Source organism: Dromiciops gliroides, chromosome 2 (assembly GCF_019393635.1).
Source record: "Dromiciops gliroides isolate mDroGli1 chromosome 2, mDroGli1.pri, whole genome shotgun sequence".
Lineage (NCBI taxonomy): Eukaryota > Metazoa > Chordata > Mammalia > Microbiotheria > Microbiotheriidae > Dromiciops > Dromiciops gliroides.
Window position 1 is genome coordinate 391,354,530 of NC_057862.1, and position 52,071 is coordinate 391,406,600.

Below are 52,071 nucleotides of genomic sequence, written 5' to 3' on the forward strand. Positions count from 1 at the left end.
TTCCAACGGGAAAAAGTTATCGGTGTCTACAGTCTTTGAAAATCAGAAAATGAAATACACTACCCACTGCTATCAGCACAGCCCAGAGTTCCCGGGGGAGGAGATGATAAATTAAACCGACTAGAAAGGAGTATTCATTAGCTTGGTGGAGTATCTATATCTATGCACTGCAGCTATATGGTTCTTGGAGTAGAAGTTTCTCATGCTCAGTTGCTAGTGTATGCTTTGTTGTTGTTCAGTCATTTTTCAGTTGTGTCCTACTCATGACCCCATTTGGGCTTCTTTGGGTAAAGATACTGGAGCTGTTTTGCCATTTCCTTCTTCAGAGCATTTTACAAGATGAGGAAACCAAGGCAAACAGGGTGAAGTGACTTGCCCGGGGTTACACAGCTAGTGTCAAAAAGATGAGTCTGACTCCAGGCCCAGCACTCTATCCACTGCACCACATAGCTGCCCTAGTGTATGCTTAGGTGTGCACTAAAATATATGTACCTGGCTAATTTTATCACATTCATCTACTCAAGCAGCCTAATAGACCTAGTTTTCTTTGCCTGGGGAAAAATTTATTTGCCTAGCCATGGAAAATAGATACTTTAAGATGCAATGCAATTGCAATAATAGAAAAAAAGAGAAACAGCCTAGTAGAGTCTGAAGAGCAAAGGAATCTAGATTCTAGTTCCAGTTTTGCTACTTATCAGTTCTGTGATTTTAAGTAAAATATTGTCCCTCACTAGGCCTCAGTTTCCCCGATTGCACAAGGAAGGGGTTGGACTAGCTATTAATCTAAAGTAGCCCAGAGACTTCTTGCCACCTGCCAGTGAAACAAGGAATACAATTTCTAAGTGACTTAGTAACTCGTTTTCCTTCAGAAACTACTCTAATGCCGGAGGAGATGGTCCCCCCTTAACTCCTACAAAAAGGGAATCACACACAGGCCCAGACAGTGCCAGGGAAAGAGTGAAAGAAATGTTGTTTTGTTTAATTTTTTTATTTGACTCCAGTCAATGCACTCCATCTACCATACAAAAGGCAAAAGCTGCAAATCAGAGGCAGTTCATGGATATGTAAACAAAATCAAGAGAAATGTAACTTTACCTTTGTGAGATCAGAAGGGAAAACAAAGGGAGATGGAATCAAGCACAAGATTACATTCATAGATTTTGTGAGAGTGACAACAAAGAGCTGGTCTGAGGAATGGAGATTAAGGGAAGACCACCTCCAATTATGAAGCACACTGCCCTCAGGCTAATGTCCACAGAGGCAAATTTGTGATCAAAAAGCTATGAAGAATTGCTGGAATGGTCTGGGAAGTATGGGTGGCTCAGAGAAGGGACAGGCAAACAATAAAACCTATCAGGAAGGCAAATGTATACATTTTATAAAATCTCATTCCAATCTTTCTATTTTCCTTAAAATTCGACTCAGGATCCTTCTCCCAAAAAGACAGTTCTTGAGACTTTAAGAAACCCCAAACATCCAAAAACCAACTTTTTTAAGCTGTTTCAATTTAAGGGACAATCCAACTTTTCTGCCCTCCTTTAAGGCATTTTTTTTTAAAGTCCTACTTAAGCCCAATGCTGTAATCGCTGTGAGTGAAGTGAGTCTGCAGAGCTAAAATAGAAACTCTTGAACATGAGAATAGTTTAGAGAAATACTAATGTAACTTATCTATAGTGGCCAACTGTGTTGGCTGGAACACCAAATACAGCTCTCTAAACTCAGACTACACTGACAAGAGTATTTGTTTTGCTCTCTGGTTGAATAAAAAGTACTGAGAAATACATCTATTTAAAAGTTTCCCAAGAAAACAAGGGTAAAAAAACTTGTCATTTACCTGTCATCTTTTCTTCCAGACATCTGCCCTGTTCCACGAGCCCCAACCCCAGTGCCTGACCAATCCTAGTGAAGGGGCTGTTGGGATGGAACACATACAGAGAGCAAGGGCTAGAACACAAAGGCCCTAGGGTTTGGTAGTGATGGCTTCCCCAGGAGGGAATCAATTGTCAGATACTGGGAAGGGAGTTTCCAAGAGCTGAAAGTGCAGCCCCTTCTGCTTTGTGGGCACTGGCCTCTACAGCATTTCAAGACACCAAAGGGCTTTTGTCCACTGTTTCCAGGGGGACTTCCAGGAGTCTTTGGTGGCAGAGGTGGAGTAATATCACAGTCTTTAGTGAGGGAAATAATGGTGAAACAAGGCTCTTGAAATGACACCTGAATTCTTCAGAGAAGTTTGGTTGGCAGGTGAAGGAGAAGTGGATGATTTTTTGTACTGGTTAAACTCTACCCACTGGCCAATAATTATGAATGAATTTCATCCAAATACCAGGCCCCATTACCCATGCTGGCAGGCATTCCACATGGCCTTGGCACAGACAAAGCCAGTGGGCTGACTTTGGTGGTTAGGAGGAGTTGGAACCCTAAGGTCAAGACAATGAGTACAAGCAGGCTTCTGCAACTTGTGAGGGAACAAAACTACAGATCATGGTCCAGCTCAGGAATATTCTAAGTAACACACCCAATAAATATTCACGGGATCTTTCCAGGTGAAGACTAGGAGATGGACAGACCTTCCATTGAACATCCACATGATATAATAAAGTGTAGAAAAAAGATTGTCCTCAGAGCTGCTTTCTTCTTGCTGGAAGGAGGGGATGGAGTGGGGTATTGATACATATTTGGCAAACTCTAAATAACCATTTTAGTTCTGGTCAGTAGACCAGAGATTTAAGAAAATCTAAATTGAAGTCTTAGCTCTGTCACTGGCTAAATGAAACAAGTCACCTCAATTCTCGGGCCTCAGTTTCCTTGGCTGCAAAATGAAAGAGCCAGAGTCAACGATCTCCTGTCTCTTTCCAGCTCTCGCTTTCTGTGATCCTTGTTACCTCACTCCACTCTCTTCTCCTGTTTCCTTTATGTAGTTTTTGTCCCCTTCCTGGCCACTGGTTTTCCTACTCTATTAAAACCCCCAATCTCTTCTTAAGCTATTCTCTGTAGGTAAGATAGGAGAGGAACCCAAAGGCCAGGGAAAGAAACAGCCTATCAGATTTGTGACATTCATTTCTATGAAGATTGCTCATGCTCACTGGGCTACATGCCCCCCATCTGCCTCCCCTAGACACCCCACCCCACATAGACACAGCTAGGAAGTATCCTTCATTTTCAGGAGCATTCACTCCCCTCTACCAATGGAGGAGCTCCTGTCCACAACCTGAAGCCCTAGAAAATTGCCTGAGGCCCCAAGAGGTTGAGTGCCTCACCCAGGGTCATACACAGACAGCAGGATGTCTGTCAGAGGCAGGATGGGAACCCTAGTCTTCCTGACTCAGAGGCTGGCTCTCTCCACTCTACCACATTGTCTCTTATTCTCATTTTATCACAGCTAATTGTCACTCCGCTTATTTCTTGTCTCGGCCAGCACCAGATTCCTGGGGACCTGAGAGACCTGAGGTTCCCTCATTACAAACAAGAAACGTTTGTTCCTTCCTCCTGGGACTGAAGCACATTAGTGCTGGGGGAAGCAGCAACAATCCCAGTCTGGGCCTGGCCCACATTTCCCAGGTACCTCAGTAGTAAGCTCCCAACACTCACTCATCCCGCCCCCCACCCCACCTTCTTAAAGTAATCTCTGTCTCTCTCTGTTATGTCCCAGAGCCACCAGGGATTCCATATCAAATGATGTCTCTGGAGCAACCTAAGGGTCTGCTAAATGTTAGAGCTCTACCTCCACCACCCTTGCCACCCTGTTACATGTGATTCTCCTTCACCATCTCACTCCCCAGTCTACTTCACAGTCTTCCTCCCTCTATCACTTTCACACCCAAACAGCTAACGGCACATGCCCGAGTTCTGGATCCTCTGACATTTGGCCAATGGCACTCCCGGCCTGCAGGGGACGGGGCAGAATTTCCACTGTTCTCAGCCTCCCAAGAAGCTCACTTGACCCTCACCTCCCTGCCTCAACCTCACATGGCATACCATCCCAGCTGCATGTCTAAGCCCAGCCAGTGAGGCACAGACAACTGTACGAACCTTTACTGCCAGCCTGCCTTGTTTGTCCCCCAAGGAGAGACATGTTAGCTTCCTGGCTGTGGTCAGGGAATTGCCAGTGTATGATGTATAGGGACAAAGAGAAAGGGAAGAGGAGAGGGGCCTCACAAATTGGTCCTTCTGAGCTGAGATGTGGGGCCTAGAATTCTAATGCAAGGGAAAAGAGGAAGCAATGGACTGGGTCCAAGACTTGGCAGATGCCCTCCAGAGGGCAAGCAGAAGGACCAAGTAAAGCCAGGGGCTGGGCTGGGCCACTGCCACTCATGTCACTCAGGAGAGAGCAAGCCCCCCTGGCCACAGGTGAGCACCAGAGGAGAGGAATTAGCCCTCCTCAGGGCGGCATGGGGGCTAATGAAGCTCCCCGCCCAGGGGTCCATTTTCATGAGGCAACATCCCGTTCATCTCCCGGACAGGCTCTGTTCCCAGGTAACCCAACAGGATCTCACTGCGTCGGCGGGACAGCTGAAGGATGTCCTCGGCTAGCGACTGCACAGTGGTGTAGCGCACATTGTCCAGGTCGAACATGTCCTTCAGGTAGTACACAATCTGATGCTGGAGATGGAGGGAAAGGGGCTGTGTTTGAATTCTTCTCGTCTCCCCACAAGGACTCCCACCCACAGACCCCCTCCTCCAAGAACAGCAGCAGCCTATTCATATGCCTTCAGAAGGGCCACGCATCACGTGATGAGGACACTGAGCTCTGGGATGGTCGGGGCCTTGTACAGTATCACACACCTGCCATGTGGGCATCATCATCCGTGCTAAGCCACCTCCCTGTCCTGGCAGCCCATTGGGCTCATTCCTGGCTCCAGGCCACTGCAAATGCTCCTCATTCTGGCTGAATGGAGTTTACATCCTGCCTTTGCCACCTATTCCCAAGTCAATGCTGGCCCATCATTTCATTTCTTGGGTTTCAGTTTCTTCAACTACAAAATGTGGGGACTGGACAGATTATTTCTACAGGGCCTCTCTCTCTAGCTTTAAAAGGTCTGGTTCCTCCTTGCTCTTTTTGTCCTTGCCAGATCCTCCTCATCCTTCAAGTCCTGGTTCCTACATTAAACCTTCTCTGCCTTCCAAAGATATCCGAAGTGATTTCTCTCTATCTTCTGCCTGCCTGGAGTGTTTGTCCCACCCAATTTAGCCCTTGATTATATTTTGTCTTGTATGGTTTACTAATGTTTTCTGTCAACTATAAAAGGTATAAACTCCTAAAAGGCAGAGACCATATCAAATTTCTTTTATATCGGGGCAGCTAGGTGGTGCAGTGGATAGAGCACTGGCCCTGAAGTCAGGAGTATTTGAGTTCAAATCCAGCCTCAGACACTTAACATTTACTAGCTGTGTGACCCTGGGCAAGTCACTTAACCCCAACTGCCTCACTGAAAAAAAAAAATTCTTTTGTATCCCCCTTACAGTGTTGGGCACAAGGCTGGGCATGTGAGAAGGTTGTTCAACAAATATGGTTTATTCCTCTTTTCCATATAGAGTGGGAGGGTAAGGAAGACCCCATCTCCATCACAGGACCCCAGCATTTAGAGCTACAGGGTGCCTCTCTATCAGCACAATTAGACCTGAGAGCATCAGAGCAATCAATGTGCATTACTTTGGAGCAAAAGATCAGTGCAGCTCCTCATCTCCTTCTTGAAAGCTTCCTGAGGCAGCTGTCATCCCACCATCAGCCCTGCCTGCCTGCCTGGGGCAAGTTTTTATGAAAGTATCACCAAAGGAGAAGGAAATTTTCCAGTTTTCTTCCTGGGGAACCCTAGACTGATGGAAGGGGGGGGGGAAGGAAACAGAGTTTAGAGCCCTCCCATCTACTCATGATCTGAAATAAGGCCAAAGCTCCCTCCCCAGCAGAAACTAATAAACTCATCTTACCTTGAAAAAAGTGCAGACTTCAGCCAGCTGTGGCCTGGGCCCTAAGAAGCCAAAGGCAAGAACGGGGCTGACATGCTCCGATACGGAGTAGAAATGGGAGATGAAGCCATCAGGCACCTGCAGAGAAAGGGGGCAGCAGCATCATCCGGGCTGCTCAGAGCCCCAGTCAGGAGAAGGGCATTTACTGCTCCATAGCCAGCTACCTCCTGGTTCCAAACCCAGCTACTAGCCCATCTAAGAACCAGCTGCATAGACCAGAAAGGCAAAGGTACCACCAGCCAAAATAGTCATGTGTTCAACTTTCTGGAACAAGAGCAAACAGTTTAGAGTGGCACTGCTTCCCTGGAAAAGGAAGCACTGACCCATGAGTTATCATGGTCTGAATCTCCCTTCCTCACACCCCCTTTCTGTTTAGTGTCCCCCCAAAGAATGTCAACAACTTGTAGAATAGGCGTCGCTTCCTTTTGTCTGTATCTCCAACATTCAGCACAAAGGGGATCCCCCCTACACCCAGATGAAGGGCCTTCACTCATGTTGGGACCCCTGCCAAGAATGCCCCAATTCTACCCAGCCTTCAAGGTCTAGCTAGAGTGCTACTCCTGAAGCCTCCCTGCCCAGACTGCCCTCAGGAATCTCCCTTCTCTCAGCTCCTACAAACAGTTACTGTCTACCCCACCCACGCCTGTATACTGCCCTCTGCTGCTCTTGAATTATCACCTCCTCTAAGAGGCTGTAAACAACTTGAAGGCAAAGATTAGCTCTTCCACTTCTCTTTTAGAAGCAGTCATTGAATTCCTGGGCACAGAGCAGATGCTCAATGCACACTTGTGAAGAAAGGGTGTTTCACTGCACCTTACTCACCATCAGAAGTCTTCTCTTGGCTTTCAAAACCGACCAGCAGGCAGTAGCCAGAGCCTGCATTAGATCAAAATGGCCACACTCAGGGTGGCCTCAGTCCCTCCCTCCCCTCCCCCACCCCACCCCTAGGAGCTAGAAAGGACCTCAGAGGCTGTGCACTCAATGGCAGGCCCCAGGGCCAGGGCTCTTCCCATTATGCCCAGCTTCCACCTTAGTTTTGACCCCAAGATGTTCAGTGTTTTTATGAGTTTGTTTCCTCTCTGCCTGCCAGCCCTTCACCCTGTCCCAAGTCTTCTTCCCTTCCCTCCCCACATCCTGATTTGTTGCTTCTAGACAGCACTACTCCAGGGCTCCAGCTATGATGGAGAAAGTAAGGGAAGTAAGTATCCTGTATCTCTAGGATCCAAGGAGCAGGTTAAGTCTGATGTCTTGGGAAAACTAGCTGAGACTGGAGGAGAGAGCAGGGAGGACACTGGTAAGAGTTGTTGGGAAACCTACCGTTTCTTTGAAGCTGTCTGAGAGCCAGCGATTACGAAGGACCGCCAGCACCGAGGAGGGGGGGTTCTCCAGGTCCTCGAAGGCATCCATGAGTATGAAATCCAGCACAATGTCAAAGAAACTCATGCATACCACCTGGCAGGAAGGAGCCAGGCAATGAGGGGGCTGGGGCTGCCTAAGGACCCTCTTGGTCCTTTCTCCCCTGGAGAAAGTGACATTTCAGTTCAGGAGAGACGACAGAGATAATATTACAAGTTTAAGGGATCTCATTGCGTCCAAACCCCCTCATTTTACAAATGGAGAAACTGAAGCCCACAAAGACAATCGATGGCAGAGTCAGGACCAGAACCCTGTTCTCCTAACTCCCACTACAGCATCAGATGACTTTTCATAAAGAGATCCCTCCTGCCAAAGCTTCAGAAGCAGGTTCACTTTTGGTTTAAAAGTCAAGGCGACCCCCTCCGAGGATCATCTTGAAGGACTGATCTGATTTCTCCTGACTGATACAGACTTACCACCACAACCCCTACAGCACAGATTTCTGGGAAGAAGCCCTGACAAGAACTGTCCACCCTGCCCTGTGCCCTGCCAGCTTGGGAGGGTAAGGGGATACCTGAAAGCATCCTCATGAGCAGAGTCAGAAGCACCACCCCTCTACCTCTCAGGGCTATTGAGAGGTAACCTGATAATCCTACGAGTTACTGAGACCAGCCCTAAGGGCTCACCAACAAGCCATCAGCTTCATATCTAGGGCCCTAGACGGTGAAGGCATGCTGTGCCCCAGTTCCTGGAGGCCCTGAGCAGTGGGGGCCATGTCAGCCCAGTCTCAGAGGATCCTCAGCTTCTATTCCTGCTGCCAGGGACCTCAGACTGAACCTGGGAGTCAGAGAAAGGACCCCTTCTTCTCCCCTGCCACCCTATCCAACCCCTCTTAGTCCCCCAGCAGCAGGGGGGCCTACAGAAAGCTCCCAGAAGTTGAAAGGAATCCAGTTTTACCCAACAGTCTCCCTCCACACTAAGGGGTTCTGGGAAAAATAGGACAAGGCTCCAGGAAGGTAGGTGCTAACAATCCCCTACAACTCTGTCACAACGTTATGCAAGTGCCCCAGCATCTGGGGTCAACTCACCCCCCGCCCCTCCAGTTCCATCTGCGTGGTAGGCCAGGTCTCTGGTCTCAGGGCATAACTCAACATCTCCTCATAGCTCTCCAAGAAGCCCTTTGGGTTCTAAAAAAGAGAAAAGGAACATGGGTTCATCTTGCTAACAGAGAAGACTTCTGAGCCCTCCCCTAGATGTAAGAAGTAGGGTGAGCAGCAAAGGCCACAATTCTGGGTGGCATTCCCTAGGAGCAGCCACAATGGAAGGAGCAGCAAGAGCCATGGAGACATTAATTAAGGCTGTTGGGCCCAGCCAGGAATAGAATTCAGGCTTTGTGACTCCCCAGAAGTGGCTGAAAAGGCAAGATCCTCAAAAGGGGCCTAAAAACCTGGAGGGTAGCCAAGATGTTCAAAGCCCACCCAAGTCACCTTGCCCACCCAGCATCCATCAACACAGCAACATTCTACCTTTTCAGCTTTGGTCATCAGGCCCATCACCATTTGTTTCCCAACCTCCCCAAAGAACAGCTGGTTACTTTCATCTTGCAGAAGTCCCTGAGGAAGGAAGAATGGAGTGACATTATCCGAGAATTCCTAAGGCATTCTCCACTTCCTGCTCTCTCTCTAGCCTTAGCCTGCTCCACCTCCACACTGGCTGCCCGGTCCCCTGGTCCCCTGGGACACTCCACCCTGAGGTCAACTCGGTGACTGATGACTCTGCCTGGAACGAACACATCAAGGAAAAGGCCAGAAACACTGTTCCCTCTCCAGCCTGGCTCCCAAGCCAGCATGCCTGCACCCCACCATGCCCTTCCATGTCTGGTCTCCCCCCAAATAATGTAAGCTTAAGAGGAGGTAGCGGGGGCAGCTAGATGGCGCAGTGGATAGAGCACTGGCCCTGGATTCAGGAGTACCTGAGTTCAAATCTGACCTCAGACACTTAACACTTACTAGCTGTGTGACCTTGGGCAAGTCACTTAACCCCAATTGCCTCACCAAAAAAATTAAAAATAAAAAAATAATAAAGAGGAGGTAGCATCTTGTTTTGTCATTATCCCCAGAATTCAAAAGCACCAGCCCTGGAGCATAAACAGGAGTCATTAAGTGCCCCCTAGCTACACATCTATTTGAACAACATATACCAGCTGCTAGGTCCATTTACTCTGACCGATAGGCTGGGAGGGTGCTCCCAGTGGAGAAATGGGCAAGGAGAAGGAAAAACCTGGGACCAAAGGAAGTCATGTGGACAGCAAAGTAATTTGGATAGTGGATGGCAATGACCCCATGCAAAGTGAAAGGGAAACTTGGGACCCAGGAAAAAAGTACCTTATCCTGTCTCCCCACCACTTCCCCCCTTCTCCCCCCATGCCATTTCCTAGTCCCCTAGGTTCCCACCCACCTGGAAGGCCTGCCGGACACAGTGCAGTTTAGCTAAGAAGTCCTGATCACTGTAGCAACCCAGGAGTTCTGTCCTGGAGAAGAAAACAAAGAGAGGATGACATCAGTCTCAAAGCCAGAGAAAGCAATAGGCCTGGGACTAGAAGTTAGGAGCCTTGGGGATTCTTGTCCTGTCTCTGATACTGGCATTCTGACCTTGGACAGGCAGCTTCCTCTCTGGAGTTCAGCTTCCTCAACTGAGGAGGGGAGGAAGTGAGGAGGGGGGCAGGCTCAAGAACTCTGAGGTTTCTTCTAGGGCAATGACAACAATTCTGTTTCGGTCAAGATAGAATACCTCCTCAGCCTTCTCTGGTCTGTGGATGGACTCAATGGACATGGGAATGACCTGAGACTGGTCCAAATAGGAACTGTCCCTGAACACAGGCCACACCCTTAAAAACGAGACTTCTTTGAAAGAAAAAAAAAATTTATATATATTTTTATATTTGTGTATGTACGTGTGTGTGTGTGTGTGTGTGTGTGTGTGTGTGTATGAATGAAAGAGAAAGAAAGAGAGAGAGAGACTGGACCTATGATTTTATTGGTATAATGAAAACCTGGGAAACTCCTTCCAATGCAAGTCAGAGCCTTCTCTTATCCAGACTTATATAGTGGTGCCTCTCTAAGCTCAGTGACTTGTCAAGGTCACACAGTCAGGCTATGTCAGAGGTGAGACTTGAACCCAGGTCTTCCTTTCCTCTATCTCCTATGCCAAACTTCCTAAAAAATAATTACTAAAAATGACAATATTTTCTAATGCATTTTTACTATGAGCCTCCACTGAGTTCTCCAATGCCTCATCATGTGAACATAATCCTCAAGTCCACTGGCATGGCCACAGAAGGTACAAGCTCTAGCCAACCCTCCACAAAGCAGCAAGGAAGCCTTCTGGCCCAGAAGCACAGAATTTTAGACCTGGAAGGGATCTTGATGTGCACATCTAAACCAACTTGTACCTGAAAGAAATTCCCACCATACATCATATCAGACACTTAGCCATCTACTTTTTGCTTAAAGAATTCTAATGGGGGGGCAGCTAGGTGGCGAAGTGGATAGAGCACCAGCCCTGGAGTCAGGAGTACCTGAGTTCAAATCCGGCCTCAGACACTTAACACTTACTAGCTGTGTGACCCTGGGCAAGTCACTTAACCCCAATTGCCTCACTAAAAAAAAAAAAAAAGAATTCTAATGGGGGAAAGCCCATCACCTCCTAAGAAGGCACTTCTGCACAACTGTTAGCAAGTTCTTCCTGATATCAAGCCTAAACTTGTTTCTTTTTGCCACTTCTACCAGTTGCTCCTGATCCTACCCTTTGGGCCCCAAAAGAACATGTCTACAATACTCTTCCACGTGACAGTCCTTCAAATACTTGAAAATGACTTTGCTTTGCCTCTAGCAATCCAAACCCACCTGACTGTATCAACTATCTAGTCTGTATCTCTCCACCTTGTCTAGGTATCTAAGAATAGCATCAAGTGCTTTGCTGGGTAAAATAAACTTACCCCTACAACATTCTTCTGCTCTTCTGGTTTAGCAGTCCAGCAAAGGCTACAAGTATTCACCAGAAGACTCACTGGGAATGTCTGTTGCTGCTGAAGTCAGGCTGGCTCTTGTAATCATCCCTCCCTTTCTAGATGCTCAAACATCTCCCTGAAAACTCATCTAGAGTTTTCAGATTTTCTTCCCTTTGCTGAAAATCAGGAAATCGCCCTTCTCCAGGTCTGCAGCACCACATCCATTTTCTACAATCTCTCAAATATCACTGATAATGACTAAGCAATCACACCACATCTGGTTGGTTCTTTCAGTATCTTGAGATGCATTTCAAGTGGGTCGAGTACCTTGAATTCATCAAGGGCAACTGTTAGGTGTCCCACAGCCTCACTGAGAGGCTGCCCATCACCCAAGAACCAACCTAGCAAAGTTCTGGGAGGTACACCCTTAGGTTGGCTGCCTTGTAAGGAATTTTTCAGTCAGGTTCATCTACTAAATCACAGAGAAGTTGTGACCTGCATTGTTTGAAAGATCATCTATATCCATGCTGATGAAATCCTTGATTTGTGAACATTTTAAAATCTTTTAAAATTCAAACTTATTTTATTCAATAATAGTGCCACAAAAAAATAATAAAATATGAAATATCAAAAGGCCTAAATAAGTTAATACAAAGGGAAATCAGCAGAACCAAAAACTATACATAGAACTGATTACCTACAGAATGAAAAAAGAAAAGAAAGAAGGAAAACAGAACCAAAGGTATAGGCCAGGAAGGGAAAACAGAATAAGGGTATTTTATTAGCTTGTTTGTTAATTCATTTGCTCCTGCCTTGTTAAAGGCTGAGCACCTTCGGTATCATCTTACAGCTTATTTTGTATGTTTATTTAACTTCTTCTATTGATAGAAAAGTTTATAATAAAAGTGATATTGAGATGTTTTATCCCTTTCATCTCTTCAAAAACAATAGTAACAATGAATAAAAGTAGTAGTACAGTGGCAGCTAGGTGGCACAGTGGATAGAGCACCAGCCCTGGAGTCAGGAGGACCTGAGTTCAAAGCCAGCCTCAGACACTTAACACTTACTAGCTGTGTGACCCTGGGCAAGTCACTTAACCCCAATTGCCTCACCAAAAAAAAAAAAAGTAGTAGTACAATTATAGGTTGCCCTTATGTTTTACTCAAGTCAGATTTGGGGAGAAATATCCCCTATAAGGATATAATAGAGTAGGGTACAGCTATGACCTTGCCACAGAATCACTGAGGCAGAAGGAATCCTTAAGGAACCAGTGAGTGTCTAAACCAAGAGCTCTCCAACTTTCTGGTGTCACAAAATCTTTGTGTCAATAAGATAATTGGGGAGCATTGGTCAAGAGGTAATAAAACTTCTACCCCAAAGTAGCCAACACCTCTAGTTTGCTTTCTGATGTAGTTCTTTGACTGTAGCTGGAGACAAATACACTACTTCAGGGTCAAGATGAGGTCATTTGGAGAAAGATGAAGAGAAAAAGAGAAAGGAGTTGAATTTTGAAATCATATCCTCCTATAAGCTGTTAGAAAAAGCATTAATTCTGCCACAAAAATCTAGTTCTACTTATGAAACACTGCCCAGGGCCCTAGCAAACTTCTGGGGGTTTTTTTGGTGTTTTTTTTTTTAAGTGAGGCAAATGGGGTTAAGTGACTTGCCCAGGGTCACACAGCTAGTAAGTGTCAAGTGTCTGAGGCCGGATTTGAACTCAGGTACTCCTGACTTCAGGGCCGGTGCTCTATCCACTGCGCCACCTAGCTGCTCCCCTAGCAAACTTCTGTAGAACACAATGGGTTTGTGCATCAGCTCACAAGCCTCTGCCTCAACTGTACAGAAATGTTTCTGTCATGACCATTGCCCGGAATTCATATTTTAAAAGTTTACGTGCCGTATGTATTTATAATTCTTTTCCCAAACTAAAACCTTCTGCAGATATTTAATTTGCCATCTGTTAGTTTTTATGGGTCCAACTAAATCAGTTTTCCTTCTCTTTCCTTCTTTTCTCTCTTTTTTTAAAAATCATGTTTTTATTCATCAGTCTCATCAGTTTCACAGACTCTACACCCTGACCCCTTCAGTCACCTATTACAGCAGTCTATTATTTCAATGAATCAGAGAGGCAGCATAGTACTTGGGAAAGTCACTTCCATTTTTCTGGTCCTCAGTCTCCTAGTTTGTAAAATGAGGGAGTTTGAATAGATGATATATCCAAGGATACTCTGAATCTTATGACCCTATTAAATTGGAGAGACAGTATGGTGCACTGGATGGAGTCAAGAAGACCTGGGTTTGAATCCCACATCTGACACTTCCTCCCATGGGAGCTTGGACAAATTATTTAGCCTCTGAGACTCAGTTTACTTATCTGTAAAATGAGTGCCTAACCTCACAATGTGGTTGGTTGGTTGTCAGGCTCAAAAGGAACAGTACATGTAAAGTGTTTGGTCTTCTCTAGCTACCCTGATGCTGATGAGACCATTAGGCTCCTGGAGGTCAGAGATGGCTCCAAGCTCCCTTTAGCTAGTGTCTAGTAGGGTGCCATCACTCCTGAAAGTGCTGAAGACAGATGCCTGAAAGAAGTCTCCAAACCCATCCCCATGCCAGTTTCTGCTCTCCACCTGCTAGGAAGTGAGGTGCCAGGCTCTTTGGGCCCCTCACCTGAGTGTCCGACAGGAAACCTTTCCCTCTTTTACCAGCTGCAAGGCCTCCTCATATGCTGCAGCTGGCCTGGAGAGCTGGAAAGGGAGATCTCCTACCTGCAGGCAGTCAAACAGCTTCAGGAGATAGAAAGATAAAGGAGAAAAATTCAGGATTAATCATTTCCTCCCCTCAAAAGTTACTATTTGCACCTATTATATGACTAGCCGTAGTCTGGGCAAGTTGGGAAACGCAAAAGAGCACTACTCAAGTGACCAAGCACACTGGTCTTATGTTTGTTATAGGTCGGTTTCCTTTTTTAAATAAAACCAGTTCTACTTGTTAACGTAAATCTAGATACAAACAATTAGAGAAAGGAATCACTTAATCTACCCATTTATTATGTCAAATGAATACTTATCGCTGCCAAATTCCCAAGCTCTTTCCCATAATGGAAGGAGCACCAGACTGAGCATTGGGATATAAATTGTAATCTTGGTTCTTCCACTGAGTCACTGTGTGATTTTCTGTAAATCACTTTCCCTGTCTGGGGTTCAGTTTCCTCATCTGTAAAATGGAGTTGGACATCCCAGAAGATGCCCCAGCCATGTTCTTAGCCCTATTCTAGCTGAAAAGGATCCAGCCCCTAGCCTAGCTCCTCCTAGCCTGGGCGATGCCCTCAAGTTACCTCTGCTGCAGAGAAGAAAGAGTCTTCAGAGGAAAGAGTGTCTTCATCATCTTCCCGAAGCCTCAGTGAACCTTCTGTCAGAGGTAGCATGAGTGTCCTCTCTAGGGAAAAGGGTGAGAGATGACATCAACCAAAGGTCCTTGGAAACTAGATCTTTTCTTCATGATCACTTGAAGAACCATCATAATGTACATATTTTAATCTTGTCTTAACTTCATACAAGTCTCCCCCAGTACAACATCGGGGAGGACAGGACTTCTTTGGTTTTGCCCATGTATTCTCCTCGCTTTGCATGGAAGTAGGTGCTTAATAAATGCAATAAGGCAAATATAAAATATATGTAAAATAGTTTATAACCTTTAAGGCCCTATATAGATACAGGCTATTATCATTCTGTCCATTAGACCAAGCAAACAGCAAATTTAGCACAAGCTCTAACCACAAATGGTTTGGCTGCCAAAGAATGAAAGGGAGAGGGAGAGAGAGTGACAGAAAGAGAAAAAGAGAGAGAGGGGAGAGGAGAAAGAAAAAGAGAAAAGAAAAAGAAAAGAAGAAAGAGAAAGAAAGGAAGGAAGGAAGAAAGGAACTAGCTCCAAATGGCCACACACCACCACCACTGACAGACCCCTTTAGCCAACACTGAAGGAGCTCTGTGTTTATATAAGCCTTCAGGGAAGAAAGTGGGAAGGTGGGGGTTAGAGCAAGACCACTCAGCCTAAGACTTTCAGTAGTTTGATGAATAAAGAGCTGGCTTCTAGTTCTGGTTCTGTTATTATCTACCTGTGGAATTTTGAGCAAGTTCCTTCCCTTTCCGGGACTCAGTTTCCACCCTTATAAAATGAGCAGCTTAGCTTAACACCTCCAGTTCCCTTCCAGTATGCTAACATTCTAGGCTTCATGCTACTCTGAAGGGACAGTTTAGAGATCAGAGAGAAAGAATGATCATGGGGCAATATGCCCAAGGAGAGTGGAGGTAAAAGGATCAAGGACAAAAGGTGTGTTCACAAATCATCAAACCCTGCCCAACTACCCCTTACCCAAAGACCTCTCCTCCAGCTCACCTAGGTCCAAGAGCATATTATCTGATGGGAATGTTGAACCAAACTCCTCCTGGAGGTGGTATGCCCGGTGTAGTAGGGATTCTAGCTTTTCAGCAAACTCCTTTTTCTGAGACTCTGGCTTTAAACAAAAACAATACAATATTAACTTCTTCCAGACCAGGCTCCCAGAGCCAGAGTCCAATGGACAGGAAACCCCTCTTCTTAAGTTTCCTCACCCACCTAAAGCTCCAGAAACACCAAAGGAGAAGCTAGAAGAAGCAAAATCCCAAGATGTTCTGGGCTTTTGACCATTCACTCTAAGGATTATGGGAAGGGTGATTTTCACTATTGGAAGGAGGGACAGATTCAGGCAGGGGAGCCTATTTGAAACAGGCCTCCCTTAGCATGTTGCATCAAGGGGGACCTATCTGAAAATTCAGCCTCCTCTACAGAAATAACTTATCTGCCATACAGAGTCAGGAGTAGGTCAATCATAAAGCTCTTGGTGGCAACCATAGCTTCTCAGATTTAAGCCAAGTGATCTGACAACCTTTCTAGTTCAAAGTGGAATTTAGAAGGAATGAGCAAGAGTTCCCACTTGATCCCACTTGGCTTGGCCCTACACTCAGACCCCTAGAAGTTGATATAGTCATAGAGGGGTTGCAGACGCTGGGCAATCCTGGTCTCAGCTTTTAAAATGACCAGGATGTAGATTAAAGGCCTTATAATTGATGCTGCCTAGAAAAAGGGGAAACAAATGGGAAGGATAGTGGGTACAAAAGCACAAACTGGGAGACAATGAGCAAAACACTAGCAAGACACAAAGGACCTACGGTCCAGCTGCTTACAGCAAGGGATTCCAAACTGGTTTGCGGAACAGAGTTCTGTAGAAATCAGCTAGGTTAAGGTGCTTCACATTTTTCACATTTGCAATTTCTAAATTTAGTACCTTCTTTTCTTGACTCCCAATTACACGCTTAATGCAAATATTGTAATGTTGCATTTACTCCCAGTATTATGGCGAGTAATATTGGAAAGTAAACAGCACAATTTTTCAACTTGTGGAAAGTTCTACAAATTTCTTGGTTGATATAAGGATTCTGGGGCTTTAAAAACTCCTGGCTTAAAACACCAGGGTAATGAGGCCAAGGTCATGGATTCTCAGATAGTTTGCTGTTTCATGGTCACAGACTGACCTCAAACAAGCTGCTCACAGATGTGTCCTTGATCACAAGCAGGCCCAATGAAAGAACACAGATGGTTCTTATCCAGTTGCCATCCAGAAGCAGCAAGTACAGACCCGGTGTCTACTGAGTTTGTTGTATCTTTATCACACACAAAGGCAACAGTCATTTCTACCTACCACTCCAGATTTGAGAGATAGAGAAAGCCCTCCCTGTTCTTATCACCACCACAGGATCACCCTCCCAGGGGGCAAAAACAGCACCTACCTCCGAGAGTACCTCAGAGATGGTTTCTGGACTCTTGAGATTGTCCCAGGGTGTGGGGGTGCTAGAACTGTCCCCCCTCTGTCCAATACTCAAGGCCTGCTCCCATTTCTGCAATGCTTCCTCAAACAGCTCCATTCCTGTTGGAACAAGTTGGGTAGTTTATCCTCCACCCACAGACCAGCTGGGCTAAGGGAAATGCTACCCACTTCAACAATTCCACTGGGGGGGTCAAGTTGAGGCTCTCCCCTCCTCTTCTGCTTTCCAACAAGCCAATCCGCACTGATTCTTAGGAATAATAAATCCAGATGAATGCTTTCAAAAGACAGTGTTATAGGTGGTCTCTGGCTTTGCATTTAGTAAGTTCCTGGAAACTATATTTTTGGTTTTTGGGGGTTTTTTGGAGGGCAATGAGGGTTAAGTGACTTGCCCAGAGTCACACAGCTAGTAAGTGTCAAGTGTCTGAGGACGGATTTGAACTCAGGTCCTCCTGAATCCAGGGCCGGTGCTTTATCCACTGCACTATCTAGCTGCCCCATAGAAACTATATTTTTAGGTAGAATCTAACCTAAAAAAATCAACTGTATATCCATTGTTACCTTATTCTCTTCTATCTTCACATTGGTAGAAAATATAGACTGAAAGGTAGAGAGAGGTACAGAGAAGTGAACTCTAGGTCTGTATTATAAGGTACTGAGTGAGTATAACAACTAAAAGTGAAGAGCACCGGAACCACCAGGGGGAGAAAGAGCCCACTGGTTTGGAGACTGACCTCCCTTCTCTTTCCCAAAAAGGAATTTCAAAGAGAAATATCACCAGAGAGATCACCAAATCCAAGGGAGAGAGAGGAGCTACCACCTAGAAGGACATGGTAGGGTCTCAAGAGATGCTGCAGGGGTAAGGGAAGGGGGAGAAGACCCTGGAGAAGACTGAGAAGGAAAGCGTCTCTTATACCTTGAATGTAGAGGTTCTCTGCATTTGCATCACCAGCAGCCCCTGACTCTTCAGTTGCTCTAGCATCCCAGGGACCAGAGGATGCAGCTGTTGGGCTAGAAGAGTTCACTGCCACCATCTAGTCTCCAAGAAGGGGAAGGAAATCCAAAAGTAGAACACTCAGTCTAAAGGCCTTTTAAAGTAAGGAACTGACCCAGATCCATGATTTCCACAACAGGAATAGATTCACCTAACAAGTACCTGGATCCAAAGCATGGCAGGGTTTTGTTTTATGCTACTCTCAACTGTTAGAGAACAAATACTTTCACATTTTTAAAAGCTTCCAGCCAAGAGGTTAGTGCCATCCAACATAGACACAGCTAGTCCATGGCCCGTCTTCAACACAATCCAGCTTACCAGAACCCAACTTTCCATCACCTGCTTCCCAAATGCTGTTAGAGAAGCAAAAAGAACTAGGCCAGATATTCTACATGGTGCTGGTGAATTCTTCATGCTGCCAGTCAAGGTCCTCCACAATCAGGCCCAACACTACCTATCCCTGGACTCTGCCACAGTCATGTTGGTCTTTTCACTCCTGTCCGCGGTTTTCCTTATGCTTTTTCCTCCTAATAGCTCACCCCTTCCTTCTCCCCTCTCCTCCTTGGAGGTCCAGCTACGTTCTTGCTGCCACTATGTTCCTTGGCAATCACAGCCCACCCTGTTCTCCCTAATTCCCGAATCTGAACTACTCTGACAGAAAGAACCTAATTTAACATTTGTCTCTTAACTATTTCCCCATCTAGATTGTAAACTACAAGGAACTTCTCCTGTTCTTCTATTCTTCACAGGGGCTAACATAGTTCTGAAATATACATTCTTGTTTTAAGATGCCAGAGAGATCACTGCCGTTTAGCCACCACCTGTGGTCAGCCTGACTCAGTCCAAAGACAAGGTGGTACCCTGATTTAGTGGCACCATTAAATCACCCAGCTTCCTGATCTCAAATGCCCACAGATCCCTGACATGTAGGTAGAACATACAGGAGGGGTCCTCACCGAGGCCAGACTGTGAGAAGATCCTGAGTGTTTGCTGGGTTCAATTGAGGAAATGCCACTCAGGGTGTCATTGCTCTTGCTGCTGGGACTCTGGACCCTTCGGCTGGAATAGCCTGTGTAATACAAAAGGGCAGGGGAGAAGGCAGGGACAGTTGACACCACAAACCAAAAGCCTTCCTCTTCTCCCCTCCCACCCCCTTCAATCTTCATGTCTGCCAAGCTAACTGTCCTTTATGTATTCGTCTGGCCATGTTACTCCTCTGCTCAAAAATCTTCTGTGACTCCCTACTGCCTGCTAAGTTTAAACTCCTGTGGCTTGACATTTGAGCCCCCACAATTTGCCTTTCTAGTCTTCTACTACTTCCTTCCATGTGGTACTACATGCTCTAACTCAACAGGATTATTTACTGCACCATCACTCATTAACTGTACTTTCTCATCTCTGTACTTTTGTTCATGCTGTTTCCCCTACACCTGGAAGGTCTTTCTTTGCCCTCACCTCTTCAATATCCTACTTATCTTTTAAAGACCAACTTAACTGCTCCCTTCTCCATGAAACCTCCTCTTCAGATAATAATACTGCATATTATAGGTATGCTTGTATTTAATAGATTGATTGTAAGCTTCATGAGGGCAGGAACCTTATTTTTTCATAACTTATCTCCCCTGTAACACTTAGCACTATGGTCTGTACACAAATGTTTGGTTGAAATGGAGAGAGAGAGAAAAGAAGTAGGAGGGGTATGAGTATGTATAAGATTATAGACCTATGAAAAACAGCTGCTCTCCCCACCCAGATCAGCTATTTCTGTTATCTCCAGGCAGCCCCAATATCTGGAAACCCAGCTATGGTATTTCTTTCAGGATCTGTCTCAACCCAGCTGGACATTCCTAACAGAGATCACAACCTTTCTTGAGGTACCAGGGTACCTCAGCTTCCAGTACCCCAAACCTACCCTTCTTCACTGACGGAACCCTTCTGGCCATGAAGATGGGGATAGGAACACTTCCGGGCTTCCCACTTCCTTTCTCAGGGGCAATCTGTTTCTTCCGTCGCCGCCGTCGCTTCAGTTGATGGGCAGCCAAAGCCAAAGCCACTGTCCCTAGTGCTGTAGCAAAGAGCACCTTCCGCAGGCCCGGAGATAGTCGAAGCTGAGAAAATGCCGACTACCCCCAGAAGTTGGAAGGAAAGAGTTCGATGAATAACTCCCACCAGGACTACAGCTTCCCAGGCAGGGATCTGAGCTATCAGGAGCACTACCACCCCCCCACCCCCCATCCCACTACTAAGTGGCATCCACTTCTGGGAAGGAACTCAACAACCTCCCTAAAAGTAAACACCATTCAAATGTATGATTACTTCAAGATTCTTATGAATGATAATTAATGCAAGAAGAGGAATTCTGTCAAAGGATCTCATTTATAGGGCTGGGCTGGAATTCTTCCATCTTCATTAAGTAATCCCCAAAATACCACCACTTCACATTTTGATTAGCATTTCACTCTTTTCAAAGTGCTTTGACAATTCCTCCATCCTCACTATATTGTAATAAAGCTGGTAGAGCAAATATTATTCCCATTTAATTGATGAGAAAACTGAGGTTTAAAGTGACCTTTTCCAAGTCAGAAAGGTACTTAGCAGAGCTAAAAACTGTACTGCTAAGGCTCTCAAATCTTAGTCCATTGTTCTTTCCATTGCCACAGAAGCTCTGATGGACAGGAGTTATCAGGTTTGGAGCTAGGTGGCAAAATGGATAGTGTTAGAAAAAACCTGAGTTCGAATCCTGCCTCAGACACTTAACAGCTGTGTGGCCTTAGACAAATCACTTAACCATTCTATGCCTCAGTTTTCCTCATCTATAAAACGAGAAGGTTGGACTTAATGTCCTCTAAGGTCCCTTCTCTTCCAATCCTTTATGAGCTTATTCACTGTAGTTGTGCTAAGATAGACTTAGGAGGAAAGAATATTCCTTTGGTCCTCTGTGCCTAATGCTCGTGGAATATTGGGAGCTAAATATAGAGTAGGGAAAAAACCCCCAGAAATCCTGTTTCTCACCTGTCCAAAGGTGGTGTAGAGAAACACAGGGATCTCTGCTACCGTCATGGCCAAAGCTTGGATAATGGACATGCCTTCAGTTCTCTGGAAAGCCATCCCGGGTTAGAGCTGCAACTGTGAGCAGCCCAGAGTGGGAACCCAAAGTCCCACACTGGGGACGGCTTGGAGGAATGTTTCAACTTGATGTCCACAGGGCCACAGTCACATTCTCATTCCTAAAGGGAGACTCCAATGGCAAAGTGCCTTTGCAGAGCTACAAGAACAATGGAAGAGTCAGTGAAAACTTGGGAAATCCTAAGGCTAATCATAATCAGGCTAAGTCACCTGAAGTTCTAGTAACAAAGAATTCTCTCTCGGGGCCAAACACCAAACAGTTCTAGCACTGTCACCACCAGCACAGGGGCCGCATGGGTAGTACTCTGTGCCAAAGAAAGCTAAGGAAGCAACCCTTCTAGACATAGTCTCTGATGTCCAAGAAGTTCTCAGAGCCTCCCCAGGCCCAGGCAAGGGAAGCACTTTTTGATGCACCCATCTGAGACAAAACACTGGGCTGGATAGACCTTGGGGCTAAAGCAAAGGGATCATCCTTAAATCCTCAAACTGTCCTTCCCAGGAGTAAAGAGAAGGAATTTGGCCTAGATGAAGGAGGCTCCTGGCAGGGAGGGAATGATGGGGAAGGAGGCCTTAAAGCAGGGTGAGACCAGGCAGGGAGAGCTGTGATCTGCAAACCCCAAAGCCAACTGCATTGCAAGACCTCCTAAGACACTGACCTGCAAGCACTGGCTTCCAATACACCAGGTGTGGATTCACAGAGATCTTACACCACCTCTTGTGAAGCTGCTTATGCCAGCCCCCAGGCCTTATAGAGACCTTAGATCACAAGGAACAACCTGACCCTGGTAGCAGAGCAGGCAGAATAAAGACCAGCATAGAGGCCTATGTGTCCAGGCTGGAGATCAAATGGTGTCATTAAGGATGGATAATGACTCATCCCAGGTGAATGGGAGGGAGACTAAATGTTAGTGATTTGGGTCTTGTAACTAATGACAAGGTCATTTTGTCAGTCAACAACATTTATTAAGCGCTTATTATGTTCAAGGCTCTGTACTATAAACACTAAACAAATTGCTGGTGTTTTATCCCATGACTATTTTAGGAAACAGCCCAACATAAACCACAACAATTCCCATTTATATAACACCTTAAAGCCTGCAAAAGAACTTTCCTCACAAAGAACAAATTGATATATTTCAGATGAGGATGCCAAGGTGCTAAGAGGCTTAATGACCTGCCCAGGGCCACATAGCTAAACACTGTGAGGGTCAAGGTCCAAGCTAAGGTCTTTCCTGCCCTAAAGTACACTATTCTAGCATAGGGCTGAGACACATAGTGTAACAGAGTAAGTAATGGGCTTGGTATCAAGAAGACTGGGATTCAGATCCCACGTCAGATACTTACTAGCTGAGTGACCATGGGCAAGTCATTTAACCTGAGTTTCAGTCTCCATATCTGTAAAATGGAGATAAAAATACTTGTAAATACCTACCTTCCAGGCTTACTGTGATTCCCAATTCCAAGGGAGAAAACATAGATAATGTAGGTGGTGCAATGGAAAAAGCATGGAATCAAAAGACTTGAGTTCAAATTTTGCCTCTACCTTGGGCAAGCTAAAAATTTCTGGTGTTCTTTAAAAAATTTAAAATTTAAGGTGTTCTTTATCAGTAAAATGTAAAGATTTGGATAGATAGCTTCTTATGTTTACCTCCATGACACCTTATACAAATGTCAGTTATTGTTCTTTCCACTATTCAACACTGGCTCTCAAAGTTAAAGGAGCCAGCCAACTAAATGTGTCTGGATTCTGTAGAGAATACAAAAGTAGCTCAAAGAAAACGGAATATTTTACCTGAATTATCTGGAAACTTGCTTAATAAGATTTAAAGCTATAAGGTACCTTAGAAATCTAATTCAGTCCCCTAACTATACATGATAAAACTGAGACCCAGAAAGGTTAAGTGATTTGTCAAGGTCTAGAAAGTAACATCCAGGATTTGAAACTGACTACAAATGTGGTGACCTTCCATACACCATGCTGCCTAGAGGTTATAGCCCTCCATGGATAACCTCTAAAGGCCCCCTCCTTATCTGACTACATAATTGTAAAAACAAGGTACTACAGACCTGAGTAGTCATTCCCCCATGGCTGCTGAGGCAATCTGGACTGAAAGAGCCACTAAAAGCATCCATGGGACCATTTCAGGTCAGGAGCAGAAGAAGAGGTCACTAAATTCCCACAAGAGGCTCCAGATCCTTCTTCCAACAGGCCAGCCTCCCCCCACAGCAAACAAAAAACATCACAGCTCTCAGGGCTTTGAGGACTACTGGATCCTGAGTGGTCATCTAAGGCCAAAACAGGGATACATTCTGTCAGGTGACAAGAGTGTTAAGCTGTAGACTGTGTCAAAATGGGAAGCTAGACACGTAAAGGGAAACAGCTGTCTGTTTCCCCTGAATGTCCACAGGCAGGATTCAGGCGTCACAGATCGAATACTAAGAGACTGGGAAAAGAGATGACTGCCTTATCACCTACCTACCACAAGGAGATTTAGGAGGTGGGTACAACTGATAAGATTTGGAGCCAAAAGGTACTTTAGAGGCCAACCACTTCATTGTACAGATGAGGAAACTGAGACTCAGGCCCAGGGTTTGACTTGTCCAAGGTCACAAAACTGGTAATGAGGGGATCAAGTATATGAAACCAAGTCCTGTGAATCCAATTCCAAAGGCCCTTGCACTACACCATTCATTCACTCTGAGTGCTGATTCCCTCAGAATACCAATGCCAGTATCCAGAGGCACAAATGCTTTACCCCCAAGGCTACCATGGAGGGGGGCTCCGGTGCTATCGATTGTTCTCCCCAGACCAAATTCATGGCTAGCACAACCAACAGGTGGGGGATGGGCAAACCAGATCCCAAATCCTGATGCAGGTAGTCTTACTAGAGATATCCGATACCCGCCCCAGGCCATGCACCTTTCTTCTCGGTCTTTTAAGACTTGTGTACTCCCTTAGCCATGACTGCCCCCCCACCTGGGTGCTATTCTTCACGGTACCAACACCTTCCCAAGTTACTTTTTTACTCGTGCCCTGTGCCCCACCCCCATTCCAGGGGGCCTCTCCTAATACACTCCTAGCCCGTGCACCATTTCTCAGTGCCACTCCATCTCAAATAGCTCTCCCCAAGATCCCTACCCTATACCTCCCGAGGTCCCAACTCAATCCCCTCCAGTCCCCAACTCTTACTTGGAGACGCATCTCACCATCCACCTCCCAACGCGTCTGCCCCGCCCCTACTACAAACCTACCCGCCCTCTAATGCTTCGACCTTGGGCCACGCCTCTCCCAAGAGTCTTTCCCCTAGCCACCCCCAAAATCTACTTCCCAGCACCCCATTGCTTATCATTTCCTCCAGTGAACCTCTCTCCCACCTTGGGTCAAAGCCCTTTTTCTTGACCACCCTCAACGCCCTCCCCCTCCAGGGAGCCTCCTGCCCCAACCCCCGCACCACCCCAGCAAGTCTCACCTCCTGTGTACCTCTCCCAAACCCTAGGCCCCCACCTTGACCTATTGTCCCCCTAGTTCCCCCCAGAACGGGGCTATCCCCATCATTCCCCACCCCATACAAGCCTCCCCACCGTAAGCAGTCGTTCCCCCTCTCAATTCCTCCCCGCCTCCAGCAGAGCTCTCCCTAGCCCTCTCCACTCCTGCAAACTTCCCCGCCTGCCATGAGCCCCATCCCCGGGGTCTGAACCCCAACCTTGAGCCGTCCCCATCCTGCGCCCCGGCAGCAGAACGCCAGTCCCATCCCGGCCCTGGTAGCTGCCCCCCAACCCCGGATCCACCAATCTCCCTACAGACTCGGGCCCCGACGCCCCCTCTCACCCGGACCCATGCCCGCGGCAGCTCGGTGGTTGCATCCTGCCTGGCCAGCCCCGCAGAGTCCGGCCGCTACCACGGATCAGAATAAGAGCAGCTGCGGGGGGGTAGATGGGCGCCCCAGTGCCGAGCTCCCCCAGCCCTTACCGGGAGCTCCATCGCTTCAGAAGGGCAGCGTCTCCTTCCCCGGCTGCGCAGCCGAACCCTGATGCCCTGCCGACGGGGCAGGACCTCCGTCCTTGATAGACATTGACTGAGACCAATAAGAGTAGCGGTTTCTCCAGTCTCGAGCCAATAAAGAGGAGGACATTAGCCGGCATCTCTGTCCCCGCCTTCCTTCCACCCGCACTCCGTAGTGTGGTTGAATTGTAAGGGTTCCGCCCCCAAGGTTAAGAGGCGGGAAGCATAGCTACTCTCATTTTCTATTGGCTACAGGGTGTAGTTTGATAAGCGAGGCGGGGAAGAGGTGGGGGTGCTCTTAAAGGGGCTGTGACAAAGCCGGAGAGAACTGCGGTGTAGGTAATATGTTGAAATTGGGGAACCTCCATCTAGGCTATGCTGGCCTAGATTTGATGACGAGACGCTTGTCTAGACGCTCAGAGTTAGTTTGCCTCGTGGGCACAAACCACAAAAAATAAATGGAGGAGAAAAGGCAGGAAATCTTGGCTCCTATCTCAGCTCTGCTGTAACTTTCCTCTATGACCTTGGGCAGTCTTCCCCATTCGGGGCCTCAGCTTATTCTCCGTTAAATGGGGATAATAACTCCTTTAACTCCAAAGGGCTGCAGAGAGAATCAAATAAGCTAACTGTAAGAAAGAATTTTAGAAAGTACAGCTTGCATCTCTATGAGGAAGGATAATGCTTTTAACTCTTAGGATCTGTATCTCTGTTAAGGTATTGTTATTAAATTGACTTTGATGTGATGATATAAGGAATTTAAGGGACAGAATAAAAGGAGACTAAGGGGAGGAGAGGAAGGGGGAGGTGGAATGGGGTTAATTACATCATATGAAGAGGGACAGAAAGAACCCATTACAATAGAGGGAAAGAAAGGAGGAGCGAGCATTGTTGCAACCTTACTCTCATCAGATTTGGTTCCAAGAGGGAATAAAACACACTCTCATTTGTATAAAGGAACTTAGCTTACTCTTTTTTTCAAAGGGTTTTTTGTGGGGGTTTTTTGGTGAGGCAACTGGGGTTAAGTGACCTGTCCAGGGTTACACAGCTAGTAAGTGTTAAGTGTTTTAGGCTGGATTTGAACTCAGGTCCTCCTGAATCCAAGATCGGTGCTCTATCCATTATGCCATCTAGCTGCCCCCTTAGTTTACTGGGGGGGGGGGGGTTGTTGTTGTTGTTGTTTTTTAGTGAGGCAATTGGGATTAAGTCACTTGCCCAGGGTCACACAGCTAGTAAGTGTTAAGTGTCTGAGGCCAGATTTGAACTCAGGTCCTCCTGACTCCAGGGCCAGTGCTGTATCCACTGCACCACCTAGCTGCCCCCTTAGTTTACTCTTTAAAGAAACAAAAGGGGAAGGGGGAAAGGGTGGTATTGATAGAAGGGAGGGCAGAAGGGGGGAAAAGGGGCAAGAAAAAGAAGGGCAGCTGATAAAAGGGAGGGCAGATTGAGGGAGGCAATGGTCAGAAGCAAAACACTGGTCAAGAGGAATAGAGTGAAAGAAGGAAAAAAAGTACAAACAAGGGAAAAGAGGATGGAGGGAAATAGTTAATAATCTTAACTGTGAATGTGAATGGGATGAACTCTCCCATAAAACAGAAGCATATTAGAAGAGTGGATTAAAAATCAGAATCCTACTGATGTGGGATGGAATTTGGGATCAAATTGATTGTGAGTTGTCCCAAAAGAATTACAAGACTCAGAAACTCAGTTTCCCAAGTTTTATTGCAATGCTGTGAGTGATCACAGGGAGAGAACCAGAAAAGTGGAAAGGTATCTCTCGAATAGTGAAAGAAAAGACGGTTTTTATAGTACAGATAAATTGATTATCAGTCTCATTATAATAATCTCCACCTTGGGGAGGTACAGGGGAGGGTTTATCCTAATTTGGAGTTCCTGGGGTCCTAAACCAACCCCCGAGGAAGGTACCTTTTTCTGTGGAGGTGTGTTTTGGAGGTTTACATGTCATAAGGTGAATCTGGGGACAAATATGACCTTTTCTGCGCTTGTCTCTTACTGGTTCCCATGCTTAGTTTCAAAACATCTTCATTTTTCATTTGAATTTCTATAGCCTGTCAATATTATCATTGTTATATTCTTAGGCCTTCGCAGCCTAGCTACTTCTGTTCCCGTTATGGGCAGTGATTTCTGTGGGTAGGAGAACCTAGCATCCTGACTTGTAAGTTATCCATTAACTGGGGTCTGACTCCCTTTTGGAGCTAATATCTGAATTAAAGCTTGGGTCTTGGGTTTTTTCATTAACCCTTTTTTCACCTCTTACATCACTACAGTATGTTGTTTACAAGAAACACATTTGAAGCAGAGAGATACACACAGAGTAAAGGTAAAAGGTTGGAGCAAAATATATTATGCTTCAGTTTGTGTGGGATAGGTGGACTTGAGTCAGTTCAGATTCCGAGGATGAGGTCTGGAAAGTACCCAGCCCCCAGTCCCTGTTATTGTTAGATTATTTTGTTCATGTTTTATTCTATTGCTAATAACAGAAATCATGTATCTTGCTTTACTGAACCTGATGTATTCTGGTACTACCATCCCCCCCTGCCTACATTCCAAACCCCCAGTCCTTGTTATTGCTAGCTATGCTGTTGCTACAACACAACCTCCCCCCACCCCGCCTTGTTCTATGACCAGGCAGGAAAGATGTCTCCTGCTAACACAAGATCCACCCAGATTTTACCTCTGCCCTTTTGCATTCCTAAATCCTAACTCTCCCCACCCCCCATACCAGCTCCCTTCTTCCCCCTTGCCCCTCCTTACCAGGGTGGAGTGGTTTGGAGTGGTTTCACCCCTCCCGTGGTTTGACATTTTCCCCCTCCCCTTCCCCCTCGCTCTTGGAACACATATCCATACCCTGATCATGAGCTGAACACGCATCCTGGGTGAGACAGGATTGGATGTTAGATTGTGAGTTCACCCTGTACATGAAGGGACCCCCCCCACACCCCCGTCAAAACTTCCATAAAAACCCAACTCATGAGCCCATTATTTGTTTTGGGGGTTTTGGAGGGGGGAATGGGGGTTAAGTGACTTGCTCAGGGTCATATAGCTAGTAAGTGTCAAGTGTCTGAGGTCAGATTTGAACTCAGGTCCTCCTGAATCTAGAGCTGGTGCTTTATCCACTGTGCCACCTAGCTATACCCTCATGAGCCCATTATTGCGCTCCTCATCTCTTCCATGAGTCTGCCTGTTAAATTTAAATCTGTCTCTGCTTGACTTGGTGGTCTCCTTGAGTTATTTGGGTAAACTGAGGCAATTTTGTCCCAAACAAGTTGAAGTCAAAAAAGCAGGGGTAGCAATTCTTATCTCAGACAAAGCAAAAGCAAAAATAGATCTAATTAAAAGAGATAAGGAAGGAAACCACATCTTGCTAAAAGGTATGATAGATAATGAAGTAATATCAATACTAAACATGTATGCCCCAAGTGGTATAGCATCCAAATTCTTAGGGGAGAAGATAAATGAGTTACAAAAGGAAACAGCAAAACTATACTAGTGGAGGATCTGAACCTTCCCCTTTCAGAATTAGATAAATCTAACCACAAAATAAATAAGAAAGAAGTTAAAGAGGTGAATAGAATATTAGAAAAGTTAGATATGGAGCAGCTAGGTAGCACAGTGGATAAAGCACTGGCCCTGGATTCAGGAGTACCTGAGTTCAAATCCAGCCTCAGACACTTGACACTTGCTAGCTGTGTGACACTGGGCAAGTCACTTAACCCCAATTGCCTCACCAAAAACAAACAAACACTAGAGAGGGGGCAGTTAGGTGGTGTAGTGGATAAAGCACTGGCCCTGGATTCAGGAGGACTTGAGTTCATATCTGGCCTCAGACACTTGACACTTACTAGCTATGCGACCTTGGGCAAGTCACTTAATCCTCATGGCCCAGCCCCACCCCCAAAACAAAACAAGCAAACAAAAAAAACACTAGAGAGCATAGGAATAGGTGGAGCTTTCCTTAAAATAATAAGCAGTATCTACCTAAAACCATCAGCAAACATTATATGTAATGGGGATAAATTAGAGGCATTCCCCAATAAGATCGGGGTGAAACAGGGATGTCCATTATCACCTCTATTATTTAATATTGTACTAGCTATAGCAATAAGAGAAGAAAAAGGAATTAAAAGAATTAGAATAGGCAAGGAGGAAACAAAACTTTCACTCTTTGCAGATGATATGATGGTATACTTAGAGAATCCTAAAGAATCAACTAAAAAACTGCTTGAAACAATTAACAACTTTAGCAAAGTTGGAGGATATAAAATAAACCCACACAAATCATCAGCATTTCTATATATGACCAACAAAGCTCAGCAGCAAAAGATAGAAAAAGAAATTCCATTTAAAGTAACAGTAGATAATATAAAATACTTGGGAGTCTACTGACCAAGACAAACCCAGGAACTCTATGAACATAATTACAAAACACTTTTCACGCAAATAAAATCAGATCTACGTAATTGGAAAAATATCAATTGCTCATGGATAGGCTGAGCTAATATAATAAAAATGACAATTCTGCCTAAATTAATCTACCTATTCAGTGCCATACCAATCAGACTACCCAAAAATTATTTTATAGAGTTAGAAAAAATAATAACAAAATTTATTTGGAAAAACAAAAAGTCAAGAATGTCAAGGGAACTAATAAAAAAAATGCACAGGAAGGTGGGCTAGCTGCTACTATAAAGTGGCAGTCATCAAAACTATTTGGTACTGGCTAAGAAATAGAGTGGTGGATCAATGGAATAGGTTAGGCACAGGAGACACAGTAGTAAATGACTATAGTAATCTACTGTTTGATAAACCCAAAGACTCCAGCTTCTGGGATAAGAATTCAGTATTTGACAAAAACTGCTGGGAAAACTGGAAGATAGTATGGCAGAAACTAGGCATAGACCAACATCTTACACCTTATACAAAAATAAGGTCAAAATGGGTTCAAGATTTAGACATAAAGGGGGATACCATAGATAAATTAGGAGAGGAAGGAATAGTTTACCTCCCAGATCTATGGAGAGGAAAACAATTTATGTCCAAACAAGAGATAGAGAATATTATGAAATGCAAGATGGAAGACTTTGATTACATTAAATTAAAAAGGTTTTGTACAAACAGAAACAATGCAGCCAAAATTAGAAGGGAGGCAGAAAACTGGGAAACAATTTTTACAGCCAGCATTTCTGATAAAGGCATCATTTCTAAAATATATAGGGAACTAAATAAAATGTATAAGAATCCAAGTCATTCCCCAATGGAGAAATGGTCAAAGGATATGAACAGGCAGTTTTCTGATGAAGAAATCAAATCTATCTATTCCCATGTAAAAAAATGTTCTGAATCACTATTCATTAGAGAGATACAAATTAAAACAACTCTGAGGTACCACCTGACACCTATCAGATTGGCTAATATGACAGAAAAGGAAAATAAATGTTGGAGAAGCTGTGGAAAAATTGGAACACTAATGCATTGTTGGTGGAGCTGTGAACTGATCCAACAATTCTGGAGAGCAATTTGGATCTATGCCCAAAGGGCTATGGGATTGTTCATACCCTTTGACCCAGTGGTACCACTGCTAGGTCTGTATCCTAAAGAGACCATAGAAAAGGAAAAAGGACCCACATGTACAAAAATATTTATAGCAGCTCTCTTTGTGGTGGCAAAGAATTGGAAATCAAGGAAATGCCCATCAGTAGGGGAATGGCTAAACAAGTTGTGGTATATATATGAATGTAATGGAATACTACTGTGCTGTAAGAAACAATAAGCAGGGGGCAGCTAGGTGGCGCAGTGGATAGAGCACCGGCCCTGGAGTCAGGAGTACCTGAGTTCAAATCCGGCCTCAGACACTTAACACACACTTACTAGCTGTGTGACCCTGGGCAAGTCACTTAACCCCAATTGCCTCACTTAAAAAAAAAAAAAAAAAAGAAACAATAAGCAGGAGGAGTTCAGAGAAACCTGGAAGGACTTACATGAACTGATGCTGACTGAGAGGAGCAGAACCAGGAGAACATTGTACACAGTAACAGCAACATCGTGTGATGAACAATGGTGATAGACTTGGCTCTTCTCAGCAGTGCAACGATCCAAAAGTTTCAAAGAACTCGTGATAGAAAATGTTCTCAACATCCAGAAAAAAGAACTGTGAATTGTGAATGCAGATTGAACCATACTGTTTCTACTTTTGGACTGGTTTTCTTCCCCTTCTTTTTTGAGGTTTTTCCCTTGTGCTCTGATTCTTCTTTCACAAGATGACTAATGTAGAAATGTTTAATGTGATTGTACATATACAACCTATATCAGACTGCTTTCCATCTTGGGGAGGAGGGAAGGAGAAAAAATTTGGAAATTTGTGAAAACAAATGTTGAAAACTATCCTTATATGTAACTGGAAAATAATAAAATAGTTGTGATTTTTTTAAAGAAGAAAGTACAAAACCTTGTAAAAATGAATAATTATATGTTTGTCATCCCAGTGTTCAAGCCCATGAATACATGACCTTATCTGATGCTAACTTTCTTGCGAGATATAACAGTAGTATTGCTTTTATCTCAAAGATGGAGAAACAGAGCTTGGGAGGTTGAGTGACTTATTTGCCCATGATGACATAGTTGGCTAGAGGCTAATCTGGAATTGGAACCAAGGTCCCCCTGACTCCAAGTCTATCGTTCTTCCCACTACACAACTTAAGGGTTGTTATGGAAGCTCAGATCTTCCTGCCAATAATCATGATAATGAAAGCTGATATTCATATAGTAGCACTTCCCAGTATCTCAATTCCCCTCAACAACCTTGTGTTGTAGGTAGTGCAAGATTTATTATCCTGTTCACCAAGTGAAGTCAGGAGAAAATGAATGGATTTATAAAATAGACTCTTTTTTTTTTTTAGCGAGGCAATGGGGGTTAAGTGACTTGCCCAGGGTCACACAGCTAGTAAGTGTTAAGTGTCTGTGGCCGCATTTGAACTCAGATACTCCTGACTCCAGGGCCAGTGCTCTATCCACTGTGCCATCTAGCTGCCCCGACTCATTTTATTTTAAATTTATAAAATTTATAAAAAACGACTCTCATCTCACCTTACCCTTCTCACCTACCCTTAGTATAGCACCCAGTGTAGCCCCAGACCAAGAGCCAAATGGCTTCCTGGGCTGCTGAGAGCAAAATAACTGGGACAGCCAAGGAAAAGAAGGGCAGTGCTTTCTCATTCTCCAAAGATACATATAAGATACGTATAGGAAAATTAATATTCATGGTCATAGAGAAGGCAGGAAACAGTTACTAACTGGGAGAGCTTCTATGGATCAGACCTGCAGACCTGTCATAAAGTAGCAAACCCCATGAGAATGGCTAATTGTTCTCCCAGCATCAGGCTGAAAAGTCCGGTTTATCCCAAATTCTTTGAGTCCTTATTTTCATACTGAGTCAGAGTTGTAAAGGGCCTTTGAAATTATTTAATCCCTTTTGCTAAAGTGGAGAGTCCAGTTGAGCAAGAGGCTTTGATGAATGATTCCAGCCCACTCCTTACCCCCAACCCCAATCACAGAGGGAAAAATAACTGACACAATAAGGTGTGTTAATCTGTTCAGGGAATTCCATGTCCTGGGCTACGTTGTTTCCCCTTTGTGAACTGTGAATAAGTCTTCTCTGACATAACTGGAGAACAGCTTACTGGCCACAAATCAGCTATGTCCTAGGAAGCTTTTAAAAAGCTAGTTTGCCAAATCTGAAATTGGAAAGCTTGTATAAACAAAAGTTGAGAATGATCTTTACATGTAATGGAAAAAATAAAATACCTTATACATTAAAAAAATAAATAAATAAATTTAAAAAAAAAAAAGCTAGTTTGCCAAGTCAGAGACAGTTGAGGCAGGAAGCAGTTTCAAGGAATAGGTGACCTCAGGTTGTCTAAATAAGAACAGCAGTGGAGGAAGAACCCAGCTCTTGAGGGGAGATTGTTGTTTGCTTTCTTTCATCCTAACATCTCTTCCAGGAAGGGTGGGATTCCTCCATTCCCACCATTGCATTTTATATCAGAATGACCGTCCGAATGTGAGACAGCACACCCAGTAGGGACAGCCAGTCAGTGTAGGCAGATGTAAGGAGAGGAACCCCTGGGAACAGAAAAGAGCCAACTAGAAATTGTATTAGCCCTGACATTTGGGAGGGGATGATAAGCTATGGTTTGATAGCACAGTACCACACAATACCCTTGAACCTGGAAAAGTAGTCAGCCACCTGTTGGGAGACCCAACCTACAAAACCAAGAGTTCTGACTCTACTCTTACTGCCACTGTGGTGGGTCTTGGAGGAGGTGTTATGCTACTTCTGAGAATACTGAGGTACTTGCCCAAAGTTACCTAGTCTATGACAGAGCCAGGATTTGAATCCAAGTGTTATGATTGTCTGTCCAAGGCTCCTAACTCCTGAGGTTCTATTTTTTCTATTATACTATATTCATGTTGTGTCCAAACCTTTTCATGACCCATAAATATTTTATGCTTATGTCACTTTTTTGTGTGTATGAGTTGTAGTGGAGAGAACCAGCTGGAAGGAAGACCTGAGTTCAAATACCACCTCTCATATACTGATTGTGTGGCTCTGGCCAAGTCATTTAACCTCTGAGTTCCATAAGCAACTAACCCTCTAGGAGAGGGGCTCTTAACCTGGGGTCTGTAGATAGACTTCAGGGGGTCCATGAACTTGAATGGGGAAATATATATGTATATGAATATACAAGTGTGTGTATATATACATACATACAGTTGTGTCTCACTCTGTAACTCTATTTAGGGTTTTCTTGGCAAAGAGACTGGAATGGTTTGCCATTTCCTTTTCCAGATCATTTTACAGATGAGGAAACAGAAGTAAACAGGGTCAAGTAACTTGCCCAGGATCTCACAGCTGGTAAGAATCTGAAGCCAGATTTGAACTACTCCAGAAGATGAATCGCCCCAATTTCCAGCCCAGTGCTCTATCTACTGTGCCACCTATATATGTATATACATGTATACATATCTATATCTATATATGTATATATGTATACACATATATGTGTATATGTATGTGTGTATATACATATCTGGTTGTTCAGTCATTTTTCAGTTGTGTCTGATTCTTTTGTGAATTCATTTTGGGGTTTTATTGGTGTCAAACTCAAATAGAAATGGGGGCCACTAATCCATACATAAAGATCCCTATGGGTCATATATTGACAGTTTTAAAATGTGATATTATCAATGTCTTATCATATTTTTACTTATTTTGTTAAGTATTTCCCAATTATATTTTGATCTGGTTCCTGCTGCACTCAAGAATGTTGAGGGTAGCATGCAGCCAAAGGCTTCATACTTGACATTTCTGCAATCAATCTGATTTTTTTTTTTAGTGAGGCAATTGGGGTTAAGTGACTTGCCCAGGGTCACACAGCTAGTAAGTGTTAAGTGTCTGAGGCCAGATTTGAACTCAGGTACTCCTGACTCCAGGGCCCGTGGTCTATCCACTGTGCCATCTAGCTGCCCCTCAATCTGATTTTTTTTAAGTCCCATAATTCACTGCTTATTGTGAGAACTTTCCTTTATCTGTCCTTAGTTTGCCACTGTCTCTCTCTAGCTTCCCAGGAGGTGGGGGTCAGAGTCAGAGAATCTTCTTTTGTCCTGGTATTTCAAGATTTGACAAAATCCTTCATCTGTTCAGTAATCAGCACTAAACTGCATCCTCTCTTTGCTTTTCCAGGCTGAAAAGTCTTTTTGTTTATCCTCATAAGGCCATTCCTTTCCCCATGCTCACCCCCATCCTTCCATTCATTCCTCCTTACTTTCACTGAGAGCTTCCCATCACATCCTCAAGGAATAGTGACCAATCTTGTGCATAAGGCCACAGGTGCAGGCACATTATCATTTTAAACAAGAGGAGAGACATTTCTGTTGTGTTTCCTGGTGGTACCAAAAATTGTGTTGGCTTTTTCATCAGCAGCTTCAAAAACAATCCATGACTGTTCCTTTACTGTGTTCTATGTGATCATTCTGAACCCTATATTGCTGTTGTTGTTTGTCCTTGGTTCTCAAAAAGGACAGTGACATCGGGATGATATAATGGCTTGTAGTGAATTGGATTCAAGTGAGGGAGGGCTGTGCAAAGTCACCAGCCTCACTCTCTCCTCTGGGGCCATCTGGGGTCCAGTGGCAAAATACAGATCAAGACAACTGGAGACAGCCCTGATGGAGGAGGCTACAAAGGGTTAACAGTCCAAATTAGAATAAAACCTCTCACATACCTCCTTAAGGAGGAGATTAAGATAATGAGGAGATAACCTATTTTTTCTCACTATAAGTATAACCATTTCCATCTCCCAAATGGAGACACCTATTTCCTTTGGGTGATTCTCCCTGTGGTCAGCACAATATTTTTTTTTTTTAAAGTGAGGCAATTAGGGTTAAGTGACTTGCCCAGGGTCACACAGCTAGTAAGTGTTAAGTGTCTGAGGCAGGATTTGAACCCAGGTCCTCCTGACTCCAAGGCCGGTGCTCTATCCACTGCACCACCTAGCTGCCCATCAGCACAGTATTTTAATAAAACTTGGGAAACTGAGTCACTGAGTCTTGTAATTCTTTGGGACACCTCACGATCAATTTTATCAATTAAATCCATCCCCACTTCAGCCCTGGATGTTTTAAGGCAATTGGGATTAAGTGACTTCCCAGGGTCACACAGCTAGTAAGTGTCTGAGGTCAAATTTGAACTCAGATCCTCCCAACTTCAAGGCCAGTGCTCAATCCACTGTGCTACCTAGCTCCCCCCAGAACCCTATATTAAAAGGTTCTCAAGATATGCCCATTAAACAACATAAGCTTTCATCCAGAACTCCCAATGCTGCCACTATCTCTTAAGGATGTGTCAACCAGACCAGAACTGGCCTCTAATCTGAGGATGGTTGGAGCTGAGCCTGCTTGGCTTGAGGCAAGTGAGTCAGGAATTAAAGAGACTCCAGAGCCAGTGCTCTATCCACCTAGCTGCTCCTCTACCATCTAATTTTAGAGTTTTCTGCAATACTGAAAGGTTATGACTTGTTCATGGTCACTCAGCTAGCATGTCACTGGCAGGACTTGGAGCCAGGTCTTAATGAAAAGACTAGCCTTCCATCCACTACAGGGGAAAGGGTGGTGGGAAGTCCTTAGGTATTCCTCTGTAAAGAATTACACTCTGGCACACAGTCCAATTAGAATTAAAATGGAGGGGCAGCTAGGTGGTGCAGTGGATAAAGCACCAGCCCTGGAGTCAGGAGGACCTGAGTTCAAATCCGGCCTCAGACACTTGACACTTACTAGCTGTGTGACCCTGGGCAAGTCACTTAACCCTCGTTGCCCCACCAAAAAAAAATTAATTAAAATGGTCCTTTATTGGGTCCTAGAGAAAGTGATGGAGAAGGAAGTCAGAAGACATAGCCTCAAGGGGAGGAGATGGCTTAGAAACATCTTCATCCCAGAACAGAAGGAAGGCAGAAGTTTTTATAGAGGATAGATGGGGTGAACACCTGAAAATGGAAAATTCCTTTTGGGGGTGGGGTGGGGAAAGGGTCTTGAGAGTCAGGGGGATTTTCTTTTTCTTTTTCTTTTCTTTTTTTCTTTTTCTTTTTCTTTTTTTTTTTTGGAATGATAATCCTTATCTCTGTCTCCTGGCTGCAGTCAGGTAATAGCCATGCCTGATTGACTTTTCAGCTATAGAATTTTATCTCCCCCCTACCTCTTAGGTGTGTCCATCCTGATATCTAGTTGGCCAAGCTGAACTTTAAAACTCCTTCATATGTCTGTCCTGTCATCTGGTCATCCTAACCCCCATGTCACTATTGCTTCCCTTTTATCATTGGAATATGTGATACAAGTAATGCAGGATGTCCTGAAAGTCTTAGTGCAGTTTTAAGCTATTAAATCTTTTTTTTTTCAGGACAATGAGGATTGAGTGACTTGCCCAGGATCACACAGCTAGTAAGTGTTAAGTGTCTGAGGCTGGATTTGAACTCAGGTCCTCCTGCATACAACTATTAAATCTTAATGCTAGGAAAAAACCTATATCACTGGAAAACCAGACAAATTTACCAGGGAAACAAAGTGATGGAGGAGGCAAAAAGTGCTTAACAGATAACCTAAAACTTGAGTTATCAATAGTACCTAAAAGGTTTAACAGAGAAACTAAGGTTTGTGTTCTTACAGTAACCAAGAGGGTTCAGTCCCTACCAACCAATACTATCAACAGAAGTTTAGGGAAGGTAACTAGGGACCATTAACCATTAATAGCCATTAATATTCCTAGATGAGAGGACACTTAGAAACCAGATCTTAAGTAAAGAGCTATCATAAATGATGTGGGATTGAATTAGGGTCAATTTGATCGTGAGACATCCCAAAAGAATTACAAGACTCAGTGACTCAGTTTCCCCAGTTTTATTGCAATACTGTGAGTGAACACAGGGAGAGAACCAGAAAAGTAGAAAGGTATCTCTCAAATAAGGAAAGATATTTATAGTATGTATAAATTGATTATCAGTCTCATTATAATCATTTCCACCTTGGGGGAGGTACAGGGGAGGGCTTATACTAATTTAGAGGTCCTGGGGTCCTAAGCCAACCCCAGAGGCGGGGCACCTTTTTCTGTGGAGGTGTGTTTTGGGGGTTTACATGTCATAAGGTGAATCTGGGGACAAATTTGGCCTTTTCTGGGCATGTCTCTTTCTGATTCCCATGGCTAGTTTCAAAATATCTTTATTTTTCATTTATTTCTAGTTTGAATTTCTATAGGTTGTCATTTTATCATTGTTATTGTTACGGTATTTTTGACCTTCCTCTGTATGTCCTTGTTATGGGTGCTGATTTATGTGGGTACACGAAAACCTAGGCCTTGACTTACATTAATGAAGAAGTTATCCATTAACTGGGGTCTGAATTCCTCTTAGAGCTCATATCTAAATTAGAGCTTGGGGCCTTAGATTTTCCTGTTAACCCCTTTTTTGCCTCCTACATCAATAAACACAGAGAGCCTCTGGGTCTGACAAGTTTAAGCATGTCTTTATGATCATGTGCAGAAAGGACCAAATATGTCATTAGGTTAACATGTAAACCCTAAAAACACACTTCCAGGGAACAAGGTACCCACCCCATGGGTTTAAACTTTTCCTGGTATAAAGATTGATCAATCATTAGAAATTACTTCTAGATAATAAGCAACCTTATAAATCCTCAGTAAAACCATTCCTTGTAACAAGCTCTTTTCTGGCAAGTTTACAAATTAAAAGAAGTCTAGAAGCGACCTTGCACCTTAAAATTGCAGCAAGCTCTTAAAGTGTATACCCCAAACTCGACTGAGGTTGCCATAGAAGCTATTGAAAATATGGTTTAATCTTTGACCAAGCAATCCCACTTTTAGGTCTTTTGCCCAAAGAAATCGTGGAAGGGGGAAAGGGACCCACATGTACAAAAATATTTATAGCTGCTCTTTACGTGGTAGCAAGGAATTGGAAGTTGAGGGGGTGCCCATCAATTGGGGAATGGCTGGACAAGTTGTGGTATATGAATACAATGGAATACTATTGTGCTGTAAGAAATGATGAGCAGGAAGAGTTCAGAGAAACCTGGAGGGTCTTACGTGAGCTGATGATGAGTGAGATGAGCAGAACCAGAAGAACATTGTACACAGTATCATCAACATTGAGTGTTGACCTACTGTGATGGACTATATTCTTCTCACCAATGCAATGGTACAGAAGAGTTCCAGGGAACTCATGATAGAAGAGGATCTCCAAATCCAAGAAAAAAAAAGAAAGAAAGAACTGTGGAGTATAGATGCTGATTGAACCATATTATTTCTTTTGTTTTGGGTGCTGTTGTTTTTTTTTTTCTATTTTGAGGTTTTGCATCACTGCTCTGATTCTTTCTCTTGTAACAGGATTAATGCAGAAATAGGATTAATGTTATTACGGGTATATATATGTGTGTGTATATATATATATATATCTATATGTATATGTATAGAGATATATAGATATAACCTATATCAGATTACCTGCTGTCTAGGGGAGGGGGGAGGGAGGGGAGGGAGGGAGAAAAATCTGAAATTGTAAAGCATGTATAAACAAAAGTTGAGAACTATCTTTACATGTAACGGAAAAAATAAAATATCTCATAAAAAAAAAAGAAAATATGGTTTAATGGCTAATATGGAAATATATTTTGCATGATTTCACATGTATAATTGATATATTGCTTACTTTCTTGATAGGTGGGGGGAGGGCTAGAGGAAAGGAGAGAATTTGGAATTCAAATTTTTTTTTAAAGGATTGTTAAAAATAAACAAATAAAATATAGCATTTTAAAATCATCATGCAAATTCAATTGATTATACACACACATTTAAAAGACTGGTCATGTTAGAAATAGCAAAAGGAAATAGGAGAAGATAAGCTGAACTGTGTTTTGCTTTATAAGAAAATTCAATAGGCAAATATAAGGCATTCAGGGGAATCCCTAATCAATTAAATGAGTCCCCTAATAAACTCGATGTAACTACCGGACCTGGACCTTTGTCTGGAGTGTCTTCATATGAAGACAGGTACTGGGTCTCTTCCACTAATGGGCCACAGAATTGTCGTTTGTCTTCAGTTCTCAAAGAGGACCATGACATTGGTAGGTGATGTCATGACTTGCAGTGAATTGGACTTAAGTGAGGGAGGACTGTGCAAAGTCATCAGCCTCACTCTCTCCTCTGGAGCCATCTGGGGCCAGTGACAAGACAGAAATCAGGACAGTTAGAGATGACCCTGGATAAAGTGGGAGACCTTGGACTTTTGAAGATAAGGTCTTTCCCAGGCCTCAGTTTGCCTGAGGCAATGCCCATTCAGTGATTAAGGCTAGGTAAGAAATGAGGCCTCCTTTACCTAGTCATAAATAAATAATTCAGTCAATCAATAAATGGATGAATGTATCTTGGAGAGGAAGACCCTCTGGATTTCTGGTGAAAACAGAAACAATTGCTATTTATACTCACTCAGCCAATTAAGAGGCCAAATGAGGGTTGGGACCTATTGTTGGCTTATCAATGAAAGCCAGAGTTCTTTGGGATTAAGGTGTGGTCCTTAAAAAATAAAAAAATCTAGCCCTTAAACCCCAAATCATCTTGTGAGGCTTAAGCAATCAAAACTTATATTCCTTTGGACTGAGCACAGGCAGGTTAGGGTATGATTCCCTCTATGGACAGAGAGAGAGAAGGAGGGAAGGGGAGGGGAGCTGCATTGGCCAACTGGAGCTTGCCAGTTGGGTCCCTAGTTGGTTGTTGTTTCTTCTTCCTTCTCTAAGGGGACTGTGACATCTGGGAGGTAATGTTATGGCTTGCAGTGAATTGGATTTAAGTGAGGCAGGGTTATGCTAAGTCACTAGCCTCACTCTCTCCTCTGGAGCCATCTGGGTCCAGGGGCAAGATATAGATCAGGATAACTGGAGATGGCCCCCAGGCCATAGAATAGGGTATGACTGGTGTAGAAAGTGTGGATAACATTGACTTAGTGAATTGAGTTCTGGGCTTAGAGTCAGGAAGACCATCTTCTTGAAACACTTACTAGCTGTGTGACCCTGGGCAAGTTACTTAACCCTGTTTGCCTCGATGCCTCATCTATAAAAATGAACTGGAGAAGAAAATGGCAAACCACTCCAATATCCCTGCCAAGAAACCTCCAAATGGGGTCACAAAGATTCAGAAATAACTGAACAACAACAAAAGTGGAATTACTTGTAAACAGATATACTTATCCTGCCTTTGAAAGCCTCTCCCTATGAAGGTTTGAAATCCCCATTGACACTTAATTAACTTACTGAGTGGCATTCAGGGCTAATTTGATTAATAGAGTACTAAAATACATAAGGAATTGATACAAATACATAAAGCTAAAAGCCAATAATAGCGAATAGATAAGTGGTCCAAGAATACAAAGTTTTCAGATGAAGAAACATATCAGCAACTACATAAAGAATTCTTCCAAAGATTATGTAATAAAAGAGATGTTTTAAAACTTTGAAGTGTCACTTCACACCATCAAGTTTTTTGGTTTTTTTGGTTTTTTGGTTTTTTCTTTTTTTTAGGGTAATGGGGGTTAAGTGATTTGCCCAGGGTCACACAGCTAGTAAGTGTTAAGTGTCTGAGGCTGTATTTGAACTCAGGTACTCCTGAATCCAGGAGTGCTCTATCCACTGCGCCACCTAGCTGCCCCCCATCAAGTTTTTAAAGATTACAGAAATAGAAACAAATGATGGAGGGGCTGTAAAAACAGGCATATTAGTAGACAATCAAAGATGTAAAACAACTTGGAATTATGCAAGAACATCATTAAACTATTCATATATATCCTTGGACCCAGTAATCTAACTACTGAGCATATATACCCCTAGGAAGTCAATGTCAAGAAATAAAGGTTCTATGTGTAATAAATATTCGTTGCAATACTCCTTATGGTAGCACAGACATCCCAACTGGGGAATTGCTGAATAAATTGTGGAACAAGAATATATGATGGTGACATGGGCTAGGCACACACACTTGGCGGGCACTGTTATGGTAATATACACGCCTGGCTTTTTGCCTGCTTTCTGAAGCCTAGGAAAAAACAGGTAACATGATTAAATATATTAACCAGCAAGGAAATGCAGTATATAATTTCGCCACTAGGTGGTAGAACTCTCAAGCTACCAGCCAGTGGCTCCTTCAGAGATTTGAGTTGAGTAGCCATAGATTTTTTTTTTCAAGCTACCCAGCATCCCCACAATTCATTAGAGAGCTCTCAGTCTTAAACTCTTCGGCTACTACCCCTCCCACTTCCTGGAACTCCCAGGGCTTAATGTATGGATTCAAAGTTTAGCTTAGAGAAAAATAATTGGAATATCTGCCTCTCCTTAACTGCAATCTCTGGGGCCAAGAGGCTTTGCCATTGCCTCTCCATGCCTGCCATCTCTGGGGCTAAAAGTTTCCCTGGGGGGCTGTAAGGATACAAAGATTTTCACTCCTCAGGGATGTAAGGTCACCTTTTGTGTAAATGTGTGCTCAGCTCAACTCTCTTCTGTGTCTCTCCTCTCTTATAGCCCTTTCTGATTTCTTTCAGTTTTATTATTTTTTTAAGAATAGCAGGATCTGACCATGTTATTCCTCTACTCAATAAAGTATATGGGGTATTCAGGGAGGACTAGTACCTCTGGTGTGAGCGATTAATGAGCCCCTTTCAGGGCTGCTGGCCCACCTCTGTTGTCTGCCTATCACCCAACCTGTGTTTCCAAGAAGCTGTAGCATGCACAGCAGCCACACCCCAGCAAAACCATGTTGGCAGATGGGCTAAATTAGGTTGAGAGTAATGACAGTTCTCAACTCATCATGGGTCCTCAAACCTATCAGTGAATTAGGAGGACGTCTACCCCAAGCATGTGAAGACCTACCTCAGTGGAACAGATGAGAATAATTTTTCCAGTGGCCATGAAGGGGGCTGAAGCAAGAAATGTAGAGTGTTTAGAGCTTGGTCAGATAGTGAAGACGCCAAGGTCACTGCTTGCTGAAGCATCACCAGCCCTCTTAACTTTTGTCTTTCTAATAGACTTTGATCACTCTGGAACAGAGTAAGGCTGACAACTTCATGCAACTCTGCCTCACTTAAATCCAATTCACTCGAAAGTCAAGACATTACCCCATGGTGTCATTGGTTCTCTTCATAAATGAAGGATGAAAAAAAAATAACAAATTCCAGTGGTTCCCTATCAAACATAAAATCTTCTATTTGGCATTCAAAGCCCTTTACAATTTTCCCTCCTCCCCATCCCCAACTTCCTAGTCCTCTAGAGTCAAGAAATAGTAGCTGCTAAAGACATTGATGGAGAAAATTGCCTTCTGCAAAAAAAAAAAAAAAGAAAGAAAAAAGAAGAAGAGGAATCAGTTCCCAAATGCAGCATTGTGGAAAGAGGAAGGAATTATTTTGGGGACTGATTAAGAGGCAGGAATAAAAATGAGCAACAGCTGTGAGGTTCTTATCCTGGAGTCTGATCTTGGATTCAAACCCTAGTCTAGTCTGAAGCCTGCAGTTGAATAATTAGGGCAGAGCTCAGACCAAGGAAGGGGGTCTGTGATTATGTCACTTTGAAGCCACAGAGCCTTCTAGTTAATCAACAGGAGGCTGGGACCAGTAGCAACCTACTGGAGCTCCAAACAGGGGCAAGCCTATAATTATATGACCCAGACCCAAACTAGGATCAGGAGCTTAGAAAGCTCATATCAGAATGGAAGAAACCAGATTTTGCCCTAGGCTGTCTGGCCTAGGTTACCTTGAAAGCTTACAGATCCTTCACCTAAGTGGCCACAGATATCCTTAAAGAACACGTCACACAATACCCAGACGATGTAGCAGTAGGACCCAGAGAATATAAATCAAGACCAAACAAGACCCCGATGTTACCTCCAAGAATGCTCAGAGCTTGGCTTTAACACAAAGTTCTGATTCAAGCAACCAGAAAGAAAGAGTTCAAGAACTAAGGACGACACAAGATTTACCAGCTACCACTATAAAGGAGAGGAGAACTTGAAACAGAATATTTTAAAAGGCAAAAACAATAGGCTTACAACTTAGAACAACTTATTCGGCAAAATTACCTAAAACTCTACAGGGGGAAAGGGATTTTTTTTTTTTGCAGAGCAATGAGGGTTAAGTGACTTGCCCAGGGTCACACAGCTAGTAAGTGTCAAGTGTCTGAGGCTGAATTTGAACTCAAGTCCTCCTGAATCCAGGGCTGGTGTTCTATCCACCGTGCCACCTAGCTGCCCCCATGGGGGAAAAGGATTTTTATTGAAACAGAATACTTCTGAGCATTCTTTATGAAAAGACCAGAGCTAAGTAGAAACTCAAATACAAACATGAGACTTGAGAGAAACAGGATAAGACAAATATGACCAAGCAGTTAGAAGGGACTAAAAAGGATGAAGTATTTACATGATACAAGTTTACCCATGGACCCCTAATGTGATCAAGGATCAGAGAGGAAGTTAAGTAAATCAGAGAATTCAAGGTAGGGTTTTTTTTTTATGCTTTCATGATGTTTAAAAAAAAAGAGGTCAGGGAGGAATATATTAAAGAACTAAGGGGGAAAAAAGGGGCAGGGAACTTAAGTCACATAATCAGGTTGTAGTAGTAGAAGACTATACAAACAAACAACAAGGAAGGGATATGAGGAGCCAGAAACACTTCAACATCACTTACATCAAAAGTCAAAAGGGGCAGCTAGGTGGCGCAGTGGATAGAGCACTGGCCCTGGAGTCAGGAGTACCTGAGTTCAAATCTGGCCTCAGACATTTGACACTTACTAGCTGTGTGACCCTGGGCAAGAGACTTAACCACAATGGCCTCACCAAAAAAAAAAAAAAGTCAAAGGAGAGAAAAATGTACATGTGCTGAAAATTGGTTGAAGAAATTTTTAACAATAAGGAAGAAGGAATGAGGAAAGAGAAGACCAAATAAAAAGGAGGGTAGAGGGGCAGCTAGGTGATGCAGTGGATAGAGCACCAGCCTTGGATTCAGGAAGACCTGAGTTCAAATCCAGCCTCAGACACTTAACACTAGCTGTGTGACCCTGGGCAAGTCACTTAACCCCATTTGCCTCACCAAAAAACAAAAAACAAACAAACAAACAAACAAAAACAAGGAAAAGGAGGGTAGATTTGGGAAGAGATTAGTCATAAGCAAAACAAACTCTAAGAAAGAAGGGCAAGAACATGTGATTGGGGTCTGGGTGAGGAAAAGAAACTAGATGAGGGCAGCTAGGTAGCACAGTGGATAGAGCACCAGGCCTGAAGTCAGGATCTTCCAAATTAAAATCTGACCTCAGGGCAGCTAGGTGGCATAGTGGATAGAGCACCGGCCCTGGAGTCAGGAGTACCTGAGTTCAAATCCGGCTTCAGACACTTAACATTTGCTAGCTGTATGACCCTGGGCAAGTCACTTAACCCCAATTGCCTCACAAAAATAAAAAAATAAAAATCTGACCTCAGACACTTACTAGCTGTGTGACCTGGGGCACTGGCCTGATAATTGGCAACACTTAATAAATACCCTATCTATCACCTGCATCCTGAGCCATTGCCAATTGTCTTTTTTTTTTTTTCATTTTTTTCTTTTGCTGGGCAATGAGGGTTAAGTGACTTGCCCAGGGTCACACAGCTAGTAAGTGTCTGAGTCTGGATTTGAACTCAGGTCCTCCTGAATCCAGGGCCAGTGCTTTATCTACTGTGCCACCTAGCTGCCCCGCCAATTGTCTTTTAAAAATTATTTATTTAGAATTTTTCCCAAGTTGCATGTAAAAACAAATTTTTCACATTGAATTTTTAAAATGTTGTGTTTCAAATTCTCTTCCTTCCTCCCTCTCACCCCTCCCTAAGAAATCAAGCAATTCAATATAAGTTACACATGTGCAGTCATGCAAAACATCTCCACATTAGTCAAGCTATGAAAGAAAACAGACAAAATAACTTTAGAAAGAGGAACTAATAAAAAAATTATACTTCAATCTGTATTCAGATACCATCAATTCTTTCTCTGTAGATGGGTTGCATTTTTCATAAGTCCTTCTGACAGGATCTTTCTCATCATTTCTTTCACAGTTACTATTGCTAACTGTATTACCCTCCATCCTATTCCCTCCCCTTGCTATTTACTCTATTTTCTATTTTCTTTCACCCTATCCCTCCTCAAAAGTGTTTTTTTTTATTGCCCCCTCCCCCAATCTACCCTCCCTTCCTTCACTTCTCCCCCCTTATCCCTTTCCCCTCCCACTTTCCCACGGGGCAAGATATATTACTATGCTCACTTGAGTGTGTATGTTATTCCCTCTTTGAGCCAATTCTGATGAGAGTAAGGCTCACTCACTCCCCGCTCCTTCCCCATCTTCCCTTCCACTCCATAACCTTTTTCTTGGATCTTTTATGTGACCTACTTTGCCCCATTCCACCTCTACCTTTCGCTTTCTTCCGTACATTCCTCTCACTCCTTAATTTTATTTTAAAGTTGTCATCATGGGGCAGCTAGGTGACACAGTGGACAAAGCACCAGCCTTGGACCCAGGAGGCCCTGAGTCCAAATCCAGCCCAAGACATAAACCACCCCACCCTGCCTGCCCCCCCACACACAAAAAAGGTTAAACAAAAAAAAATGCTTTATACATATCATTCCTTCATCTTCAGTTCATACCTGTGCCTTCTGTCTAAGTCATCAACAATTGTCTTGACCTTTGTCTTGCCACTGGGTTTCAATGACTGGAGGAGAGAGAGAGGCTGATGACTTTGGCAAGCTCTGTCTCACTTAAATCCAATTCACTCATAAGTCAAGATATTACCTTCACGATGTCATTGGTCTTCTATGGGAACAAAGGAGGAACAATAATGACCCCAGGCAAGTCATTTAACCCTGTTTGCCTCAGTTTCCTCTTCTGTAGCATGAGAAGGAAAAGGAAATGGCAAACCACTTCAATATCTCTGTTAAGAAAACCCTAAATGGGGGGCAGCTAGGTAGCACAGTGGATAAAGCACCGGCCCTGGATTCAGGAGTACCTGAGTTCAAATCTGGCCTCAGACACTTGACTAGCTGTATGACCCTGGGCAAGTCACTTAACCCCCATAGCCCTGCAAAAAAAAAAGAAAAAAAGAGAAAACCCTAAATGGGTTCATGAAGAGTCAGACATTATTGAAATGACTGAACAACATTGTAGAAAAAGCATATTGCTTCAGGCATAGTGCATTGGTGCAAAGTACAATCTTTCCCCACTCCTTGCTTCTTTGAAAAGAGGAAGTGAGGAGTAAAGAAAGAAAAAAAATAATAGAGTTAGATCCAAATTAATTAAAATAACGAATCCCCTGAAGTAGTTGCGTTATCTGAATTTGTGTTGCATATTCCCATTGCGCTGCAACCAATTACCAATATTTTACATAATTATGATTTCAAATAGTGTGGATTTGAGTACATATGACCACTTCAGGGGATTCATTATTCTCACTAATCAGGACCTCAATGTATAAAAGAATAGGATGGACGAAAATACATAATTATCCTAACTATGAAAGTAAGTGGGATTAACTCATCCCTCTCCCACAAAATAGGAGAGGATAGAAGAATGGATTAAAGAGAAGAATCCAGCAATATGTTGTTTATAAGAAGCATACTTGAAACAAACATTCTTACACAGACTAAAAGGCTGAAGCAAAATCTATTATGCTTTAGCTGAAATTTTTAAAAAGGTGGGACAGCAATCATAATATTAGACAAGGTAAGAGCAAAAATAGATTTGATTAAAAGAGATAAATAGGAAAGTTATATTATGCTGAAAGCTACCAAAGGCAAAGCTACCCTGTCCCAAGTTTCAGGGGGTCCCAGGTGGTACAGTTTAAGGAGAGGCACATTCTACACTCGCCTGGCCTGTACTCTGGTCTGAAAATAACCCTAGACCTACTTGCTCTTCAACCAGAAACCAAAATTTTTGTTTCATTAGGTTGATAGCTCCAGCGAGCCTGTGCCTCTCTCCCACCTGGGCCACAGCCACTCAAGGCTGCTTCTTGGTTTCCAGTAGGGGTAAAACTGCCAAGTTCTACCTCAGAGCCATCAGAGATCCCTGTAATCTCCCCCCAGACAACCACTCAGCCCTCTCACCAGACTGTGAGCTTAGTTCCAGAAGATGCTGGTGCAGGAGCCAATTCAGAGGCTCTAGAAGTATCTTTCTCTGGCACGGCCTGCCTGGGGCTTGATCTGTATCAGCTCAACCTTGGGGTTGGGTTCCACTCCCGTACCAGCACAGCAGACCCCTCCTGCCAACCTTCTAAGCTGTCTCTGGCTGGAAAATAATCTCACCTCATCCTTTTGTGAGTTCTGCTGCTCCAGGTATTGTCTTATAACATTATTTGAAGGGATTTAGAGGGATTTAGGGGAGAGTTTTGAGGAGTCACTGCCTGTCCTCTACCATCTTGGCCCAGGAAGTTCCAGCATCTAGATACTTAAAGGAAAAGCTAATGAAGTTATAGAGATAAATAGATAATAAACCATAATAAGGGGAAACCTCCAATGGACTCTGTTAAAGTTGAGACAAATCTAACCAAAAAGTAAAAAAGAAAGAATTTAAGAATCTGAATAAAATTTTTTTAAAAGTTAGATAAAGAAGGGGAGCCAAGATGGTGGAGTACAGACAGCAACCTAGCTGAACTCTCCCAACATTCTCATCCAAAAAAACTTTAAAATCATGTCTCAAGTCAAATTTTGGAGTAGCAGAACGAACAAAAGGTCAGAGTGAGACATTTTTCCAGCTTAAAACAATTTGGGAGAGATCTATGACACTGGGGTGGGAGTTAGTAGCACCAACATTGGGCCTGAGAAGTGCCTGTGGTAAGGGGTTTGGAAAACTGGTCAGAAAGAGATTATGGGGGCAGCTAGGTGGCACAGTGGATAGAGTACCAGCCCTGGATTCAGGAAGACCTGAGTTCAAATCTGGCCTCAGACACTTGACACTTATTAGCTGTGTGACCCTGGGCAAGTCACTTAACCCCAATTGCCTCACACACACACACAAAAAAAAAAGACAAAAAAAAAAGAAAGAGATTACAGGGGACCCTTTGCTGGCCCTGAGTTCACTTGACATTTCCAAAGGACTACTCATGATGGAAAATTCTCTCCACATACAGAAAAAAGAACTGTGGAATCCATACTATTTCTACTTTTTGTTGTTGGTGTTGTTTTTCTTTTTTGAGGTTTTTCCCTTCTGTTCTGATCCTTCTTTCACAATATGACTAATGTAGGAACATGTTTTATGTGATTGTACATATATAGCCTATATGACATTGCTTTCTGTTTTGGAGGAGAAGGAAGGGAGGGAGAAAAATTTGGAACTCAAAATCTTATAAAAACAAATGTTGAAAACTATTTTGACATGTAACTGGAAAAAATAAAATAATATTAAGATTAAAAAAAAGAAAGATGAATTATCTGGGAAATATATGAAGGAGAGATAATTTAAGATTGGACTACCTGAAAGCCATGATCAAAGAAAGAACCTAAACATCATATTTCCAGAAACTATAAAGGAAAACTGCCCCAATATCTTAGGTCCAGAGGGTAAATTAGAAATTGAAAGAATCCAACCATCACCTCTTGAAAGAGATCCCAAAATGAAAACTTCCAGGAATATCATAGCCCGGGCCAAGAAGAAAGCATCCAGAAAGAAACAATTCAAATGTTGCAGAGCCACAGTCAGGATCACACAATATTTAACAGTTCTCATGTTTAAAAAGTGGAGGGCTTGAAATATGATATTCTGTTATGCAAATGAACTAGGATTACAACTACAAATCACCTACCCAGCAAAACTGAGTGTAATCTGGGCAGCTAGGTGGCACAGTGGATAAAGCACTGGCCCTGCATTCAGGAGGACCTGAGTTCAAATCCAGCCTCCAACACTTGACACTTAATAGTTGTGTGACCCTGGGCAAGTCACTTAACCCTCACTGCCCTGCAAAAAAACAAAAACAAAAAAACTGAGTGCAATCTTTCAGAAGGGAAATGGTCATTTGATAAAATAGAGGGCTTCCAAGCATTTTTTGATGAAAAGGACAGAGCTGAATAGAAAATTTGACATGCAAACATAAAACTCAAGAGAAGCATAAAAAGGTAAACATGAAAGAGAAATCATAAGGACTCAATAAGATTAAACTGTTTACATTCCTGTTTGGGAAGATGATACATGTAACTCCCAAGAACTTGATCATTATCAAGGCAGTTAAGAGTCTACACAGACAGAGGGCATGGGTATGAGTCAATTATGTTGAGATGATCTCAAAAGAAAATTGAAGGGATGAGAAAGAGGGATACACACACAAACAAGAGCATTAACAGGCAATGCTTTAATCTCACTCTCATTGGAATTGGTTCAATGAGGAAAATACACACACACACACACACACACACACACATTCAGTCAAATATAGAAATTTATCTAACCCAATAGGGAAATAAGAAGGAAAGAGGTACAGGTGGGAAAGGGACGATAAAAGGGAAAGCAGATTGAAAGAGGCAGAATCAGAATCAGAAGCAAAACAGACTTTTGAAAAGAGGCAGGATAAAAAATGAGAGAGAAGGATAAACAGAAGAAAAAAAGGCTAGAGGGACATACACAGTTAATAATCATAACTGGGAATGGGAATGGGATGAGCTCACCCATAAAATGGAAGCAGATAACATAATAGCTTAGATATCAAGATTCAACAATATGTTGTTTACAAGAGACACACCTGAAACAGAAAGACACATGGTTAAAATAAAGGGCTTGAGCAAAATCTATTATGCTTCATTTAACTGAAGCAAAAAAGGCAGAGGTAGCAATTGTTATCTCGGAAAAAGCAAAAGCAAAATTAGACCAAATAAAAAGAGATAACCAAAGAAACTACATCTATTTATTTAGTTTTAAATTTTTATTTTTAATTTTGCTCAGTTACATGTAAAGATATTTTTCGAGTTCTGAATCTCCCACCCTTCCTTCCCTCCCCTCTCCCAAGGCTAGCAAGCAATTTGATATAGGTTATACATTACAGTTATGTTAAACATATTTATTTCCACATTAGTCATGTTGTAAGAAAAGAATAAGAACAAAAGGGGAAAAAACAAAAGAAAGAATAAACAATAACAACAACAAAAGCAACCAAAAAAGTGAAAATAGTATGCTTCAATCTATATTCAGACTCTTTTTTTTTTTTATGTGTAGAGCATTTTCCACCACAAGTCTTTTGGCATTGTCTTGGATCATTGTATTGCTGAGAAGAGTTAAGTCTATCAGAGTTGATCATCACATAATGTTGATACTGTGTACAATGTTCTCTTGGTTCGGCTCATTTCACTCAGCATCAATTCATGTCTTTCCAGGTTTTTCTGAAATCCATACTTATCATTTCTTATCATACAAATAGTATTCCATTACATTCATATAACCACAACTTGTTTAGCCATTCCCCAAATGATGAATGTCTCCTCAATTTCCAATTCTTTGCTACCACAAAAAGAGCAGCTATAAATATTTTTGTACATGTGGGTCCTTTTCCTTTTGTTATGATTTTTTTGGGATAAAGACCTAATAGTGGTATTTCTGAGGCAAAGGGTATGCGCAGTTGTTTTTTTAATATAAATAAAAGTATTTTATTATTTTCCAGTTATATATAAGGAAATTTTTCAACATTTGTTTTCATAGGATTTTTTTTTCTTTTTTCTTTTTTTTTTTTTTTAGTGAGGCAATTGGGGTTAAGTGACTTGCCCAGGGTCACACAGCTAGTAAGTGTGTGTTAAGTGTCTGAGGCCGGATTTGAATTCAGGTACTCCTGACTCCAGGGCTGGTGCTCTATCCACTGCGCCACCTAGCTGCCCCTTCATAGGATTTTTAGTTTCAAATTTTTCTCCCACTCTCCCTTCCCTCCCCAAGAGGGAAAGCAATCTGATATAGGTTATATATGTACAATAACAATAAACATATTCCTGCATTAGTCATATTGTGAAAGAAGAATCAGAGCACAAGGGAAAAGCCTCAAAAAAAGGGGGGGGGAAAACAGCCAAAAAGTAGAAACAGTATGGTTCAATCTGCATTCAGAACCCACAGTTGGGGCGGCTAGGTGGCGCAGTGGATAGAGCACCGGCCCTGGAGTCAGGAGTACC

At 43.3% G+C, this 52,071-nt stretch overlaps 1 protein-coding gene across 3 annotated transcripts; it reads right to left on the minus strand.

Moving 5' to 3' along the window:
* Positions 1 to 728: 728 nt before the first annotated feature.
* MIGA2 (mitoguardin 2) lies at positions 729 to 25,374 on the minus strand. 3 transcript variants are annotated; one of them, XM_043984093.1, is made up of 17 exons: positions 25,280 to 25,330; positions 22,654 to 22,704; positions 21,196 to 21,448; positions 20,096 to 20,306; positions 19,140 to 19,252; positions 18,106 to 18,223; positions 17,155 to 17,291; positions 15,725 to 15,842; positions 14,664 to 14,764; positions 13,997 to 14,112; positions 9,778 to 9,850; positions 8,847 to 8,933; positions 8,409 to 8,507; positions 7,282 to 7,416; positions 6,787 to 6,840; positions 5,926 to 6,042; positions 729 to 4,599 (listed from the first exon to the last, which is right to left on the minus strand). In XM_043984093.1, the coding sequence occupies exons 3-17, from the start codon at positions 21,289 to 21,291 to the stop codon at positions 4,396 to 4,398; spliced, it is 1,779 nt and encodes a 592-aa protein (XP_043840028.1). In that variant the 5' UTR covers positions 21,292 to 21,448; positions 22,654 to 22,704; positions 25,280 to 25,330; the 3' UTR covers positions 729 to 4,395. The 3 variants fall into 3 exon arrangements, with proteins under 3 accessions (XP_043840028.1, XP_043840027.1, XP_043840030.1); XM_043984092.1 differs by lacking the exon at positions 22,654 to 22,704 and having other exon boundaries at positions 25,280 to 25,374; XM_043984095.1 differs by lacking the exons at positions 22,654 to 22,704; positions 25,280 to 25,330 and adding an exon at positions 25,139 to 25,268.
* Between the last annotated feature and the right edge of the window lie 26,697 nt (positions 25,375 to 52,071).

Bases quoted from the DNA above. Each gene is read 5' to 3' on its own strand.
- MIGA2 (XM_043984092.1), bottom strand. From the start codon at position 21,291: ATGGCTTTCCAGAGAACTGAAGGCATGTCCATTATCCAAGCTTTGGCC. The intron at 14,765-15,724 runs GTGAGCTGGAGG...CCTTTTCCCTAG, and splicing joins TAATATGCTCTTGGACCTAG to AGAGGACACTCATGCTACCT. The intron at 7,417-8,408 runs GTGAGTTGACCC...CCTTCCTGCCAG, and splicing joins TGGAACTGGAGGGGCGGGGG to GTGGTATGCATGAGTTTCTT.